This window comes from Ambystoma mexicanum, chromosome 10 (assembly GCF_040938575.1).
Source record: "Ambystoma mexicanum isolate Mex_15411 chromosome 10, UKY_AmexF1_1, whole genome shotgun sequence".
Classification (NCBI taxonomy): Eukaryota; Metazoa; Chordata; class Amphibia; order Caudata; family Ambystomatidae; genus Ambystoma; species Ambystoma mexicanum.
Window position 1 is genome coordinate 439842245 of NC_090932.1, and position 72089 is coordinate 439914333.

Below are 72089 nucleotides of genomic sequence, written 5' to 3' on the forward strand. Positions count from 1 at the left end.
AGATTTTGAGGTAGTGCATTTGTCATTTTTCCCATATAGATAAAACAACAAAAAGAATAAGTTGTCTAAAAGTAAGACTTAGCAATTATAAATACTGTGTGTGTGATTCCACTCAGTGTATGTGTGTGTGATTTCTGAGTGGAATATAATACAATAGTTCTTGCTGAGCGTACATGAATCAGCAAAAAGAGGCCTATGGAAACATAATCTCACTAATGTAAATAAATTAGTGATAATACCACATGTTATTGTGAATACTTTATGGAAACATAGTTCACTGGTGTAGATAAATCAGTGATAACAGCCATAGGTGGCACTCTATATGAAAATGTGGTGTTTCTGAATAATGTAGGTCCGAGGCCTCTAGAGATCACACGAACAGTCTAAACAAAAGAAGGGGGGTTTTGTATGTTGGGGCCACAAATAAAACAAAGAAATTATGCTCACCAAAATACCACCAACAAAATGTATACCACTATAAAGCCAAACCCAATCTAAATGCAAGGAGTAGTCATGCCAAATTACCATTATTTTTGGCGGTAAGAAAATACAGCTAGGCCCCAAATCTACACAAAATACCCTACACTCCATGAATTCAAAATGGGTGCAACCCTTATTACCCCACTGTTAGCCGAAAGTCTATTCCATCCCCTTAACCTTACTCATCTTTACCATATGTCTTTCAGGCGTGCAACACCATTGGGCTAACTGGGCTTAAGTACCCCTCGTGAAATATGAGTTGAGGGGCAAGGCTTCCATACTTGCTTTTTGTTCGGTAGAGAGGGAAAGGAAGTGTCATTAAAGTTTTACTGTGTTAGTGCAGAAAAATGTATTTGCACAAACTGAGCAAAACTTTAACTCTGCTAGTTTCAAGAAAGGGTTCCATTGCTTCTCTGGGTTAGAAAAATCAAATGGACACATCAGCCCCCACCCCCACGGATGCAAGGGATGCCTGGGCAACGGGGGGAGTTTGCTAAGCATGCCATTTTAGTGGACATCCATAATAAAGTAAGCATGATATGTGTTATGTGGCTAGAATGGCATTTTGGTGCAGAAAGTCTAGTCATGTATTACTGTGGCATGACTTTTTTTTACTGGGCATCTATCAGAAAGTACGCATGGCATGTGCTATTACGTGGCTAACTGGCATTTTAGTGCAGCCAGACAAGCCATTTCTTCCTGTGGCTTGACATTTTTTACTTAGCATCTCTTGTAAAGTAAGCATAATAAGTGTTATCACACGTCTGTCTGGTCTCACATTGTGTAACCACTTTGGACAGTCAAGAGATAGTCTGGGGCATCAATGAGTCAATCCAAGTAAGTACTGAGCACGGACAGAAAAGACTCCCATTGACCCGCAGGACAGAACCTGCATTCCGCCAACAAAACAAGTAATCAGCCTTGACTCATGGGAATGTATCACACTGTATCTCAATGAAAGATAGCTGTATCCCTCCAAAGGCACGGCCACCCATCCGCACACATCTTCAATTATCCGCTACTTGAAGACACATCGCACAACACCTCTGACACTTGATTGCAGCTAAGTCCCATAATAAGAAATCAGTCTAGCTGGACACATAATCTTTCTCTTTTACTTGCATAATCTCCCGACAGCTTTCACAACACCCATCCACAGGCCAGCTCTACATCAGTCACTAGCAGGGACTTAGCCAACCTTACCTATCTGAGTACTGGCTAAAATTCATGCACGCATAGTAAATTCCTCTGACCAATTTCTCATGCCTCGGACTTCGGTCCTCGAAGGGCGTTCACCTTCAGTGCTTTGAGACCATAACAATGGGAAAAGGTGCTATACAAATACCATATTACATTACATTACATGTTTCTTATTGTGATATGGCATTTTTAATGGCAAAAAACCACCAGGCATATGTCCTTATGTAGGGATATTGCCAGATATTGGCAGAGCCCACATGGACATTTTTTCTTATAGTATCATTATTGGCAGTATGAGCAAAGCAAACATGAGTATGTTTACATATGGGAGTATTGGCATATTTTGGTGCAGCCAGAATGGAACTATATGGGCCCAGCCAAGGTGGATTTTTTTTATATACTGCCATATACTGGTATAAAGAAAATGAATGCATGTTTTGTGTCTTATGTGGAAGTTGGATTTTTGGCACACTGTATACCCCCCGTCCCATGGTGGTCGCTTTTGCTTAAAGAGTGATGCCTGATCAGATACCTAGGCTTTAGATATAAAAACTATCAAAGCTTCTCTACATCCAATCACTTGATCATTCTCACTGGCATATTGTGCTTTAACATTGATACTTGGGCCCTATGCCAGACAACCCTAGGGGTAGAACAGAGGGGGCAGAAACTCCAAGTTTGCCCTGACCAGTTTCTTAACTGACCCCGCCCATAACCAGTTAGCACCCCCTCCGAAATGCATGTTTCGTTGCGACCCTGATGTCTTTTTAACTGCTGTTTGTCGTTTCTTTAACCGAGTATCGTTTATGTTTTGTTTTAATAGGGCTTTCTTTGAAATGTTTGATGTGATATGGAGGGATACAATAAGAAATGCCAGTATTTATTGAAGTATTTATTGAAGGCCCAGTTTGTGCCTCAGCCGTCGCCTCGCGGGAACAGAGCCCGAGCCCCATCCAGTGCGAAGAAAAATGTAATAAAGGGGTGGCAATACATTAATAGGAAGTGAATAAGGGAGCGGGCGCGAGGCCTCATTTGCATCAGCTGCGAGTGTATCCTTGGCGGAGCTGCTCGCGAGCTGTTTATGAATTCCAGGCGAAGGTTCAGCCTTCCACCGCTCGTCCCCCCTCTGATATCCTCCCTGTTGCCTCGGGCACAAATCTAATCCTGTTCGGGGAATTTATTCGCGGACCTCCACCTTTTCGTTGTTCACACATATTGGGCCAGGCAGGCGCCATGATTTAGTGGAGTCTGAAGTGGCATGTCGCCCTGTAGCAAATGAGTCTTGGCACAGAACATATAGGAGATGGGGCCTGGATTTCTCCTTTTTTTTCCTCCCTTTTGATGGCATTTTATTAAACATGTTCCGAAAATGCAGTGCAGGCTAATGCAATAAATGGAAAATGTGATTTTGTTTCATTGTATGCACAGTAACATGAATATCAAGAACCATAGGTGATAGATTGATTAAATTATCATCAGACGAAAATGTGTCTGAAAGTCATATTGGCTATTCAACAGTGACACATTAACTGATCGGAAGGGAACGAGCCCAATCACCATAGCAACGTGTATATTCCCAAAATAAGTACATTTATTCCCACTGCCAAATAATGCACAATGCACTTACCATCGAATACATGTGCACAGTCACTTCGCGGCACTCAACGAGTACCTCGAATATCCCGCTTTTGGGGCACATTTTTAAATAAGCCACTCTTTGCATTGAATGATACTGGGGAGAATAGCCCTCCCCAAAATAAATGAGCATTGACAAAGCTAAGAGAGCTGATGCTTTTTTTTTTCTTTCTTTAAATGGGCGACATCTAAAATCATGTTATGCCCAGGTGCATCCTCATAACGCCAGTAGCGGCTTTACACCTCAGAGCATAGCCTCACATGGACAGGTACAGCAATGAATTATAAGGCAATGCCATCCGATGCCAGTATACACCTATACGCCATTGTTCAGGTTCATATGCCAAGGGGCAGCCATAGATGGTCAATCACTACCATCATCTTCCATGTGCTGTCTCGTGCGCATGTGCAGCCCAGTTTCATAGGGACCGATTCGTAGACCCACTTTAAGCCATCATACGTTCAAGGAGGGTCATGATGTTCCAACTAAGGCCTCTCGTGCCGAGGGTGTATCATCAGATTTCAGTTGAAGCCTCACCTGCCCTGCACAAGCCATCACGTGCCTTCCTACAACACGGATGTATCCATCTATAACCGGAAATGCCAAGCTAGATTAGGGTTTGCACATAGGGCAAAGCCAAAAGGGAAGGCCTAACATGCCAGTGTGGGCCACTTCCAGAGCCAATGTGGGCGATTCAAAGAAAAGTGTAGCAGGCAGCTGTATACAATGCCCTGCCCTAATGCTCTTTAAAAGACATCGGGCCTCATTACACGGTAGGTGGTAAACCATGGCGCTATTAGCGCCATGGTTCATGCCGGTAATTTACCGGTACCGCCTTGGAGGAAAGGGGAATTACCGCCCTATTCCAAGGTTGGTAAGGCGGTAATTCCTCCTTCCTCCATTGCCCTTCCCCATTCCCATTTTTGCCCCATAGGGCATAATGGGAATGGGGAAGGCACTAATTACGGTACCGCAAATTGTGTTACCATAATTAGCACCCCGGTCGCTTTGCGGGTTCGTTTTTTAACGCCTGCTAAAAGCAGGCGTTAATGTACCAACCCGCAAAGGTACCTCGTAGTAATGCGGTAAGGGTTTACCGGTACCGGTAAAATACCGGTACAGGTAAACCCTTACCGCCTACCGTGTAATGAGGCCCATAGTTTCCCAAATATTTTTTACTGCAAATAACCTCCAAGTATTGCACAATTTCTTGTGAAAAATCACATATTGCATTTTTTGAGCTTCGGTCACATTTTCATTATGCCAGTACAATGTTGTGTCCAAGTCTTGTGACAGGGCCAGGGCCATGACCCTTGCAAGGGGAGCTGGAGGGGAAAAGAGTGTCTGAGAACCCTTCATGTGTCACAACTGTTGCTAATGGTGCCACCTCGTGTGTCAAAATGTCTCCAGGCCCTTTATCTGAGCAACCAAGAAAACCCGGAGCAGAACCTAACACTGTGGAAAATGGAAACACTGCAACTCATATGGAATAGGAGTCTCCACCAAAACCCAGGAACATCCAGCACCTCAGAACATCAAATAACTCATCACAGCAACAGAAATGTTAACTTTCAGATGCACAGTATGCAAGAGGCACAGCAGGGAAGCCACCAGAGGCTGCCCAACAAAACCGTGCTGGAAAAAGTGGTAGAGCTCAGAGAGTGTAACCAGCCAAAGTGGAAACGACAGGCATCCATTTGCCATTGGAGTCAAGTGAGCACTGGAGCCAATGGACACAGGGTGGGAAGGTTCAAAGCAGAGGTGCCACAGTATAAAAGTATAGCAGATTAAAGGCAGATTATGGTTTGCAGAAGTCAGAAGGTGTGGAGGTCGAAAAAGCAGCCAGGTGGAGGATGGATGAAGCAGTGAAATGCTGAAGAATCTGAAGCAGAATTGGAGTAGAGTGCTGGGAGGAATATTCTAGAAAGAGTGGTAACCGTTTGTGTGTGTGAGGCAGCGAATACAAGCCAGCTTGTGAAAGTGAGGGTAGTAGGGAGGGAATTGTGGGAGATAAGGAGTGAGCGTCATTGGTAGAGCGAGAGGTAGTGGATGCTGGGAGAGAGTAAGGAATGTAGAGTGGGCCGGAGGAGTTGTGTGTGAAGAGAAGGGTGCAGGAGGGAAGTGAGGGGGTGATAATAGTGTGAATGAGTGTATTGGAAGTGTGAGCTGGCCACCATATCTCTGTGTAGGATGGGAGAGGAGGGTTGCACTGAGAGAAGAGAAGAGGAGTGTAGTGAAAGGTTGGACGAGGAACATAGTGAGAGGTGAGGAGAAAGGTGCAGTGAAGGGTAAGGGGAGTGGTTGGAGAAAGGTGGGAGTGGAAAGAGAGAGAGTGCACAGAACATTTGAGGTACAGAGGAGAGGGACTGAAAGGCAAGAGGAAAGGAAGAAGTGTAGTAAGATCAAGGGAAAGGAGAGAGAGAGGAACGGGTGAGTGTGAGAAAGGACAAGGGTGTCTGCAATTGGCGCAAAGAAACCATCACCTCTGTTGAACACACTGGGGATAGGTACACTTGGAAGAACCCTGGTGGAAGAGAGAACTATTAGGAATGTGCCTTTAGACCCTCATCTAAACTAGACTTGGATAGTAGGTGTCATTGATCACTAGTAGGGGAACCTGGGATTTAGGGATGCCTTGGCTAGGGAGGGAATCCAACGGGAGAAGAGGGCGGGGTGCCCATTAGTGGAACACCCCACCCTTTTTTCAAGCCCGATGAATTACATTGAACAATCTATTGTTACATTGCAAAATCTTGCTATACTCACATTGGACACTTTGAAAGTTCTCACATGAACAGCCGATACACCTTAAGCTGTGTTTGAAAATCTAAAATTAAAAAAAAACGTCCAATCTTCCTGGAGGCTTTACGAGTTATTAATGCCACCTGTGACACTTTGCACCCAGGTACCATGTTCCACAAACTAGGAATAATCCCATATGACCAGTTAATATCATTGTATGCCAATGGTACTCACATTTGCCCAGGTGGAGCCACAATTATGCCAAAAAAGAACTATCTTCTGTCAGGCGCAGCATCACATATTCAGGCATAGCCATCACGTACCCTATACAGCCACCTGTACTTATCAAATGCAATTACATGTCAATCCTTCACACCCTCATATACCCAACTGCAGCTATTATATCCCGATGAACAGCCTCACATGCCTAGGATAATGTCTCACACTCACAGTTACAGCCACGGCACGGTGTGAACATTCTCGCTTTTGTAGATTCAGTTGTCATATTCCACATTCAACCACATATGTCCAGAAACTGTCATCATATGCAAGGCGTTGCCTACAATTCTCAGTATCCTCATGCCTTACTGAATATGGAAATGCACCCCTCCTGATGGAGAGGACTAAGGCTGAAATTAGAGTCTAGGATGCAAAGTCATAGTAACAGATTGTTGGTTACTTTGGCATTATTCCATGCGGCCCTATTTCACTATTAGGCTTCCTCATAGAGTCATTCTTCAATACCCCGCCAAGCCATCACCATATTAGTTCTGTCACTTTGCTTACAGGTAACTTTACTTTTAAAAAGATAATACAGGATATTTTAAATATGGCCAATGTGCTTTTAACTGCCACCATTCCTTGTTTTTGAACCATTCTGTTCTTTTCATTGGACAAACTGGCCCAACTGTTTAGGTCTGCTATATTAAGTGTGGTTTCTATTGGAACGTTTTTGAATATTTATTTGCAAAATAATGAGCTCAAATTGTGCTTCTGGGATTGTCTGGACTAATGTACTCATTGCAATTGTATCAGGTAATAAGATTGCGGCAAAAAGGTCCCCGTTAAAAAAAAAAAAAAAATCAAAAATTGCTGTGGTTTGACCCAGTAAAGGAATACCCCATTATACCATTTAAGTGTTGCCGGGGTGTCCCCCGCTCCCGTTAAATTGTATAATGGGTCCGGGGGTTGCGGGAGTGTCCCCCGCATCCTTTACATGATTGTGGTGGCAAAACCACAGCATTTTTGCCACGATATTTTGTATACACGGCCATTTTTGCTGCGACTTTTAGACATGGAACCATTGTAATGCTTCAGCCATACCGTCAGCCAAATAGTAAACCACAAAATGCTAAGGTTACTTATATCATTGGCCACTTTATTAAAAACACATGTATTTCATTGTCAGCTAAAACGTATCTTTTCCTCTGAGTCATTTGCAATAACTTCATCCAGATTCATTGGATGAAGTCACAGGACCCCAGTTTGACAGAAAAGCAGGGAAAAAAGCGACTCTATTTGTTATTGGCAAACACACAATTAACCCTGTGTCGCTACATGAGAACTTGCTTCTCGGAGAGGCATCGACAACACTTCTATACACTCTCCATCATGTGGCACTAGGCAAAAGCCACAGTGCCAATGCAAAGGTTTTAGCAATACCCAACATGTCACATTATCTACTTGTACGGTAGGCACTCATCCATGAAGGTAAAGAGCCTATAGTGATATACCAAGCTAATCTTCATTTATATGCACATTTGTGGATTGTATGGTCACAACATTGGTAATGTAAAGGTACAAACAATCAGTTTGAAAAAGGTAGCAGCCATGGAAGTTGGGTTTGACCTTCTCCTTCAAAGCTGGTTATTTGTAATCTCTCTTTTTTATGCAAATCACATTTTTCTTGCTTTATCTTCAGGCATTTAGAGTTAACATCTTGTTTCATAAACAGACAAAAATAGAAAAAGACACACATTATTATCACATTTCCCATCCCTTAGTACCCTCATGCCTTCATCTATTTCCTGCAAACATTATCTCTGGTGTTTCTTTCCCTACTCATCTCTCTCCTACGCCTACCTTCCTCTTTTACTCCTCACTTCCAGTCACCGCCCTGTTCCCTAATAACCTTCCAATTTTGAAACACTAAGATGTCTCTCGCAAATTTCTATCCGGTTCCTCTTCACCCTCAGATCTCCCTCCTTCACCCAGCCCTGCATGATGTCTCATGAAAGTCTGCCATTACATTACGTCCTTAGAAGCTCTTGGATCAGTGTTGTGAGATTTTCCATCTCATTCACCTCTTTCGCTTTTCCAACCCATTATTCCTTCTAAGTGGGTACTCTCGACCTTTTCCGGTGGATGGTTAGGCATGCTCTTTCTTTCAATAGTACATTTCTGGGCATATGTGGGATATTATTAAGGAAATTAACAAGGGGGGGGTCCTAGGAGACTCTCTGCCAGACATTAGTCCTGGTTACGAGCGACTTACCCAGAGTCTTTAGCTCACTATCTTTCACAGAGAAGAAATATCCCAAACATATCAGTCTTTGTCCTGCCCTGGGGCAGTCCAGCACCAAAATGCTAGGCAATTTTCCTCTGAACAAGAGTACCAACAGAAACCCCAGACATGTGTTTCGGTCTGGTTGGACCTCATCAGTAGGGTGGATCTGTGCCTCTCTAAGAATAGTGAGCAAGGGGTCCATGTCTGGATTCCCCTAGTAACTTAGGGTGAGACCCAAAGTTACTTAAATATGCAAATTAAGAAGGGGGGTCCTGGGAGCCCCTCTGCCAGACATTAGTCCTGGTTACGAGAGACTTACTCAGAGTCTTTAGCTCACTATCTTTCACAGAGAAGAAATATCCCAAAAATATCAGTCTTCTCTGTGAAAGATAGAGAGCTAAAGGCCTCAAAGGACTTCCTCTTAGCTAGTTTGTCATGAATCAGTGTCATCTTGTCGGCTTTGTGACCCATTATTTTCTCCTCGAGCTCTTCAATTTCCCCTTTCAACTTCTCCAGCACCAGAAGGCTTTTCCTTTTCTTAGCTGTACCTTTCACCATCAGCAAACCTCCAAAGGTGGCCTTCACTGCCTCTCACACTAAGAGGCCGATTCATGGAATAATTAGCGCGGCGCAAGTGGGCAAAAACGTGCGAATCGCAGTGGAATAGCGAAAATCGCAGTGAACGTGCGAAAATCGCACGAAAAGCAGCGCACGTCGATTCATGGAAGTCCGTGCGTGAGAAAACCAGCGGATGTGCGATAAAAAGTGCGCGGCGCACGTTAGCGCACAGGCCATCTAACAGCGTGCGCCAGGTCACAGCGAAAATCGCACAGGCCACAGCGAAAATCGCACATAGCGCGGCGCACGCAATAAAAGTAGGCGGAACACGGGCGTAACACTCGGAATGGGGAACAACTTGCCAAAACGTGGGCGTCACGGGGGAAGTACAGGGCACAAGTGCGCGGAACGCCCACACGCTCGCCTACAACACGTATTCATGGAATAGAATAGGTGAAAAAAGCGCACGCTCAAACCAGCGCACAGGCACAAACACGACCGCCACAAGAAAGGAGGCGGTAGCGTCTCTGCGGCTGTAAGAAATGTGCGCCAAAAGGTGCGCCAACAAATAGCACCTATATACTGCCATGATGAATGTCCCATACTGTGGCCCTCCAGGAAAAATGACGTGCAAAGGGGTACCCACAAACACGGACACCCGCTGAAAAAAAATACGTGTGCATGTATACCGGGGTGCGCGGGAAGTGTCACACGCGATTTGCAGGGTACGTGCATCACAGGGGTTCGCGTGAAGTTATTCACGCGATCGGGCCTGGGGGAGCGGGCTACGTGTATTACAGGGGTTCGCGTGAAGTTCCACACGCGATCGGGCCTGGGGGAGCGGGCTTCGTGTATTACAGGGGTTCGCGTGAAGTTCCTCACGCGATCGGGCCTGGGGGAGCGGGCTACGTGTATAACAGGGGTTCGCGTGAAGTTCCTCACGCGATCGGGCCTGGGGGAGCGGGCTACGTGTATTACAGGGGTTCGCGTGAAGTTCCTCACGCGATCGGGCCTGGGGGAGCGGGCTTCGTGTATTACAGGGGTTCGCGTGAAGTTCCACACGCGATCGGGCCTGGGGGAGCGTGCTACGTATATTTCAGGGGTTCGCGTGAAGTTTCACACGCGAATAGCCTGGGCGCGTGAATTTGAGGGGTGCGCGGGAAGTTCCTCACGCGATCGGGCCTGGGGGAGCGGGCTACGTGTATTACAGGGGTTCGCGTGAAGTTCCTCACGCGATCGGGCCTGGGGGAGCGGGCTACGTGTATTACAGGGGTTCGCGTGAAGTTCCTCACGCGATGGGTCCTGGGGGAGCGGGCTTCGTGTATTACAGGGGTTCGCGTGAAGTTCCACACGCGATCGGGCCTGGGGGAGCGTGCTACGTATATTTCAGGGGTTCGCGTGAAGTTTCACACGCGAATAGCCTGGGCGCGTGAATTTGAGGGGTGCGCGGGAAGTTCCTCACGCGATCGGGCCTGGGGGAGCGGGCTACGTGTATAACAGGGGTTCGCGTGAAGTTCCTCACGCGATCGGGCCTGGGGGAGCGGGCTACGTGTATTACAGGGGTTCGCGTGAACTTCCTCACGCGATCGGGCCTGGGGGAGCGGGCTTCGTGTATTACAGGGGTTCGCGTGAAGTTTCACACGCGAATAGCCTGGGCGCGTGAATTTGAGGGGTGCGCGGGAAGTTCCTCACGCGATCGGGCCTGGGGGAGCGGGCTACGTGTATTACAGGGGTTCGCGGGAAGTTCCACACGCGAATAGCCTGGGCGCGTGTATTTCAGGGGTGCGCGGGAAGTTCCACACGCGAATAGCCTGGGCGCGTGAATTTGAGGGGTGCGCGTGAAGTCCCACACGCGAATAGCCTGGGCGCGTGTATTTCAGGGGTTCGCGGGAAGTTCCACACGCGAATAGCCTGGGCGCGTGTATTTCAGGGGTTCGCGGGAAGTTCCACACGCGAATAGCCTGGGCGCGTGTATTTCAGGGGTGCGCGGGAAGTTCCACACGCGAATAGCCTGGCCGCGTGTATTTCAGGGGTGCGCGGGAAGTTCCACACGCGAATAGCCTGGGCGCGTGTATTTCAGGGGTGCGCGGGAAGTTCCACACGCGAATAGCCTGGCCGCGTGTATTTCAGGGGTGCGCGGGAAGTTCCACACGCGAATAGCCTGGGCGCGTGTATTTCAGGGGTGCGCGGGAAGTTCCACACGCGAATAGCCTGGGCGCGTGAATTTCAGGGGTGCGCGGGAAGTTCCACACGCGAATAGCCTGGGCGCGTGTATTTCAGGGGTGCGCGGGAAGTTCCACACGCGAATAGCCTGGCCGCGTGTATTTCAGGGGTGCGCGGGAAGTTCCACACGCGAATAGCCTGGGCGCGTGTATTTCAGGGGTGCGCGGGAAGTTCCACACGCGAATTGCCTGGGCGCGTGAATTTCAGGGGTGCGCGGGAAGTTCCACACGCGAATAGCCTGGGCGCGTGTATTTCAGGGGTGCGCGGGAAGTTCCACACGCGAATAGCCTGGGCGCGTGAATTTCAGGGGTGCGCGGGAAGTTCCACACGCGAATAGCCTGGGCGCGTGTATTTCAGGGGTGCGCGGGAAGTTCCACATGTGATTTGACAGTGTGGCTCCTCCCAGGTGTACCCTGTACACCCTCCACGGCCCCTGCAGGCAGCCCACACCACAGGGGACTACCCTGCATCCCTGGTCATGTCCCGCAGGCAGCCCACCCAACATGGGCATGCCCCCCAGCAAAGGCACATGTCTCCTTGAACTATTGAACACCAACACATGTCCCCTTGCACCCCCACCCCCCAGCACTGTGGGGCACCTGCCAGCAGGCCCCCACCCATGTCAAACTCATGTCTCCCACCACCCCCAAACCCCAGCCACCAGGGTCACCCTCCACCAGGGCCCCACTCATGTCTCCCACCACCCCCACCCCCCAGCACTGTGGTGCACCTGCCAGCAGGCCCCCACCCATGTCCAACTCATGTCACCCACCACCCCCAAACCCCAGCCACCAGGGTCACCCTCCACCAGGGCCCCACTCATGTCTCCCACCACCCCCACCCCCCAGCACTGTGGGGCACCTGCCAGCAGGCCCCCACCCATGTCCAACTCATGTCTCCCACCACCCCCAAACCCCGGCCACCAGGGTCACCCTCCACCAGGGCCCCACTCATGTCTCCCACCACCCCCACCCCCCAGCACTGTGGGGCACCTGCCAGCAGGCCCCCACCCATGTCCAACTCATGTCTCCCACCACCCCCAAACCCCAGCCACCAGGGTCACCCTCCACCAGGGCCCCACTCATGTCTCCCACCACCCCCACCCCCCAGCACTGTGGGGCACCTGCCAGCAGGCCCCCACCCATTTCCAACTCATGTCTCTCACCACCCCCACCCCCCAGCACTGTGGGGCACCTGCCAGCAGGCCCCCACCCATGTCCAATCCATGCCCCCCTGCACCTGGGTCCCAACATTCCCCAATCATGTCCGTAATGCCCATCCTCCCCTGCCAAAAGGCCCAACCAACTATCACACCCACCCACATATCAAAGGCAATTACATGTTACACCCCCAATGTAAATAATGCAATTTAACACATGTCTGTCACACACAATGGCTGCAAGTGAATGACAAAACACCCAACATGACATGCCTGAAAGCAATGAGATGATACGACACATTGAAGATTAAAAAAATAATATGTATTGAACAGCAAATAAGAAAAAACACAAAGCAAATCAAACAAAACAAGATGAATGTCCTTTAAAAAATTATGAAAAAATAAAATAAGCCAATCAAGAAGATAATCCTGGGTCCATGAGCCCTACCAAATTAAACCTAACTGACTACTAACTAAAAAGGGAACTATATACAAAAAAGTGGTGCATTGTCCAATCGCAACCCAAAAAAAATTCAAAAAAACAAAGGAAACCTAACCCTAACTATACAACTATATACAAAGGCAGCGGGCTATTCGGACGGCTCACTGGTTGTTGTCATGGGCCAGGGCATCCTCGAACTCCTGCTCAATGGCTTGGAGGCGGGCATGTTCCCTGGCCCCGAGGTCCCGCAGGGATAACGCAGTGTCAAGCTCAAACTCCCTGCGAAGACCCTCGAGGCACTCAGCCCGCCTCAGCGCCCTCCGCATGGAGTCCTCCGCCCTGACCATCGTGAGCCGTTCCTCCTCTGCCCGCTGCCGCTCCGCACCTATCCGCTGGCACAACCTCTCCCACACGGAAGCCACTCCCATTCCAGGGTTCTCCTGCCCTCCGGCCGATGCCTGCACCCCTGATGTTGATGGCCCCGAGCCATGATGCCTCCCACGTTGAGCCTGCTGCTGCCTCCGACGCAACTGCCTGTGCCAGCACGACGGCATCCAGGCTGATGGAAACCACCGACGCCGTCGTGCACGTGCCCTGCCCGATGATGCCATCACATCCTCCATCTGCTGGGGTCCAGTTGCTCTGGTGTCCACCCCTGCTGGATCTCTGACTCCCGACTGTGGCAGGGATGGGATCCCCACCGAGCTGGCTGCATTGGTCGGGGCAGGTCCACAGGGGGCCCTGGTGGCATCTGGGCTGGAAGACGGCAAGGAGAACGACTGGTGGATAGCCTGCACAGAGGAGGAGAGGGCCGCCACATTGGCCAACACATGCAGGAAACCCCCGAACATGGCCGATCCCAATTGGGCCACGTCTGCACGGTGCACTTCGTGATGACGTGCGTGCTCCTCCCGGGAAGCACGCACGGCATCACGAATCGCAGCCGTGCGCAACGCGACCCCAATCAGGACCTTCTCCGCACGGCCAGGGGTTCCCACGTCCGCAGGTGGAGGGGAGTCAGGTGACATGGACATCCCCTCTACCTGCGGACAGGCCTGGGACGGGGCATCCCTGCTGGTGCATGGTGGTGCACTCACAGGGTCAGGGACAGCGACATGCACAGGCCCCTCCACGGTGACCTGTGCTGCCTCCTGCCCCTGGCCCTGGACTGCACCACTTGCACCAGCAGGGATGCCCCCACCAGGCCCCATGTGTGCCCCAGTGGCGGCCTCCTCCTCCTCTGTGCAAACCACCAACCTGGATGGCTCCTCACCGTCTCCCACCGTAGCAGGCCCCTGTGGGGGCTCACCCACCCCTTCCGCTGCAGCCGTGGGGGCATCCCCGCCGCCTTGCTCCACAGCGCCGTCTCCGCCCTCTTCTTCACTAGCCGCTGCGTAGAGGGAGACAAAGAACACAAGCATCAGGGCACTGTACAATGGTCCCCTAGACAGGAAGCAATAGCAGATGAGCACCACTGTCAAAGTACACTTCCATCATGTCCCTCCACAACACATGGGCCAGTCCAGGCAAAACACACACAGTAACAGGCATGGTGCATGCCATGGACATTTCCATGCATGTCCAATGGACTCTTGAAACATTCAATGATATGTAACTCACATGCATCATGGCTCATGCCCATCACATGCACACACATCACCTCAGTCACATCCATCTGGCCCCAAACACACCAAACACAGCGGATACAAGGGTAATTTTGCTGCTTTACTGAATCTCTGCATTGTCACACACATGTGTCATGCATCCATGGCATGCACAAGTCACAGACACGCAGGTCAGCCACACAGACATGGCTACCATATATGTACCTGGCATCAGCACCCATCCCTCACCCCCACCCATGTTCAGGTACAGAGACTGGCATGCTCTCATGTTCATAATCTGATTAGGGCTCCCCATGCGGCATTTCAACACATGCAACAACCATGTGCATCACACATCACTGGTCGCACATGCATTACCATGATGTCCCTGCACACATACATGCATACATGGGCTATGGCACACATACAGGCAAGTATCATAGAACCAGCACACCGCAACATGCCCTGTCTCACACAGTAATGCATGGACACTTACCGCTCAACTCCAGACGGGCCTCCCTCTCAAGGATCTGGGCGTGGAGCGCTGGGCGTACGCGTTCCAGGACCCTCATCTGGATGGTACTCATGCGGCCCCGGCCCCCCTCCACGAGGCGCCGGGCCTTCACAAGGGTCCTGGACCTCAAGTCCTCCCAGCGCTTCTTGATCTTCAGGACGTCGCGGGTTGCCACCCCCTCCGCGTTGATGGCAACCACACAGTCGGCCCAGATCCTCTGCCGTCCTTCCTTGCTGGCGCGGGACGATCCAAAGAGGGCATCATACTGCCCCAGGACATGCTCCACCAGGACACCAACTTCGGTGACAGTGAAGCTGGTGCCCCTCTGCCCCTCTGGCCTGGGGTTGCCACTGGTGCCAGATGTGGAAGTGCCCGACATGGCAACCCCAGAGGCAGGTGTGGGTGGGCAACTGGGTCCTGGGGCTGGGCTGTGGAGCGATGTAATACCAGTCGGGAGTCTTCAGTTCCAGCAGGGGTGGACACAGCAACTGGACCCCTGCAGATGGCTGATGTGCAGGCACCAAATGGCAGGGCACGGTGGCAGCAGGCAGGCAGGCAGGCAGGCAGCAGCAGATGGCACGTGGGAGGCTGCTCGGGGCACTGGGGGGCAGTAACTCGGCCTTCTGGGCAGGAGCGTGGGCTTCCGTGTGTTTTCGCGTGGCCAGCTTGATACGGAGTGATTTGGCACGTGAAAATCCTGCACGTCAGCGTGAAATCCGGGGAAGGCCCTTAGCGCGTAAGCGCGTCAGCACGCATACGCGATTCTATTGGACCAGAGTCCCTCAGCGCGTAAGCGCGTCTGTGACGTGACCCGCACGGGTGTTCCCCACTCAGGACGTGATGACGGGGCACACGTGGAGATACTGCACGTCAGAGTGTCATCGCGTGTAATTGGACAAAAGTGCGCGTACACGCGATTGGCCTATGTACGTGTATTTAATGGGTGCGCGGCCACTTACACACGCAAGTACGTCAGCGAACCTGTATCCCGTGGTGCGTGTGAATTTCCACACGCTATTGGACTGGGAACAGGATTCCAGGGCTGCGCGGGTCACACGCTGTATCCCGTGGTGCGTGTGAATTTCCACACGCTATTGGACTGGCAACAGGATTCCAGGGCTGCGCGGGTCACACGCTGTATCCCGTGGTGCGTGTGAATTTCCACACGCTATTGGACTGGCAACAGGATTCCAGGGCTGCGCGGGTCACACGCTGTATCCCGTGGTGCGTGTGAATTTCCACACGCTATTGGACTGGCAACAGGATTCCAGGGCTGCGCGGGTCACACGCTGTATCCCGTGGTGCGTGTGAATTTCCACACGCTATTGGACTGGCAACAGGATTCCAGGGCTGCGCGGGTCACACGCTCGCCTAGAACACGCGCTAAGCATAAATTGCGGACTTTAACAATAACAAGCTCAGACGCCAGGATGAACATACCGTTCCTAGCAGCAGTGGCAGTGGGCTACCAAAGGAGGAGGAGGAGGATAGTCAGGGCCAGAATATTCACACCCAGAACCAGCCTTTTCGGGATGCCTGATGACCAGGTGTATGGGAGGTACAGGTTTCCACCACACATCATACTGGACCTGGTGACTGAGTGGGAGGATGACCTCACATCACCCACCCTGTGCTCCCAAGCACTCAGCCCCCTGGAGAAGGTCCTCAATGTACTGCACTTCTTAGCCACTGGATCATTTCAGCGGACAAGTGCCATAGTGGGTGGGGTGTCACAGGCCACCCAGTAACGCTGCCTACACCAGGTCTTGAACATCATGACTGCACGCCCATCAGTCCGCAGGCACATATACCTGCCCAGAACACCTGCAGAAAGGCATGCTGCCGCCCTGGATTTTTACGCAGTGGCACGATTCCCCAAAGTGCTAGGTGCCATCGACTGCACCCATGTGGCTCTACGTCCCCCCAGGGCATCTGAGCACATCTATAGGAACCGCAAGCACTGGCATTCCATCAACGTGCAGGTAGCATGTAATGCCAAGGGAATCATCACCTCAGTATATGCCAACTATCCCGGCTCCACCCACGACAGCTTCATTTACCGAATGTCCACCCTAAGCCGGGACCTAGAAGCTGGGCGGCATGGCGATACATGGCTGCTTGGTGAGTATGTATGCCACTGCACATGCATGCATGTTGGATACTGAGCAAGGTCACAACCTCACCAATGAAACCAATCCCCACCTCCACAGGGGACAGTGCCTACCCTCTCAGCCCCCACATGATGACGCCAATTCGGAACCCCACCACGCCACCCCAGGTAAGATTTAACACAGCCCACATTACAACCAGGGGCATAGTGGAGCGCACATTCGGAGTGCTGAAGTCACGCTTTCGCTCCCTTGACCGTTCTGGCGGGCAGCTGTTATACACTCCCCCAGTAGTGTGCAGGATCATAGTGGCAGCATGTGTCCTGCACAACGTTGCAACACGCCGGGGCCTGGCCGTGGACATGGTGGTGGCCCCACATCCCCAACCACATGCACAGCCGCTGCGCATGGGAGGGGAAAGGGCACGGGGGGAGGCAGCCCGTACACAGCTAGTGGCTAATTACTTCACATAGAAATCACACCCCTGTGGAGTGCACACTGCCCTGGCACATTCCATCTGACAATCAATGATGACTCAACCTGACACTGATCCTGAATGTGTGGAGAATGAACCGGGAATTCCATGTCAGCCTGAGATTGTTCACCTGGAAGTGTCACAATGTGTGCATCCCTACCCACACAGACACCACCAATGCAGTTTTGTGAAGTTACACATTGAAGCAGCTAAAATGAATACCCACTTGCAAAATGCAACAAGAGGACAGTGCCATGTCAGCCAACCCAACCCCAGCACTGCCACACGACACACCGTGCCATGTCATGCTAATTGCAGGTAAACAAAGTAATCCCCACAACATGACATCACTCTCACTATGTACAGTGGCACTATTAGAAACCTGCAACACCTGAAATGCTCACAGCAATGCCGGACCAACAACATACTTGAGCACGTAGTACCATTAACATGACATCAAAAATGTAACATATTAGTAGTCTCACCACCTGGAAATGCCTGCACTCCCACCACTACCAACTGTGCAGTGTTGGCGCCATGTAGAGTTGTAGGTGCACTGCTGCCAACATGGTCCCCATCGCCAGACTAGAGGTCCTTGTGTGGACTTGAGGAAGGGACCTGCAAATTGGGAGGTAGACACAGAAGAAGAGTTACACATCAATGCAACATGCAGTGTACAACACAACAGCAATATGCACTAGGAATGTATACACAGTATTGACTACAGACTGGCCACACAGTTCATGGGAGTCCAACGTCACTGTGTAATTCACTGTCACTTGGGCACACCCTTTGCAAGCCCATGGAAACGGGAAGCAGGAGGGGTGTGTGTGACTCAAACCCAAGCATCTGAACCAAATACATTACAAGCCTGCATGTGCCCAGCCACAATGCAGCGTATGCCCACAGGAACCACGGAAGCCAACAGATCGGAGCCAACAGATCGGAGCCAACAGATCGGAGCCAACAGATCGGAGCCAACAGATCGGAGCCAACTGATCGGAGCCAACTGATCGGAGCCAACAGATCGGAGCCAACAGATCGGAGCCAACAGATCGGAGCCAACAGATCGGAGCCAACTGATCGGAGCCAACAGATCGGAGCCAACAGATCGGAGCCAACAGATCGGAGCCAACAGATCCTCCCAAAAAAATTGGGAATAAAAGAAATCAAAATAAAAATAAAAATAAGAAAAATCAAAAATGGCCATTGATGGGCCCGGGGGGGTTGGGGAGGCCACCCAGGAGGTCCGAGGACAGGATGCACACCAGAACCCACCTGCGTGGATCCTGGGAAAATAAAACACCTCCATGGGCTCATGGCCCACACGGCTACCCTATTGTGGGAGTGTCACTGCTGTCGCTATTATCACCCTGTGCAGCTGCATCCGGAGGTGGTTGCACTATGGGAGGCAGCCCACGCAAGGCCCTAGTCTGCTCCTCCATGGCTGCAAGCATGCGGGTGTGGTAGGTCTGGTTCTGGAGGATGAGTGTGCGGAGGTCCCCATGCAACAACTCACGGGATGCCCGGACCTCCGCCCTCGTTGCCTGCATCTCAGCTGAGAGCGTACGGGTGAGACGCTCCAGCTGCTGTTCTGTCCTTTGGTGTGTTGAAGCCTCAAGCTCAACAAGAGTCGTCCTGAGGTGTAGGAGCTCCTGCCTCAGGGCTTCCCTGTGGCCCTGGGACTCAATGGAGATGGCCTCCTGCAGAGTCGCCAGTGCCGCCCGCCTGTCCCTGTTGGACCCCAACATGTCCTCCCTGTGTGACTGGCAGATGGAGTCAGTTGCCTGCTCTAGTCGCTCCATCAGCCTTTCTGGGGGGACAATGGAAGTGGCCACCCTATCCATGGCCTGAGCCATCATCTCGGATGATGCAGCCTGTTGGGTAGCCATACCGTAAATGGATTGCTCCCATGCGGTATTGCCAGGTGGCGTACGGCCACCACGTCGGCGGGCACCACACCTGTCTGGGGCAAGGCGAACTGCGCCTTGCTGTGCCGGCACTGCCTGAGGCTGCAGGACTGCATTCCCCCTCTGATCTGCTGGCCCAGGAACAGGATCAGATGTCGCGGAGTGTGACCCTGCATCCGTAACCACCAAAGGCGTAGCTGCCAACACTGACATCCCCATGGAGGGTACTGACCCTGGTGCAGGTGGGTGAGACAGAACAGAATCCCTCCCTGGAACACTCACCAGCGACGGCACGTAGGTCTCATCCGAATCAACACCTGAGTACAGCTCGGGGGAGGTGCAGCCAGAGACACCCCTTGAGAGCACGACCTGCAGCACTTGTGGGTTCTCCCCCACCACCACACCACGTCCCTCACTGGTGGTTGGTCGGCCCTGGGACACCTCCTGGGTCTGCACCATCTCCACAACCCCAGCAGTATCAGGTGCGTCTTCCCCTGCAAAGACATGAAAACAAAGTAATGGAAACAGGCATTAGCACCATGGCACACATTGAGGGCTGAGAAGCAAGAGAACCAGTACTTGATTGACATGTCCCACATGACTAAAACCCTCCCATGCATGCACCCTCACTGCGTATGAAGTGCAGGCAAACGGCACACACTGATGACACCAAGATGGAAGATGAACAAATTTTCTGCATGCTGCCTGGCAGTGGCATCACACATTGGCCTGTGATTGGCAGGTGAAACACACATGCCATCACACAGATGGCATGTACCATTGCTATTGAGTGAAGATGGAGAGGAGGGCAGCACCTATTCATTCAGTCCAGTTCCCGCATGTAATAGCTTTTCTGATTCTAACAGGTCAGATTTTTCACCTGGAGCTGCCAGTCTGTAATGGTCAAATTGCACAGGGACATGTGTGTACAAATGATATCCAGGTAACAAAGTCACTCCCCTTTACCATACCCATGTCAGACATGTGACTAGTGGACAGCGACATGCCTAGTGAAAGTGGTGGAATGCAAACAAACTGACTGAATGAACAGTGAAAAATAAGCAAATCTGTTGTGTCAAGGTGACACTTCAAGGGCAACTGGCGTGCAGTTGTGCTAGATGTCTACTGTTGGCAGAAGGGATACTGCTATGGCCAAATGCAGCTGCGCAGGTAGTATTGCATGAAGCACATGGCTGACCCATACGACTGAGGCGCACACACTCTCTCCTGGCACCCAAACAGAAGCCCTCACACACACACCATGCACATGTATGACACACACATGCATGTGCACTCACCGGACAATGCCTCGTAATCAGCCAGATCTCCCACGCCTTGGATCTGTTCCTCCGTGACGTAGGTCCCAGCGACTGACTCATGTGGAGTGAGTTCCATGTCTACTACTGGAGACCCACCTCCAGTCACTAGAGTTGCGGCATGACTTGAGGCCAGCTTACTCTTTGCCCTGCGCTTTAGGTCATTCCAGCGCTTATAGCAATCATTGGCTGTGCGCCTCACGATTCCAAGGGCACTTACGATGTCCGCAACGGTCTGCCAGTGTGCCTGGCGTTGTGCAGGTGTGGTCTTGGATCCTGCAACAATGACCATCTCGTTGTCATGTCCGGACACATACTCGACAAGTGCATTCAGTTCGTCATCCGTGAAGCTGGGCTTCCTGGACGGGCCGGACTGTGTAGCCGTGTCTGGGGCATCAGCCTGTGCCGGACGAGCACTCTTCCTCTTCCGCTTGGAAGGTGGTGGTGATCCTGAGTGTCCTGCGCCGCTCTGGACACTAGGGGCAGGAGCCCTGGTGGACTCTGTATCAGGAGTGTGGGATTGCACACTCAGCATGGGAGTTGGTGCAGGCATTGGCTCGAGTGTGATGGTGTCAGGGGGAATCTCAGCAGCATGGACTAGGACCGACACTGTCCTGGCTGGGTGTGTGAGGGCTGGGGTGGATGGAGCCGCAGCTGCCCCTGCAGCCACTCCGCCCTGCCTCCTTGGTGCAGTAGATGACCTTGCTGCCCCAGATCCACGTGGCATGATGGCATCAACGTGCACCAGCGCACGTGTCGTAGCCCTGCTGACCTGGAAGTCAGCCATGGAGTCAGCCAGGTCTGGTGCCACAATGGGCTGGTCCAACAAGGGCTGAGCATGGATGGTGTCAGCCACTTCAGCCTCAACGGGAGGGGGGGAGGGGGGGAGGGGGGGGGATGATGGGTGCCCTTGACTGGTCCTCCACACATGGGGGGACAGGCTCACCCTGCAAGTTACGACCACGTCCCCTACCGGATCCACCACGGCCACCACTTGTGGCTCTTCCACCTTTGCCACCCTTACGGAATCCTCGCCTCCCAGCCATGGCACTGATATTAATGTGCGTATGGGAGTGGCTGTAGACAATTGTCCTGGGCAATTGGGGGTCAAAGGGGTTGGGTACCAGATGGTAATTGTACCCTAGTGCTCTAGCACGGCTGATTGTAACCCCTGGGGAAAGATGACGGGTCACGCAACGCACAGGAGGCCCAAAAAAGGGAGATGACGTGCACGCAACCCCTCCTAGACCACGTGTGCAGAAAGAAAAACCTGCACTACGCTGTGGCACCCAGTAACACAAGAATGAACGTATGCGTGTCACACGCAGCCTAGAATGACCTCTGAAGGGGTAGGCAACACACGGGGCAAGCACAGAAGTTGGATACGTGCGTGACTCACCGTCTGCCAGGTAAAAGAGCGTGAAGAATGAGCGCGTTTGGCTGGCTAAACCCCCGCCAAAAGAAGATGTGTACGCTGTCTGAGAAGACAGGACAACAGTAGAAGGGGACACTGTTTGAGGGAACAGGCCCAGGTAAACCAGTAAAAGAGAAAAAAGAGAAAAAGCTGTCAGAGGTAACAGGGAATACGAACTGGAAACGCCGTGAAGTAAATCGCGTGTGAAACGACAAGAAGTACAGATTTCACCCACTCGCTCTCCACGAAAAGCACGTACAAGGAAATGGTGTTCTACATGTACCTTATATACAGGCCCACACGTACAGCGTCACTTACGCGGCGTGTACGTTCACCAATCACACGCTTTGTCACTCCTGCGTGTAGATCCATTTTCACCAATCACACACTTTGTCACTTCTACGTGTACATCCATTTTCACCAATCACACGCTTTGACACTGGGACGTGTCACGCAACAATTTCCTGCACGTGCAGGTGACTATAGGCGCGCATATGCTGTTGACGGGTTTACGCGCTAAGGGCCTTTGCTGACGTGTGGGATTTCACTACCTATCAGGCTGTCCACGCGTTCACACACGAGAGACCACGCTCCTGGCCAGGAGGCGAAATTACTGCCCCCCAGAGCCCTGAGCACGCTCCCACCTGCCATCTGCTGCTGCCTGACTGCCTGCTGGCCACGTGCCCCACAGTGCTGGTGGGTGGGGGTGTTGGGAGACATGGGTGGGGGCCTGGTGGAGGGTGCCCCTGCACTGGTGGGGGTGGTGGGAGACATGGGTGGGGGCTTGGTGGAGAGTGCCCCTGGTGGCGGGGGGTGTTGGGAGACATGGGTGGGGGCCTGGTGGAGGCTGCCCCTGGTGGCGGGAGGGTGGGGGTGGTGGGAGACATGAGTGGGGGCCTGGTGGAGGCTGCCCCTGCACTGCTGGGGGGGTGAGGGTGCAGGGGGACATGAGCAGGTGTGCAGGGTAGTCCCCTGTTTTGTAGACTGCCTGCAGGGGCCGTGGAGGGTGTACAGGGAACACCTGTGAGGACCCACCCAGCCTAATCGCGTGTGATGATTCCCACGCACCCCTGTAATACACGTACCCTGGCTAATCGCGTGTATAACTTCCCGCGTACCCCTGTAATACACGTACCCTGGCCAATCGCGTGTTAAACTTCCCGCGTACCCCTGTAATACACGTACCCTGGCCAATCGCGTGTTAAACTTCCCGCGTACCCCTGTAATACACGTACCCTGGCCAATCGCGTGTTAAACTTCCCGCGTACCCCTGTAATACACGTACCCTGGCTAATTGCGTGTTGAACTTCCCGCGTACCCCTTATACACTTACCCTGGCTAATCGCGTGTTAAACTTCCCGCGTACCCCTGTAATACACGTACCCTGGCTAATCGCGTGTTAAACTTCCCGCGTACCCCTGTAATACACGTACCCTGGCCAATCGCGTGTTGAACTTCCCGCGTACCCCTGTAATACACGTACCCTGGCCAATCGCGTGTTGAACTTCCCGCGTACCCCTGTAATACACTTACCCTGGCTAATCGCGTGTTAAACTTCCCGCGTACCCCTGTAATACACGTACCCTGGCTAATCGCGTGTTAAACTTCCCGCGTACCCCTGTAATACACGTACCCTGGCCAATCGCGTGTTGAACTTCCCGCGTACCCCTGTAATACACGTACCCTGGCCAATCGCGTTTTAAACTTCCCGCGTACCCCTGTAATACACGTACCCTGGCTAATCGCCTGTTAAACTTCCCGCGTACCCCTGTAATACACGTACCCTGGCCAATCGCGTGTTAAACTTCCCGCGTACCCATGTAATACACGTACCCTGGCTAATCGCGTGTATGACTTCACGCGTACCCCTGTAATACACGTACCCTGGCTAATCGCGTGTATGACTTCACGTGTACCCCTGATATGCACGTTACCCGCTTTGCGTTCCTTGTTTGGCTGCCCTGTAAACTGGTCCAGAGTTAGCGCAGCCCTTTGCGATGATTTAGCGATTTTGCTGGCTTTTCCTTGCGAGAGGGCGTTCTTGGGGGCGTTACTGGCGCTGCTGCAGGGTCGCTGCGATACTCTGCGCCACGACTGGTTTGGGAGCATGTAATCCATGAATACGCTGTGCGCGGAAATCGGTTTTATCGCACGTGCCTGGCGCAGTCAATCGCACGCGGACACTCTGCGCCAGCCGATTGCGACACTTTTCTGCGAAATTCTATGAATTACCCTGTAAGTTTTTTTACACCTCGACTTTATCATTCTTTCTCAAGTAATTTTGAATGTGTTCCTTCATCTGCCCATCAAAGACCCTATCCTTAAAAAGTGTAGCATTACAGAGCCACCTCCTTTCCCTCTGTATTGCATCTCCTGTTAAGATCATGGTCTTCGCAAAGTTATCGTCCAACCATCCCAAAATGTGTATGGCTGCTCCGCTTACCTTGTGCTCCTAGCCCTGTTCCATCAAAATATGATCTATAATCTATTTGTATATATTTATAATTGGGAATGTGCGTTCTCTTTCTTCAGGGTGCACCATCATCCACATATCAAAGAGGAAATGGTCATCTACCATTCTTTACAGTAAGTACTTTGTCTGAGATTCAGAGTGTTTGGCCCCTTTTCTCACTGAATACCAATTTCGGGATCCATAATTAAAATTCCAATAACATATAAGCAACCCATTACTCTTCTACTTCAACAGATCAAGGATTTCTGAGCAGAACCCCACTTTTCCCGTGTTTAGCGTGTACAATGCACACAATGTTAATGCTTGATCCCCCCCCATTTAAACAGTATCATCATCATAAACTTTAATTCGGTTAGTCAACAATAAAAGTACACACAGATAAAAGGCAATGAATTCATGATGTCATAAAAGAAGAATTGGAACAAAACAATGCCATGATAATAAAGTTGACATGTCCACAGAATTCATTAAAAAAAGACCAAGGGTAGATCTTTGCTGCAAAGTGCATGTGCTTTTCGTGATTAAATAGTATTTTTTTTTAAAAAGAGGATATAGAATAAAACAGAGGGAAAGAGATTGAGGAGAGTCAACAACTTGCAGGCTCATCTAAGTAACATCAATAATCTAATCTAATGTACAGCATGGCTGTATACTCACAATTACACTCTAAGTAGCCAGGCTCTATGTATATAATGAGCCGTTGTTCGAGCAACATGCATGTCTGAGCACTGGCTCAGGAATCTCACAGCACAAGCCGATTGTCCAACCTCTACGTCTCTTAATATTGGCAACAAATACATTTTCCTCAGTTTAACAGTCATATTGCAGAATAACACAAAATGCATAACTGTTTTGTTACCCTCCTCACATAATGGGCACAAGCTTGTATAAGTCGGTAACCAATGTTGAGTAAAGGAGGCCAACGGAGGATTCCCAATCAAAAATGCATACACAGGGCCTTTTCATAGGCTGGAAAGTTCTCATCAGGTATAATTTTTAACCCAGTTGGTACCTCTTGTATTATCACTCATCTACTCTCTGTGTCCCTCTTCACCTTACACAAAAGCCAAAGTATTCCAACTCCCCTGTTTTTGCTGGGTCCCAGGGCCAATATTGCCCTTCATAGCTGTCAAAATGTCACTGAATACAACTCTCCTTTTCTATATCTTGTTTCTTGTTGGAGGAGCACACCTACTCCCGCCTGTACAAACAGCCACACCAACATGGCCCTGTTTCGATGTGAATTCAGGATCTTTACATTCAATGTATCTTTTATCACTCCCACTTGATTGTACTTCCAGAAAAAACGATTTCAGTAACTTTAGTAAACGTATGCCAGTGAACGTAGGCAACTTGTTAGCAAACATAAACTGTCGTGTTAGAAATGTCCCAGGTCCCCCTTTCCTTCCCTCCCCTCGTCCCACCTCCCCTTTCATCCTCCCCCTCTTCCCATTTTGTCACACTGATCTAAATTCAGGGACACCAAGGTTCAACCCTCCTCCCCCTCACCATTATCTCTATCAACCCTCCTAGTCCCCAAGTGATACAAACCCTTGTATGCCCTTTTATTTAAACCTGCAAAAATAGATACGGTTCCCCCAGGTCAACTCACATCCCTCACCACCTGAATTAACTCTCCATTTTTCTAGAGGGGAGCTCTGTGAGTGTCACTCCTTCAGTTACTATCTCCTCTAACACTCTAGACGTGACCTCAGGTTTTTGGCAGCAGAGTGTTCAGCCTCTTGCATTTTCTGCCTCCTCCTTTCTGACTACCCCCGAGACCGCTCAGACACATTGGCCTGCAGGTTTGTTTCATCTTCCCTATACTTGGTGCCTTCTCTTGTCCAAAATCTCCTAGATGAGCAAACACCCTGCCTGCCTCTTCTTTAGTTCTAATCCAGAATTCCTCATTCCCAATCACGGATGACAATGCAACAGGGAACCCCTTGAGATACCTCACATCGTGCTCTCTCAAACAGTGTTCATGTACCCTGCAGTCTCTGCATTTTGCCAGGGTAAAAGAAGACAGGTCTTGATATATGTTGATTGTTGGCCCTTCAAAAGTCTCTAGGGACTCCTTCAAACTGGAATTCTCACTTAGCCTCTCTGTCATCCGTAAAGAAGATCATAACAACATCTTGACTTTCTGCTCCATGCTTTGATGCTTTCTCCATCTCGTAGTCCCAGTAAACCCCGTTATTCCAGCTCTTTTAGCCTAGCATCCAGACTCATTTTCCTTTAATCTGTCGACAACTGGTTGTTTTGCAGCAATGTAATCTTTCCTTCCACTGTGTCCACCCTTCCCTTCAGCTATTTCAGGGACACAGGAATGTAACTGTGCATTGATTTGATCTCATCCAGTATCAAGTGGATGTCTGCCTTTATAGCAACCGCCTCATCCAGTGGTAGCTTATATCCTAGGCTGTGTCCTGCTTCCATATCTACCTCCAAGTTCATCTGCCCATCAAGCTCATACACACATTGTTGGCTCTCCTGCTGCTTTCCGTTGCCTTAGGCCCTGCAAGTTGCCCCGTAGCTTTACTCCAATTCTTTGAACTACAGCCCTCCACTAGACCTTGCACACCAGCAGGTTCTCTCGCACGCTTGGTACTTGACAGGCGCTCACTCTTCATACGTAGCTGCACCGCTTCGTTGAGGGATATATTTAGCCTCCTTCATCACCAGGGAAGGCGTGCAGCAGCTCTTAAAGACTCACAGCCTGTTTCATCTCCACTACATTTGGGTAGATTTCACCCTCTGTTCCTCTGCACTATGGTCTGGGACATTTCCATCACTCTCCACTCATCAGGGTTGATGTGGGGTTCCTCCTATTCCTGGGTTGATGGGCTTTGGTGGAGTCAAACACATTCCCCCATTCCTGGACGGATTCCTCCATTACACAGCGGCAGTTGGGACTGAGAGGATGAGCGTAACGATCAGGCAGCCACCTTGCCTGTGTTCCCTGGTGGTCTCCAAAGAAGTTTTTTTAATGTGAATTGTGATGGCCTCAAATTGTCAATATTATGATCAGGTGTACTGATGTACTTGTGAGTCATGTGAGTTTAGAGGTGCAGATCCAAGGTTTTATTAACTGTCGTTCTAGGTTGGTTGTCTACGCTATTTTCTGTAGTGGTCAGAAGATCGACATTGGAAGCACAATCCATTAATTTTGCGGTCACAGAGCGGTCTTTCTAAATGTTTTTTTTTTCAATTCGGAATTTGTAAAAAGGTCTGTTCACCTAATACCTTTAATTAATGTTGCAGCAAAGGTTATTAGTGACTAAATATACATGCATCACTGAAGCATTGATAATTTATACATTCATTATTATAATCTTAAAGAAAGAGAATTGGGCAGAAGTGACATCACAGGGCATGGACGCGTGACCTCACCACATTGTATTTAAAGGGGAAATAAAATGGGGACCACCATGTAAACACATGCGGCACACCAAACTCAGTGAGGAGGATCCGCACAGGACATCCTGAAATAAACAACAATATTGGTAAGTATGAATATGCATTACTCACATTACAAGGGGAATTCTCTCATTTTAAACTCTTATTCTAGATTGTTACTTAATAAGACAAATATGGATTGGCTAGTATCTAAATCATTTCATTTTCCAGCATGACAACATACTTATTCAATTCAAATGTGGTGAGTAGCAAAGCAACATTGCATGAATAGCATGGTATGAACTGACTATGGGATGAGAAATAATTATACTATCCATTCCACAGAATCCAAATTCCTTGGAATAGTTGATTAGTAAGCCTTAGACTGACTTATGGAACCGAGCCAACTCACGGTGAGTTTAAATAGATAATTTAACTCATTGTTACACTACTAGGGTTGGTGCATCTTGGGTAAACACTCGAGGGAAGTACCATAAGTACTAATTGCACTATGAGTATACAACCATGGTCACTTGGAAGATATAGGGAAACAAAAGGATACAATTTGTTGTCTTAATTAGTTGCTATTTACCTCAGTGGAGTGCAGGTGATTCGCGGCTCTGAAGCTCGCTATGGTAATCACAACATTGTGCACTATTTTGTGATGATTATTTTTTTATAATAAGGAACGCATGTATTGTGATGTATTACTCTTTATCTCTTCATGATTTTTATAATATTTTATGTAATCTGTTTTTCATATTTATTGTATTGTTTTATTTCTCTTTGTCATTCTTTCTCCTTCCTTGTGTTTCTGATACAGGGAATTTCTATTTTATTAAGATCATTTTTGTCTATATGAATTAATTGTAAGTGATGTGGATTTGACAATTTAAGGAATTTTGCTGTCATATGCTGATACTTGCCAAAGAATATCCCTGAGAAAGACCAACGTTGGTCGAAACACTAATCAGCTAGGGCAAGGCTTTTGTATTTCTTGTTGTACTATATGTGGCAAGGGCAAGGTTCTGACCTTTGTACTAAATGTGTTTATTAAATATTTGAATTCTGTCTTTGACGAATCATATTCCAGGGTACCAGTGGTCCAGGGTTGAATGTCTGTATCTAAAACATCAATCAGCCCCACACTTCTAATACACCAGAAGAGATCTGAACAGTTGGAATAACAAGCAAATTATAAACCTCCTTGTTCAATGTTGGTAACATGGACCATACAGCAAGCTTATATCCGAAACATTGTGGATCGTTGTTTAGTTGCAACACAGCGAAAAATACAATTATTATCCTATGATAAAAGGAAAAGACCAGTCAAGGTTGTATGAAAAATATCTACTTTTTTTTAATATCACAACAGACAGTTCTAGCAAAAGTAAGAAATACAATCCACCCTGTAAAGAAATACAGAGGACAGGCAGTTTCAAAGAAGTACAAGAAATGCACCCTGGATACTAACAGGAGGGTAGTCGGCATGGTTAATAATCACAACAGTTTAAGATTACTTGGCTTCAGCACAAACGGAGCAATGGATCTTAATTTGTCTCTAGGGGGCTTCCTGGAAGGAACAGGGTGTGGAGCAGAACCACAATGTACCTTGTGCTGTAGGTTTTCTTGGTGCTAGATAGGGTCAAGTCGGTTTCAGGGCAGCTTTGCAGGCTTCTGTGACAGAGTTCAACACAGGAGAAAGCTGTGGGTATCAGTCAGCATGAGGGTTTGGCAAGTGAAGTTGGATGAACAGCTGTAAGCTATCCTACATGGTGTCTGGGAGTCAGGAATTGTTGTCTCACTGCTATTCAGAGGTTCAACAGAAAAGGGCCACATTTAGAAAAATGATTCAATTGGCTCAATTCAATCAACCTACTCTTGATTAAATATCAAATAGGAAGAAGATTACATTTGAAAGCAATTTTTCACCCTTGAAAAAGAGAATTGTCTCGAAACGCGTTGGGCCACATAATTTGTATCAATAAATGGTATGTTAAATCAGAACCTATTGGTGAAGTTTACTATTTATTACACAATTGTGAATGTACTATTGACTTAAAAAAGATTTAAAAATAACCAAGATGTATTCTAAACTGTTGGGCTTGTACACTAAGCCATTGAAAGTGTGCAGGGGATGTGAGTTCCCTAACTGGGAACTATTCTTGTTCTTCTTCATTTCATAACCCATATTCCAGGGTTGATTCTCTTCTCTTCTGCACCTGAAGTTCAGCAAATATCTTTTAGTAATTGAAAACAAGACATTGAAAGGTTATAACACATTAGGACAGCGAGGTGCTTGCATGTTTGGATTCCTTTGTTAACCTCTGCAGCCAGGCCCCATCTGGGCATGTTTGAAGTACAATCTATTGGTTTGTTAATAGCAGGGCCTAAGAAAAGAGCTGGGTGGATCCATGGAGCCTTTGTTAGTTAATCATGCTGGCCATGGCAGGGAGAAGGTTGGACCTCGCCCTTCCTGGAGACGACATGATGTACTCCTGGCTGTCACATTCCAACTAAATTTGACGTGGCGGACTGTGCCTGTAGGTTGTGTTCGCCCAGAGGTCAAAGGTTGAATTACCATCATTCCGTTCAATTAAAAATTTCAAAAAGCCAAGGCGAGTGCATGCCCACCATGCAGATGGTTCGAATTCCTCACTTTGTCTAATGATGTCCTCATCTGGTTCAACTACTTCAATGGTGCCCTGCTCAAATATTCACTCCATGTTTTAACTACGTACTATCTATTTGTGGTCATTGATGATAACATGGATTTTTGTGGAAAGAGCTAGTAAATTGCTAAGACAAAAAACAGGGACGAAACAAAATTTCAAATACCTCCAACAAACAAACAAAAGTATTTGTATTTGGAGAAAAAATACATTGTGAGGAAAGACCAATTCCACATCAAATGTTCTTTCCTGGAGTCAAAATGTAAAGATACTTTTGATGCAGGGTAACAGTGATTTTTACATCTGCCATAAATATTCTTTCCCCATAGATTTTGAGTTTGCATTTCACAAAAGGCCTCTAGTGCAAGTGGGGCGGGATGGCTGAATCTCACAGAGCACCAGCGACACGAAGAGGAGGTGTCTGGGGTGAAGCCGAAATACAATACATTGGTCTCATTATGAGTTTGCTGATATCTCAGTGGTAAATCTGCTGAGATACCAGCAAACAGATTTATTGTTAATACCACTTAGTCCACCGGAATTACCACCAGATTACAAGTGGCCGCATAGCTGCATTATTCCCCATTTATTAAGTCAGAATTACCACAGGCGGTAATTCTGACAGCAATGTGGCTAAAATTGCTGTTTTTTGGTGGTAAGATGGCAGAATGACCTCCAGCATTTTGCTGGAGGTTTTTCATCGACTTTACCTCCAAACCCATAGCTTGGCAGTGTGGTAATGCCCTGGTAACTGCGTTACCATGGCATTACCACTGTTTTTGGCTAAAAAGCCTAACTCATGTTGAGGCCCAGTGGTATCACCATGCAAGAACTCATAGATTCATTTGTTGATTATTATGATGGAATGCGAAATTAAATGTCCCATATTACATTTGGAAAAAAAAAACATTAAATCCCACTGTTTTAGTTATTGGTGCAATAAGCTCTGAGTAGTGTAGTCAGTAACCACAGCAAAATGTTGTTCTTGGCTCATCACTTTCCAAAAAAGAATAGTTGGCAAAAGAGCAATAGCTCACCAAAGGTGGTCGAACTAAAAATAATCAACACATTTCCGCTGATGACGATGTCATTCACCCATATGGATGATATACCACCATTTTTCATTTGGGAGGGATCAAAGTGAGAACATATCTGAATTCCATCTAGTAATGGCATATCGTGATTTAACCGGTTCAACTAAGCCAACTGTACGCTGCTTCAACATGGGTACCTGGTATTTAGTACCTATTGCTGAGTAAGTGTTAATTGAAAAATAAAATAAAGGGATGAACAAGTTAATAGAAACATCTGGGTATTAATAGTACATATATATATATTGTGCTATTTGTAATGGGTTTGTTTCTTCTCCAGATGCCCATCTTAAATTATTTTAGTTTGGTAAATTAACTGGTTCAGCTTGAAGAAAGTCATATCGCCAGCAGTTAAATGGTGCCTTCATTATATGGCTTCAGTTTGAAAATAACAATAAGAACATTGGTGTAGTGACAAGACAGGCATGTGCAAGGGGTTTGACCCCTGTTGAATGACAATGAGCAGATGCAAGGTTATCACTGATTCAGGCCCCACAGGAAAAATGGAAAAGATCTTCACAACTTCTTGGGCGGCTTTTCCCCTTTATATGCAAATGCAGGTAAAATGTTCAAAAAATAAATAAGGTAACATGGAATGATGGAGGGGGCAGATCAGATAAGTAGCAGCAATAACCACATTTAGGGGTATGGCCTCATCACAAGTCCGGTGGTAACCCAGAGTTGCTAATGGCGGGTTGCCACCGGACTCGAAACACCATTTCTGCCGCCTGAGATCCCGGTGCTACCAAACATAACAAGTCCAGGCGGACAGGATATCAGACGGCGGAAAGTGTAAGTCCCCATTCCCATAGAGTCCCATAGGACTCCATGGAATGGGGACGCAGACGCACTGACACTGTTGCTAACGATGTCAGTGCTTGCGTGAAAACACTGCAGGCATATGTCGTCATGCCCGGCAGATCAGACCTGTCGGGGGCAACGGCCCCCACCTGCAGAATTGTAGTGTGCCGGTTACACTGCAACGGCACGCTTATTTCTGGAACGGCACACTTGCAATGATGGCCTAGTTTATATCTGAGCAAAGGAGTTGAGAGAAACAAAGTCACCATCTTCTGGTGAAGTGTGTACAGAAAAAAGCCACATTTAGAAAAATGATTCAATTGGCCACTGTGATTATCTGTTTTGGGCTGATAACATCCCCAAGCAAACATTGGGTAAAGGAACAAGGCCATTCTAAGACAAATCTATGAATGTTGGCTCATGACCCTGCCATGATGAATTCCATACTAGAATTCTTGTGGAGATAGCTTGAAATAGGGACATATTTGAATTTCATCCAAATATTGGATTTTCAGAACTCAACGGTTCCCCTTGACACACTTTTCCCTCCTGCATGTCAGGATTTAACTACCTACTGTGTATTACATGTTACGTGATGATGGCGTGGCTTCTGGTAGGTTGCGGAGGTAAATGACGGGATATACAAACAAATCAACCTCCTACTGCAGAGAGGGTTAACACAAGAAAATAAGAATGGGGAGACAGGTCATAAGAAATAAAATGGAGCGAGACTAGAGATTTGCAGTTACAGGGTGATCACCACCTGCAGCAATGCAAAATAATGGGCTGAACCAGTTTATTAATGAGCCCAAACAATAAACATAGAGGAAATAATACGACAAACAACACAGCAATATGATGCACAATACACAATAAACAGGTAGGTGAAGCATGTCCTGCTCTTTACTTCTTCTTCTTCTTCTTCTTCTTCTTCTTCTTCTTCTTCTTCTTCTTCTTCTTCTTCTTCTTCTTCTTCTTCTTCTTCTTCTTCTTCTTCTTCTTCTTCTTCTTCTTCTTTTCCTCCTCCTCCTTCTTCTTCTTCTTCTTCTTCTTCTTCTTCTTCTTCTTCTTCTTCTTCTTCTTCTTCTTCTTCTTCTTCTTCTTCTTTTCCTCCTTCTCCTTCTTCTTCTTCTTCTTCTTCTTCTTCTTCTTCTTCTTCTTCTTCTTCTTCTTCTTCTTCTTCTTCTTCTTCTTCTTCTTCTTCTTCTTCTTTTCCTCCTCCTCCTTCTTCTTCTTCTTCTTCTTCTTCTTCTGATTATTATGATTAGTATCATTTTATTCGTATAGTGCGCCACATGCCCTATGGCGCACAAAAAAATAAAATGACAGATACAAGACAGACAAGGTCAGAGTCAGAACCAGATAGAGGAGTCCTGGAGAGCAAAGGCCAGTATTTAGTCTGGATTGAGGTTGAATAGATGATATTTGACCCGTTTTTTTAAAAGTCTGAGTGTACCTGCCGATCCTATTGGGCCAGGTAAAGCGTTCCATAGCAACAGAGCCTGGACATCAAACAAACTGCCTCCAAACCGGACCAGCTTATATCTGGGTTGGTAGAGGGTAGGATGGTTGAGGGAATTTAACTGTTTTCCTGAAATGTGGGATTTTAAACGATCCTTAAGATATTTAGAGATTGCGTTGGTCTGGCATTTAAAGGATAGAGTGAGGATTTTATGGGTAATCCGATGTTTAGTATGAAGCCAATGCAGTTTCCTCCTAGCATCCGAGACATGGTTCCGTCTATTAACAGTTTATTTGAAAATGGGGGAACCCACAATGTTTTCACCAAAAATGAAACTTAACATCACTGAAGCTGGCAACCCATGCCATTTATAAGCCTGTCCAATCAGCACCCATGAAGTCATGCCTCGAGCATTTAGCTGGTGCCTTTTCCGAATAGCTGACGTTTTAAAGAAAAGGAGAGCCTCAGTGATATGACTCCAAAGTTTAACATCTGGCTGCTGAATTCTCCCAGAAGAGTGTTCGAATATTGTGTTTCCTATTGCTGTGGCTATGACATGTGTCTGAATGCCTATGTGCCCGAGAACAGCGTGCCCCCGCACGTTGTTGGCATGGCAAGTGACAAAATGATAGCCTCTTGTACAGCTGAATCAGATATATATCAGGGATAGGCCAGTACCACATCTGAATAGAATAACAATTGTTAGCAAGTGCCTCATCTAGACTGCATCAGGATTACTATCAAACCCAAATTCTGATTGAAGTGTGAACACTAGCATGCTCCACATATAGACAGGATTTTCAAAGGTGGACCAGTGCCACATTTGGCCACATTTTGATACAGTTGTAGAATGTTGGTGGGTGTCACATATACAAAGGATTGTGAATATTAGCCAGTACCGATCTAGACAGAAATATAGAAATATTCACGCGCCACATATAGTAAGAACGTGGAAATCTAGCACATCACTTCTAAACAGCAATGCCAATAACCAACCCACTAACAATTTCCCTCCTCTGCATACACCTATCAAACTCTAAAAAAACACAACCGCAACCCTGCACCACAACAAACCACACAAACTTCACTACACTGCAACAACAAAACAAACCGCACATAGACTCGCACAACAGCACACAACGTCTACCGACCGGAAAACAGCCCAAGCCCAGTGAATGGTATTAACCGCGTAGAGGCTGCCAATGGCACATCACTGCTCTCTTGCACTTTTCCCGCTTACATCCACTAACTCACCGCCCTTCCCTTTTCAGTGCCACCAGAGCGCCAGGGGACCACTCCGGTGGTGATAGTGTGCAGTACAAATATCCTTTAACATTAACATTAGTAGACACAACTCTTTACACAATCTTAATATAAATATCAGTTTACTTTGAAATGCTTCTCTTTTAATTATCGTTGTGCCAATTTCCTAAATGTAGGACTATATAAGTAATTATGTGATTGGTGGTCCTTAGGAAGCTCTTCCGTGTGTCCCCTGACATTCCTATATCCAAATTAATGCAACTGTGGGATCATTCTGAAGCCAATTTGCCTTTTTCCACGATAACATTCTTCTCTGAAAGGCCATCCCTTTTTAAAATCCAGCCAGATGTTTTATTTTATTATAAGCAGAAGATATCTACGACTCTTTAAGGCAATACAAGCGTATCGTTATGCTTCGAGCTTCTGGAAAGAGCTCTACATAGGCACTATTTGCCCTTTCTGCCTAATATATGAGGCTGTGGGGGGTGGGGGAGCATGAGAGCATTTACATCTATCCCAAATATCATATCAGAAATATCGTCTTGTAGAAGACTGCTATCTTGGATCTTGATATATGGTTATCAGCTTTGTTTGTGACATACGAGGAATGTATGCATAAACTGGAATACAAACACAATATTTGCATTCATGTAGCCATTGACCCATCAGGGACACGCCATGCAAAGCTCCTTTGCCTAGCAGGAGTACCATCTCCATGAATATGAGTAGTTCCTTTGTATGCCCTTTAGTCCAACATAATCATGAGTGCGACACTTGTAGGCTATGAAATATAATTTGCAATTATATGGAATCGACTAAAAACTATAATTTTGAACTTCATGCAGTCTTACCCAAAAATGAGATACACATAAATGAATGTGACTGATTGAATGGCATTCGCCTAAAAGTGGCCACTTTCTTGGAGTCCTTTGTTTCATTGTACATGCAGCAGAATGGCAGCACCACATTTACGCACAGTTTACTTCCCAGTCCAGTGGTCTAGATTAATATAGACTGAAAAATCAACATGTAACATATAACCTAATGATAACATATAGAACAAACGTTGGAAATCTAATGTCGACCTATTATGTGAAGACCTTTACATTGTTAAATAACGTTTGTTGGCTAAACATCTATTCTTGCACTGACTGGGCAAATATGATCAGTATTGTTTATCTAAACATGATCATTGTTTCTAAATTGCTCTTCATATTTACCAGTGCAGTTATGTTTTTAAATTAAGTTCTCAATTACTTCCTCCAATTATTACAGGAACATTCAAAGTTTCATGCCCAACTTTGGGACAGTGTGTCTCACCTGCTGATGGGATTCAGATTTCCAGACCTGAGACTCCTGGATACAATATTTGAGGCACCATGGGGGATGAGTTGCAGTTGGATTCCTGATTGTTTTTTAAAGATGGCCAGACAAAACATTTTTTAGACCCGGACAGAAAATCAAACAAGATATTGTTTTTAGGCATACAACTATTTCTCAGATGGATCGACAATTACTAGAAGTACATTAAAACCCCCAACTATGTTTTTGGAACGTTGAATGCAATGGTTTGTTGTTTAGCAAGGAGATGAAGATGAACGTGGAATCTTCCCAGGAAAAGACATATGCATCTTTTCCCGTACTTCACACCAGCAAACAATTGCTTCATTGTGATAAGATGAGGGGGTCTGATCACCTACAAATATTTTTGGATGACTGAAAAGGATGTCCAATGATTATGTATTTATATATTAATTGAAAACACTTTAGTTAAGGGACAGTTAAGGTGATCAGATTTAATGCAACAAAACCCTTGAAATTCAGTGGAAGTGGCAGGTTATGATCACCTTAACTCGGTGTCCCACATTGATGACTCCTAGGATATAATGTGTGTTATTCATATAGCGCTTACACCTAAGTGCTTTACATAGAACACATATTCACACAAAATCACCCACCAGCACTGGTTCTCATTTATCGATCTTGGATGGATGAGAGGCTGAGTTGGCTTTTGCTGTGATTCAAACTTGGGACCTGCAGATCACAAACTGATCGCAGTACCGAGTGTTATGCTTGAACTAAAATGGCGCTGGTGTGCAGTGCATTCTGGGAGCGTTCGGAGCCATGATGGATATTTCCTTCATGCCGCAGTGAAAAGCTGCACGCATTTTGCTGAGAGTTAGATTCATGGTGCTGAAGATGCTTTCCAAACCTGGTATGCAGTCAAGGACATTTCTGCTGGGAAAGCTAACTTTGTTATGTCTTGTTATGAGCTATGGGAGTGTTTTTCGCGGTGCTTGTTTTTAGAGGAAGGAGGCACTCTGCTCCTTGAGGGTACTGTTGGTTGACCCAGCTGGCAACCAACGGCTGCTCATCAATGCGCAAGTGCGTTGCCAGAAGGTTCGAGAAATCACCACCCCTTTTCGGAGTGTGCATATATGCGGAACCCCGGGGGTGGTCAGGTGAGACTTCAGCCGGAGGGGGACGCTTTCGTCCGGCATTCCTGTGAACTGTTGTGCTCTCGGCCTGGCAGTTATCGGGGTCTTCCAGCCGCTTCTGGTGAGATGAGGAATCCACTTATGCTCACGGTGATGTATTTCCTTTTGAATTCTTTGCTTCTTCTGTGATCTATGTCTATGTTTCTTCTGTGATTTATTTCTATGTTATCACTGGTTGCTTCTAAGCTTTGAATAAATAGCCGTATAAGTGCTCATTATTCTCTAAGAGTGTGTGGTTGCAAGTTATTGCGTCTTTCTGCGTTCAAAGTATTGGCTTTGTAATTGCACTGGTGATTTATGATTTTCCGTGCACTCTGGGAGAGCAATACATTTTTGGCGTCAAGAACAGGATATTTGTGATGAATTGTTCCAAATATTCAAGAATCTGTTTGAACGTAGATAGGATTTGGTTACTTTGCAAGTGAAGGTCATTTGGCAGTGAGTATTGAACAGTGAAGTGTTTTTTTTTTTCCCTTTGCCGGTGTGCGCGTGCTTGTGGGAGTGATTGCAGTGTGGGAAGAAAAAATATATAGATATAAAGAGGTTTTGTTTTGATTGTGATAATGAGTAGTTTGTTCAAGAAAAAGCGCGTTACCGCTGGCGGTGAATGTTCTGATGTTATCATTCCAGGCTGGACTAAGAGTCCATATGATAAATTGGCCCAGGCGTGGGCGTGTGGTGCAGGGCTAAGTGAAACATGGGGTCAAGGATTGGGTGATGCTGATCCATCTGATGTAATGGTATGCTTGCAACAGGTTCCAGTGGAACGTGGCAGAGAATGCGCTGCATTAGGTAGGTGAGGCTGGGTACTTTTGCATGCTTATAGGAAAATACATCAAATGAAGGTGGAAATGAAAAATGAGGTTTTTGCGATTAGAAAGAGAGCTGGCTGCAGAAAGGCAGACTGCGTTAATGCAGCAGATTCAAATGAAACTTTTTAAAGATAAGCCTGACACATATCAGGCTGTGGCCGAGAGGGCAGCAGTCAGAGTAACCCAGTATAAGATTAGGAAAAGAAGGAGAGGGGTCAACAAAAGTAAGGTGGCAGCTGTAATCGCTACCGCCGGTGTTGACTGGGATTCGGATAAGTGGGATGGTGATATTTTTGACTCAACCAGTCTAGAGAGTAGTTCTGCAAATGAGTCCGACCCCAAAATGGAAATGAAGCAGAAAGCAGTGGCGGCTAAGCCCGTTAGAAGATGGCGAGCCGGACCCCACCCGCAGAATCCTGCAGGCAGAATGGAGGATTTAACCACGCTGGAGGATTACACCCAGCAGGAGGTTGGGGAAATTATTACCCATTTGAGGCAAAAATCAGGGGAATCTTCATTGACATGTATGGTGAGATGTTAGATGGGAGTGCCGCAGGGTTGTTGGTAGATTCCACGGATTCATTGCGTTTTTTACCCCTGTCAACTGACACCAATGTACAGGAGGTCTTAAGGCCAGGACCGCCCCCTGATGACAATGGTCACGATGCACAGGTGTCTTTGTTGCACCTAATAGCCCAAGCATGTAACCGTAAATACCCCATTACCACAGATTGGCCTAGTGAAGAAACGAAGTGGTATACTTTGAGAGAGGCAATTCAAAAAGTCAGAGAGCATGCTATGAAAGAGGCAATTCACGTAGATGCTCCAGGACACATGGGAGCCATGCCGCTCTCAGTTTCAACTCGAAACATGGTGATTAGAACTGCGCCACCCGCATATCAAAGTGTCATTATGACTTTGCTCGTAGGTATGACGGGCAAACCCACTGATGAGGTAGTGGATGCCATTTGGCAACTTGCAGATTTAGGGGAGTGGGACAAGAGTGATGACAAGCCACGGGAGAGAGAGGGACGTAGTGAGAGAAGAACAAAAGGCATGCGGCAAGATAGCAGAGACTTCCGAGTGTCCCGAAAGGACATGTTTCTGGCTTTGTTAAAAGATGGTGTGCCACACGAAGAGATTGATGGCATTGAAACCCGTATGAATTATACAAAAAAAGAGGACTTGCAGGCAAAGAGCGCTATAAACAGGTTAAGAAACAGGTAGTAACCAAGCCACAGGGGGACACCTCAATTTCTGCTCCTCCTGCAGAAGAACAAGAAGAAGGGTCTATGGGGACACCTTCCCCGTACCAGCCAACATATGCTGATTCGAGAAAGGTGGTGAGTCCGATGTTAGAGGCTCAGTCGAGTCACACTCATTCGAAATTTGACTAGGGCTACGGCCAAGCTCCGGCAGCGTCTGCTCGCATAAAAGTTGATAGGCAGCCCCATGTTGATGTTAAGATTTTTTGGGGGCCAGGAAATACACAAGGGGTGCGAGCATTGATAAACACTGGGGCGTCTTATCACCACCGCATGGAACAATCATCTCTGGCCTATTAAAAAGGGGGATGGGTCATGGAGGATGACGGTGGATTACCAGGAGTTGAATAAACACACTCCTCCTTTAGTGCCCACAGTCCCAGATGCTATTACCTTGATTGAGAATGTCCAAAAGTTTGAGGGAACTTGGTATGCAGTGATCAATTTAGCCAATGCATTTTTCTCTGTGCCAATTGCTGAAGTGTGTCAAGAGCAGTTTGCATTTTCTTAGAGTGGACGTCAGTACACCTTTACAAGGCTACCTATGGGGTACATACATAGCCTGACTATGTGTCACCGGCTGGTGGCAGAGCACTTAGACAAGATACTGTGTAAACCTGACATACAAATCTCTCATTACATTGATAATATTTTGATTCAGGGCAAGGATGAGCACAGTGTGCAAAGCCAGTTAGATGTCATCATGGAAGGATTGAAGAAGGAAGGGTGGGAGATTAACACGAATAAAATTCAAGGTCCAGCTGAAACAGTGATATTCCTAGGGATTCAGTGGCATCATGGGCATCGAGAAATGGTGCCAAAAGCCTGACAGAAAATACTTGAATTCACCACTCCAATGAACAAAAAACAAGCTCAGCAGTTTATAGGGCTGTTTGGGTTTTGGAGACAGCACATTCCCCATTTAGGGCAGATATTGGCCCCCCTCTACAAGGTGACACGCAAGAAATATGAGTTTCAGTGGGGGGAAGAGCAGCAGAAAGCGTTTGAGCTGGCGAAAGACACCGTGCAGTAGGTGCTTGATTTATGGCCATTGAAGGAAGGCAAAGTGGAATTAAATGTGTCTGTACAAGACAATTATGCTAACTGGAGTGTGTGGCAGAAACAGGACAGGAAACGTGTGCCATTGGGGTTTTGGAGTCGTAAGTTGCCCGATGCTGGTAACTCATACACTCCGTTTGAGAGGCAGTTGCTGGCATGTTTTTGGGCCCTTATTGATACAGAGCAAATGATGGTGGTCCATGATGTATTGATGAGACCAGAAATACCAATCATGCAATGGGTACTGAGCTCTCCTAAAACGCACAGAATAGGACATGCTCAAGAAGCCAGCATAATTAAATGGAAATGGTACATTCAAGACGGAGCCAAATCAGGGAAGGGTGGAGTTGCAAAATTACATGAGCAAGTAGCCAACATACCGCCCTCAGATTACATACCACCGGAAGTGCCTGAAAAACGTGAGTCTCCCGTGAAATGGGGAGTACCTTACAGCGATTTGACCGTGGAACAAACAGAGCATGCTTGGTTCACGGATGGCTCAGCCCGATATGTGGGAACTGAGCGATACTGGAAAGCAGTGTCGTACAATCCCAAGACAAAAAAGATGTTGACAACATCAGGGAAAGGGAAGAGCAGTCAATTTGCAGAGCTTTAAGCAGTTTACCAAGCATTGAAACAAGAAACCCCTGGTCAATGTTATGTGTACACAGATTCATGGTCAGTGGCGAATGGATTGGCAGTGTGGTTGCCAACCTGGCAAAAGAATGGGTGGAAGATTCATTCAAAAGAGTTGTGGGAAAAAGAATTGTGGCAAGATATTGCAGAAATGTTATTACAAAGTAAAGTCACTGTGTTTCATGTGGACGCGCATTGTGCCACAGACTCATTAGAACGTTGGTTTAATTCTGTTGCAGACGAGCACACCAATATTTCATCTGTGGATGCGGAGGCTCAGGAAGGCAATTTGGAGGGTTTGGCTAAGTGGGCTCACCAGAAATGTGGGCGTCTTAGAGAAAAGGCTACTATCAGGTGGGCACAAGCTCGAGGAATCAGTCTTCATTTAAAGGTAGTAAAAACGATCATTTTGCAATGTCCAGTATGCCAACACCAACAGCATAGACCTATCCCTCAGATTGCTCGGGGTACATTGCGAAGAGGAAAACTACCAGGTCAAATTTGGCAGATTGATTATATCGGTCCCATGCCAATCACTAAAGGTTGTCAGTATGCGTGCACTATTGTGGAAACATACTCAGGATATCTGATGGTTTTGCCGTGCAAGCGTGCAACACAACTGAACACCATCAGGTTGTTAGATCAGATCATACTACATTATGGAGTGCCTTTGCAGATTCAAAGTGACAATGGGCCACATTTCAAAGGCAAACTAGTACAGGAGTACTGCCAGGAAAAGAGCATTGAGTGGCTGTACCACGTGCCTTATTACCCTGCTGCTTCAGGGTTAAATGAACGAATGAATGGGTTGTTGAAAGAACAGCTGCGCAAATCTGGAGATGGCAATTTGGCAGGTTGGCGTGATTGTGTGTTTGATGCGGTGCAAGTATTAAACAATAGGCCTGTGAATGAGCATGAAACTCCTTTGATGCGACTAATGACCCCTAGTTTACAGGTTCAACCCAGTTCAGTCAGAGAAACCCTATTGGACTGGGAAATTACCCTGGGTCCTTTAGCTCCCTATCGAGCGACTCCAGAGTCAGCAGGGGTAGACTTACATTCCCATGAAGAAATCAGATTAGACCCAAGAGGGATTGTTGTAATTGAAACAGGGATTGGAGTACAGATTCTCCCAGAGCATATGGGATGGATTGCCCCTAGATCTGGCCTAGAATTGCAGGGAGTTCAAGTGTTGGGAGGGGTAATTGATGCTGATTACCAAGGCGAGATCAAAGTCATCCTGATGAATAGTGGGGACCAATTGTTATCGATCCACAAGGGTGATCGGGTGGCCCAATTGATCATCATTCCTGTTAAGTTGTCCATGATTAAGAAGGGGGAGCCTCCTACAGTGTTAACTACCCATGGGGATCGTGGTTTTGGCTCTTCAGACAGTATGGTACCGGGTGCGAAGGTGTGGGTGGAAAGGCCAAGTGGCCCACCAGTGCCCGCAGATGTCATTGCATCAGGCAAGGACCAAGTAGTTTTAGTCATGGAGCCTGGTAGCAAGAAATGGCAATATGTGCCCGCAGACAAATGTTTCCTGAGAGAGTGATGTACAAACTCTTTTCTGGGTTTGCCTTGTAGATCCTGTGTCTGGCTGGTGTAATTGTGGTACTAAATGGACTCCATTTGGGAGAGTTAAACAGCATGCTGCTACCAACGAAAAATGTCACATATGTGCCAGTGATCAAGGGGATACTGATAGTGATGAGTAATGTTGTCCAAAAGCAGCCTTATGCCGATGCCGAAAAGCCAGCCAGACCGAAGACATGGATTCGTGAAATGAGGCAAACACGTCAGGAGAAAGTGAAAACAACCTTGATGCCAGTCATGCGAGAGGCATTTTCAGGACGGCAAAGACATTCTCCCATGATTACGCAAACGGAGAATATGTGGATATACTTGGCACAGCAGGTGCTCAACATAACGCATTTTTGCCTTACTGATGTGCCCAATGCTGAAGCCTTACTGACTACGTGCTTAGTAGCAGTGCCGACGCCTGTTCCAGTTCTAAAGCATATTTTCGGCATCACACACAATGATTCTTTGGTTCAAGATTCTGATATTAGGCAATCTTTTTCCGTTTATGAGTACTGCAGATTTTGCCAAGAAACCGATCGCAAATGGAGAAATTTGACATGTGTCATTACCTATAATATAACCCAAGGTGATGTATGCTACTTTATGACATGCAATGCACAAGAAATTGGCAAATGCCAACAGCTCGATTTAACCAAACAGCAAAATCATACAATGTTTGAGCAACAATTATGTTCATGAGTGCCACGTACATGTACCAGTGTAAATAATACTATGTCCTGTAATCATACAGTGATAGCTGTCAGTCATTTGAATCATGTGAAACTTCCAACAGGATGGCTTTTTTCATGTGGCAACAAATCCTACACTTATATTCCAGCTAACATTTCCGGAGGTCCATGTGCCTTAACTCGATTAGGACTAATGATGTTTCCTTTACACCCAGCGATAACTCGAGGCAAAAGGTCAACTTTTGAGTCTGTGGGTCTATCTCCTGATTGTGATTCACATGTACATTTGTTATCAGAAGCTGAGGTTCTAGCATTAACCCTTTCATTAGTGGGAGTTTGGGGTTTAGCTACTGGGGGTTACACATCATTGATGAAATTAGCATGTTTAGTAGTCAAAGGCCTTAATCATACTTCTCAGGCATTAGAAGAATTACTCCTTGATAGTCAAGTTATTAGAAAAGCAACTTTGCAAAACAGAGCTGCTGTTGATTATCTATTGCTAAAGCATAATTTAGGGTGTAACGCAGTTGAATGTATGTGTTGTTTCAATCTAAGTGACCATTTACGATCCATTGAAAGTCATATTCGAGTTTAGTTTAGTTTAGTTTATTATTTGTATAGCGCCGCCTGGCCCTAGGGCATCCGGCGCTTGCGATGAGGTTTGAGGGATCTCATTTCTCAAGTGTCACAAGATCATACTGGGAATTGGTGGGATTGGTTATTTTCATGGATTCCTGATATTGGGGGTATGCTACATTACGCTTTCGCTTGCATTTGCATTATATTAGCTATCATAATAGCTTGTTGTTGTTGTATGTTTTATTCAATGCATTCCTGATTTAGTTTTAATATTTCTTCGGTTTCAGAGACCAGCTCCTCTGCCACTGGGTTATGGAAGGTAAATATCGAAGGGTGGAATTGTTATGCTTGAACTAAAATGGCGCTGGTGCGCAGTGCATTCTAGGAGCGTCCGGAGCCATGATGGATATTTCCTTCATGCCGCAGTGAAAAGCTGCACGCATTTTGCTGAGAGTTAGATTCATAGTGCTGAAGAAAACATGCTTTCCAAACCTGGTATGCAGTCAAGGACATTTCTGCTGGGAAAGCTAACTTTGTTATGTCTTGTTATGAGCTATGGGACTGTTTTTTGCGGTGCTTGTTTTTAGAGGAGGGAGGTACTCTGCTCCTTGAGGGTACTGTCAGTTAACCCAGCTGGCAACCAATGGCTGCTCATCAATGCGCAAGTGCGTTGCCAGAAGGTTCGAGAAATCATCACCCCTTTTCGGCGTGTGCATATATGCGGAACCCTGGGGGTGGTCAGGTGAGACTTCAGCCGGAGGGGGACTCTTTCGTCCGGCATTCCTGTGAGCAGTTGTGCTCTCGGTCTGGCTGTTATCGGGTTCTTCCAGACGCTTCTGGCGAGATGAGGAAACCAGTTACGCTCACGGTGATGTATTTCCTTTTGAATTCTTTGCTTCTTTTGTGATCTATGTCTATGTTTCTCCTGTGATTTATTTCTATGTTATCACCAGTTGCTTCTAAGCTTTGAATAAATAGCTGTATAAGTGCTCATTATTCTCTAAGAGTGTGTGGTTGCAAGTTATTGCGTCTTTCTGCGTTCAAAGTATTGGCTCTGTAATTGCATAGGTGATTTATGATTTTCCGTGCACTCTGGGAGAGCAACACAGTGAGTGATCAACCCACTGAGCTATCTTGCCATTCTCTAATTTTGTTTGTCATTGTGAATCCCATCTGTTATGTATATGCTCATGGCCTTTCCAACAAGGGGCGCACTGAGTTAGCTGTCCCTTAACTAACGTTTTTCAATGAAATTCCAAGGGTTTTGTTGTACCATAGTTTATTCAAGAGCCAGTACATGTACATGTTTCACCTATTGGTTTTCTTGGTGCCCACTAGCCATGGCATTCAGCCCTGGCCACGCACACTGTATATTGTAATGGCCTTCTGCTGTAGCCGCTGCACACAATACACCAATAGGTTTCTTTGTGGTCTACTGACCAGGGTCACTGGCACAAAGGCCCAGTAGATGTGATCACAACAGAGGTTCCTGCATGTCTTTTTTCCCTCAGTTTTCATTACACTGATAATTAAAAGGGTCATCTTGCTGTACTCTCGAACAAGTTACTGTGATAACACTTGAAAATTAGAAAGTCCTCACAGGCGCACCCTTCTGCTTACTTCCTTTTCCCTTGGTCCTCCCACCCACCTCAGTCGATTTGTACCTCCGATGCTCCCGCCCACTACTCCCTTTCTTTCTTTGCTTCATGTGAAGTCTTTTCGTTCCTGAGCACGTCCTGTGTTTTTACTGCAGTAATCTTGCAAGATTACGCCGGTATTACCCTGATATTGCGAAAACATCCAAACTGTAACTGGGTCCCCAGACCACCCCGAACTCCCCAACTTCCCATGATGTCCTCTTCTGCCCAACCCACCTCTACCCTGTTGTGATTTCAACCTTATTCATCTGCCAAAATGTTTCCACTTTTTGTTTTTGCATTCCTCTATATCACTGCAGTAATTGCTCACATCGAGCAAAAAGAAAATGGCAGATTTTCATTTCTGGAAAGCCGTTCTGCAGCATGGGAGACATAGCTTTATCTTTGCGAGAAAGGGCGCCCCTTTCCTATCAAATATTTTAAAACTACTGGACATATTATCCCAAAACCTGTCCTGGAAGTTAAGTCAGCACTTCATGACCAAGTTGTTTCTTATTTGGTACAATTCCCACTAACAGTTTTTGCGCTTCGACTTGATAACATTTGAACTTTGTCTCTGAGGGAAAATGAATGAAAGTAGGCCAAAAAAAGTGTTATGTGTATATGACGCAGGCTCAATGACAACCAGGTTTTTCACTGAAAAAAATACATAATAAGTTACAAATACACAATAAACATATGGCTCAGCAACCAGGAATCCGATACGCATAGTAGCCATAACCACACACAGCATGCACACTCCCCCCACTGCGTACAGTGGCAAACCAGCGACTTGACATGTTTCAAGGGCTTTTATTAAAAGTAAATGAAAACTCCTGGCTTGCCATATCACTATGAGGGAAGTTCCCTAACTAGAAACTAAAACTAAAACTAATTGCGCTCATCAAAAGAAAACAGTATTCAGTCCCAAATACTATCCAACTAATCTGGCCCTCCAGCTTTGGAAAAGTTAACTAAAAAGAAGAGGCTGGATTAATGGCCTCTATCACAGGCTTCTCCCTATCTCAATCACTCCAAGTTCATCAATATGATTAAACTGTTCACAGTAGACTTTGCTCGTCAGGAAAAGCATCCTCCGTATGGTTCCCTCTTACATGGGAAGACAAGGCATTTTCCAGAAGCTCTCCAGGTTCCATTTGAACACAGTTTTCTTTATAATAATTCCATGGCTCTTGGACTCCTAAATTCCTATGGCCCTCTGCTAGACTTGAGTTCTCTCAATCAATATAGTTCAAATTGGGTGCTTCTCCTCTCGGGTTTCTTAGGCTCCCTCAACATTCATGGGCTTTCCTAGCCTTGATGCAACGTGTTCATATCGCCTTCACTCTGACTTACATAGGATGCTTGCCCGTTCGTGTTTCTCAGGATCCCGTAACCGCGTCCGCTCTCCCAGCCTGAATGCAAAGTGTTTGTAACTATTTCAATCTGATTCACATAGGGCGCTAACCCGTTTGGGTTTGTCAGGATTCTGTAACCATATTGCTTAATTTGTGCCATTGTTTGGCAGTACTCAGCCCTGGGTGATAATATGAAGGCGGGGCTGAGCACCAGTACTTCCTGCAGTGCGGCCATACATAAAATATTCACAGCACAAGTCTATCTCACAGTAAAATGCCCCCTCCACAGGGTCCGCTGTGTGTTCAAGGTAACATGCACGCAGCGCAGTGAAGCGCCTGTCATAAATCGATGACCCCCCCCCCTGTCACATTGTGGGTTGGGAAATGTGCTCCTTTTAGGATGAATTAAAATGTACTTTCGAAAACTGCTCAGAGTTTGAAGCACTTGCTGAGCAGTTTAGAAAAGTGGTTATGCATGGGTTCACTGCATAGACTGGGAAAGAGACAGTCACATGTGAGTCCATAGGCAGGTGCCAGTGGCTCTAAAAGGCTGATGCGTGTATGAATAGGGCAGAGTGAGTAGTATGTCTGTCATGTGGGCACTTCTGAAATGCTATACGATCTGAAGAAGAGCCAATTGCATGTTATTTAACAAGCTACTGTCATTGAAAGGCTGCTAAATCAGAGGCAGTACCAGCCATACGTCAGGCCAGCTATTCATTTGACTTGTAAATGATTGTGCCCTGTGTATCAGGCATCCATGACATTAAGAAGCACCAGTGTTACAAACCGTTTAGTGTGTTGTTCGTTTTATGGAATTCCCCTAATTTCTTTGCAGGCGCATCGCCCTTAAAGAGTGTTCAGTTTGCCCCAAGACCCTGTGCGCTTTGATGTGTTTTATAAAAGAGAGCAATGCTCTCATTATAATTCAATGTGGGTTTTCCTTTTTTGTACGGAAAAAAACACATTTGCCATATCTCCCAAAAGCCGGGAATCACTTTAACTAGAAAGGACAGTACAACGGAATGCACAGTCCAGGTACCATATACGTAATTACAATATATTTGAATGTTTCTATACACACAAGCACTAAAGGTAGCATCTTGTATAGCCTTCACTCAGACAAGCACCTACCGGTATAGCGTGTATAGAAGATTGAAGCAAAACATTTTAAACCTGTGCATCAATGCTTCAACGTGTGCAATATTCTAAATGTGTAGCGTTCAAATGTGCGACATATGAGAACAATTTTACTTCCACTATAATATGTAAAAGCACCAAGTGGAGACTGTGAAGAAAGCAGGGCATTGCTGGGGGTCTGCCTTCTGACGTAGAGAGACAGATGTTCAATCATGTTGTGCATATTGTCTGATGGCCGGGAATTATTTATCCTCTCAAACCTTGGGCAAGACGTCACGTTGTGTGTAATTTAAAACTGGTTGCTGAACAGTCCCAACATATGGAAATGTATGCTGACGACTGTGTTATGTTTCGGCTGCTAATCACATTGGGCCTCATTACGGGTCGGGCGGTCCGGAATTAACAGTGGCAGTAAACCCACCGCCACTGTTAATTCCGGACCGACCGATCCCGAGTCCTGCAGGCGGGAGGTGATCTTCCAGCCAGGTCTGACCTGGCGGGTTGAACACCTCCTGCCTGCAGTCGGACGTGGAAACACCAGCACCATCACGAGATGGTGCCGGTGTTTCCACTTCCCCATTCCCATTGAGTGCTATGGGACTCAATGGGAATGGGGATTAACACCATTCCGCCTCCGTGACTCCCGGGACACCGGGGCTGTAATGCCCTGGTAATTCCGAGGGTCACAGAGGCGGAATGGTAATACGAGTCCGGCGGTAACCAGGCGGTTTAACCGCTGCGGTTACCGCCAGACTCGCAATGAGGCCCATTGTTTGATACTTTAACAGGGAAGTTTACACAGATTCGACCACATCACCCCAATCCTCATCGACCTTCACCGGCTTCCAGTCGACTCAAGTCACCCAGCTACCTCGTCGAGAATCTCAGCATCTTCGGTGGACAGCGCACCACCAGAAGCCAGGAAACGTGCACACTTGCAATCCCCTGCTGCAAGAAGGAAAGCAACAGAAAACAAGCCTTCTCTGCCTATGATATGATATGATATGATATGGCATTTATAACGCGCCCATACACAAGTCTTTCACGGTGCGATGAGGCAAGGGAGGGGAAACAGTGGGAAACAGACAACGATCCTACTAGGCCAGGTGTCATTCAGATCGTGCATGGGTAGGGAGAAAGGGCAAGTGCCTGGGGGAAGGGAGAGGGGAAAAGTGCAGTGCAAGGGATAGAAGAATAAATAGGATAAATAAAAGCGGCTAGATGGTGGCAAGTGCAGGGTAAGAGCAGAAATAAGTGCTGGTAGGGGGACTGTAGGGATACAGAAAACAGTCCCCAGGTGCGATGGGTTGCCAGGGGGGCAGGGCAGGTGTGCAAAAAGTGGGGCCTGGCCTGGACCCAAGATCAGAAAGGGTGGCCAGGTAACCAGTGCAATTTCAGTCTGGAATTTCAGCAGGAGTTAGAGGCAGAGAAAGTGAAGGAAATAGGAAGGCTTTGAGGTGTTTCCGGAAACAGAGATGGTTCTCCTCAAGTTTCAGGGACGCAGGAAGGCTATTCCAGAGGGAGGCCCCTGCTGAAGAGAGAGCTCGACCACACACTCGTTGCTTGGAGAAGCGACTGACCGTGAGGGAGTTGGAGGCAGATGAGCGAAGAGCCCGAGAAGGAAGGTATTTGGGTATGTTCCCCAAGAATATCGAATCTCCTCCCTGTCAGCATCGGACTTGCCCCCACGCTCCTACAATTCTGAAAAGAACTCAAGACCCACCTCATTATGGAGTCTCTCCTCTACACCTAGGCCATCAAGTCGCCACTTGTACCACCTCGGGAGGATAGCTCAGGGGCAACGTGCTTGCCTTGGAAGCAAAATGACATGTAGCAACATAGGTTTGATCCCCGGGTCCGTGCTTAGAAACCCCTGGGTTTAAGCACGTTATAAATAACCAATCATATCATACCTGACACGCTAGATGCTGCCCTTTCCTCTTCTCCCTGCCACCTGTACCCCTCCTCTGTGCCCCTCTTCATTCTATCCCCCTCTGTATTTCTGTTCTGTTGTTACCTCTGTAAAGCGCTCCAGTATGTATCTGTATTATTCTATACATCTGCAAAGCACTAAGTTGCTTCTCGAAGCTGGGACCTTGCACAAAAAATACAATAATAATAACAATACCATATGCTTGGTATACTATATTTTAAAAGTTGGCAAATGCCATGCGATCGAGCCTTTAAATTTAAAACTTTGCACTTGATGGAACACGTTGCAGTCACAGAAAAAGATCAACACAATACCACAAGCATCATATTTACTGTTTACACTTGACCATTATAGCTCAGAGCATTACGTCCTATTTTATTATGTAGTATTGACAATGTGTACAGTAATTGTAAACCTGCCAGTTTTGTGATTAGGACCCTTTGGTTAGGATAGTTTTCTGCTAATTAGAATTCCTCGCCACCCCTCTTTTCATACTCCCACTGTACATTTGATCTGCAGAGCTAATATTAAATGTGGTGGTGTGGGTTAGTGCTATAGGTGGCATTGAATCTACCAGTGATGACAATGCATGGCGCAAGCTCTGGCAGCTAGAGGTACCTGTTGGGGTAGTGGTTGGCAGCCAAGCAATCCACATTTTAAGTCCCGGCACTTATCTTTTGACGAATTAAGCACTGCGTAACCTTGTCAGCTTTCCCAGCAAGATTCACAGTGTTTGTACCTCTCCCATTCTGATTCACATGGGCGCTTGCTTCCTGGGTTTCTCAGGTTACAATAACTTTGTGGCTTTCCCAGCCTGGGTTCAAATATTTCATACCTCTCATTGGTAGTCTCTCTGTGGAGCGTTTGATTCCCTGTTCCTGCTTGTCTCTGTAGCTAATGTTCTTCTAACGTAGAGCTTGGGGATCCAGGTTTTCTCCAACTAAATAGTCTCAGCATTGGTTACCAGGCCCCAGTACCAACACGGCTTCCTTGTAGTCATGCCACCAGAGGAAACGGATGCTTCCCGTCTCCGCCTCTTCCACCAAACTTGGATTTTTGGTCAGATGTGATGTTAGCCTTCCATTGTCCAGCTAGCTTTTGGCTCACCCTCCATGCTACCGCAGGCTCTGTGATCAAGCGTGGCTCTGCCATAGTTCCAGGACATCTCTTCTCCAGATGCTCACATCTGCAAAGGAATCACTCTCCTCCCTGCAAAGGAATTCCTCCTCCATTCACAGTTACTCTTGCGTTTACGAACATCATCACAAACATAAAAGGTTTGCCCTTCTTCTTTGACTGTGACACTCAGATGAAATCCAGCATTAACTGAAGTCAACGAGATGGAAGGAATGTCACTGGTTGGTGTAGTCCAAACAAGAGTAAAAACAGATTCCCCAAGTCCCATGTAGGCACACAATGTATTCTAGTCTGGGAGGTCCTTATCAAACGTGGAGTCGTACCCGGAGAGGGAAGCCACTCCCAGTGCAGTCCCACTTGCACAGATCCCTAGGGAGGGCCTTGAGGTGTGGCTCACTGCCCTAGCCTCACATGGGGTGGTACCACTCTTGGGAGAAGGGACACATCGACCAGATTAATTACAGGGCACATTATAGACTTACAGACATACACTCATCCATGGAAATACATAATTCAAGCAACAATTTGCAGCCAACAGTATCATGACCACACATAGCATACTCACTTGCCCACACTGCATAAACTTTAAAAGCATACACTCATGCACAGAAATAATTCAATCAACAATATGTAACCAACTGAATCCTGACCACAAACAGCATATGCACACAATCCCAATGGAGCACATTACAGACATATAGTCAAGCAAGGAAATACATAATTCAAGCAACAATATGCAGTGTAACCCATAGTGTACACATTACAAACATACGTGGAAGCTAAAAAAATACATAATACATAATTCAAGCAACAATATGCAGCCAACATTATCATGACCATGCTGGGTACCTCACACGCTAGTCCTCAGGGACTTGCCATCCATGTGGGCAGAGCATGGCTATCGCCTTTGGATCCAGACCCTCTGATGGACCAGCGCAGGAGGAGCATCTGGGTGAAGGTTTTTGAGGGAGTGGGGGTGAGATAGCCGATGGTGAGATGCAGAATTAATTCCCCCCTTTTTTGTTCATCTACCCCATCCTATTTTTTAGGATTGTCCGAAGACCTAACCCCCCCTTTTTGCACAAACACTGAGCAGAAGAAGAGGGTGACTGAGAGTAACCAGACTAACTCTCTCACATCGTACTGAACATGTCCCGTTAATTGGGTCAGGCAAAGTCAGGCACTTTACCCTAATTGCATTCACCTCATACAATTAGCTCTCCTCACACAAATGAAATGTAACACCTAAAGATACACTTTGAGCAAGGCAGAGCACAAGAACAAGCAGAACTTCTGGGGTGAAGGCACACCTACCGGACCAGAGCAACAGACCAAGGGACGAGAGCAGCGGGCCAAAAATTCCAAGGCTTCCCTACTGGAGGTCCTTGCCTCCAACAGACCACAAAAGACATGTGGCGAAGGTCAGATCCCACACGTGAAGATTGCATTGTGTTAAAAGGATGTCAGCGACCCTCCCGGGTGAACGACAGAGCCTGTGGTACTAACCTTGACTCAAAAAGTGGAAAATGCAAAAAAAGAAAGAAGTACATACAGCCAGTGAGTTGACAAGCGACCTGAGTGACCGGTAGGTGTTAAAGTGAATGAAGTAGAAAAATCCTATCACAAGTAAAGGCTGAACATGTGTGGATGAGACACAAAGAAAGGCAGACCCGTGAATGAACTTTAAAGTGAATTACAGCTGCAAGATTAGCGATATTAAGTAACAGAGTGGTCTGGTAAAAAGAAGTAACCCATTCAAAAGTCTCAGCGAAAAGTGCATTGTTTAAAGCAAAAGAGCAAACAAACAGCAAGAGTGAAAGTAAATAAAGAACGTTGAGTCGGACTGGTCCTGCAGTGGTTAATAAGAAAAACCTCACACATTCGAAAGACTTTGACTGCCAAAAGTGGGCGAGACCGATTGAGGGAGATCCGAACTGCATTAAGCTTGGGGAAGGGATCCCCTTGAAACTTTGTGTCAAGTGTATCGTGAAAGGTCTGAGCCCGGCAGAGGGGGACCTATGAGAACAGTATGGTGAAAGGTCTGAGCCCGGCAGAGTGGGACCTTTGTGAACGTTTTGGTTGAAACACTATTTAGGGAAACAAACTTTGAGTGTGGAAGGCCAGGCTGGCCTCGATCCACAGTTGTGAACTGTGTACTGTGTTGGTAGCCAAGCCAGAATGTGTCATCCTGCATACAAGGATCGTCTTGCCCCATGAGCGAAGCGTGGGGAGGAGAGCTGGTTCAGCCACATTATCATTTGAATACTTTATTTTCCTTTTGCATACATTTTCTCTTTGTTTTTTTTTTTAATCATTTCATGGTTGAGACTACTCCCATTGTAGTTATACGGCAGAATAGGAGTTTCTCATACCCCAACAATTTCAATAAAGGTTTTACAGATTGTATCCATTGTATCAGTGTCAATACTTGTGATACTATGCCTTCCCTACAATACGCACTCACCCCCACTGCGTGCATTCACACCCATTGCATACACATTGAAAACATACACTCATGCAAGCAAATACATAATTCAAGCAATATGCAGCCAAATTATAATGACCAAAGACAACAAACACACTCACCTCCACTGTTTACACATTCCAACATATGCTAAAGTAAAGAATGACCACACACAATATAAGCACTTAGCACAACTGTGTACAAATCCCAAGATAAACTGAAGCAAAGAAGTACAAAAATCAATCAACAATATGCAGACAACATTACAATGACCAAACTCAACATATCCACTTACATGCACTGCATACACATTACATTCTATACTAATTAATTCCAAAAACAATATGAAGCCAACACTGACAACACACAGCATACACATTCAATCCCACTGCACATACATTACAATATACACTGAAGGAAGGAAATAAAACTGTATTGACAAAGAAATATACACATGCTGTAGGTACAAACAGAAGTAAAGCAACCAATTACGCAAATATATTACATAGCCCTTCAATAATACATTCTAAAAATAAACTATTCCCCTCATTAGGTAAATGTACTCCATCAACGCAAAAACAACTCTAAAACTCCATAAATTCAGACTTTAATGTTGCTTTGAAAAAATAATGTAGGCCATGTTGAATTGCACATTTATATATACAGCTATTTACATGAATACAAGCACAATTTATTTGTCAATAATTTGCAATTCCACGCATCCAAGTACAACATGCTGCCAAGCATGAAAAGGCCATTTTGCTTCATGGAAAAAATCCTAATAGATGGGCCAAGTCATTTCAAAACATAATTCATCTCCTCTTTGGAATCCTAAATGATTCCCTCTAGCATGAATCACAAATACATCTGGGATGTTGCCACTGTCATTATACACAACAATGTTTTCCATATGTCTTTTCATTTTCCACCACGATTGCTGTGCCATTTCACATTCAAAATTGCAAATGGTGAAAAGGTTAGTGGTCGGCAAGTGAAATGTTCCAGACAAAAATCCAGGAGACTCAAATTAATAACACCCTTTTGCCCTAGATTTAAAGAAAAAATAAAGTGCTTTCAATCACCGTACACACACTTGGAAAAATACATAGTAGAACACATGACTAATTACAAATAAGTAAAGCAAGTAACATGTAAAGTATCAATACAATACTTATGCAAGCACATCTGTAATGAGAAATACATGCATAAAAATATACACACGACCATGCAAAACATAAAATGCAATAATTTGCTTTATTAATAACTTCTCCTGTGACATTACCAATAGTTGGTACAGTTGTAACGTCCTCAGTGTATTGTAAAGACATTGATTTTTGTACTTCCTGTTTGCTAGTTATGTGTTTGTTTGCTCTTGTCCTTTATTTGTGTTCCTCTTTGGAGGAATGTTTGTGGCATTTTTCATTCTTTTTTTTCTTTTACAGCTTTTTTGTGCATGTATTTTCCAACTGAAATGAAATAAAAAAGGATAATTTTGTTTAATAAAGGACCATGGGCTTTGTTACAAGTGTGGCGATACACAAACAAATGTGCCGGTAAGCACACTGGTGCCCTTGTTTCCAGACCACCACACTACGGGTCTGCCTTCTGGGAGTGCTGCGCCTGGCATGTCAGACCGTACCGGGCGCAGTGGCCCTGGAAGGCAAATTTATTACAGAAGTACTGGCATCTTTAGCAACAGTGCTGGTGCTTTTGTCTCCCCACTCCCATGGAATCCCATAGGACTCCATGGGAATGAGGACTTAAAAAATCCAGTGCCTGACTTCCCGCTTTGCCGGGACTTGTAATGTCCCGATGGCACCGGGAAGTCATGCACCGGATTTGGTTTTACAGGGTTGGCAGCAACCCGCCGGTGACACCAGCGGGTTACCGCCAACCTCATAATGAGGTCCCATGTCTTTTGTTTTTTAATGGATTTTTACATTTTATTTCTAAAAGACTATTCTGTTTTGGGTTTTGGGAGAAACACCTATGTTGTTTTACCTGTATTATGATTGCACAAGTTTAAATAACAAAGAGCATTTTTTATCAAGGAGAATGTTATGATATGATAAATAATTTATAAAGCACCTATACACAAGTGTTTCTAGGCAGGACAGGACAAGGGAGGGAAGACAGAGGGAGGACAAGACAAACAATCTTACTAGGCCTTGTGTCATTTAAATCATGCAAGTGCAAGAATGAGAAGTGCAAGGAGAAATGGAGGAGGGAAGTGCAAGGGGTAGGGGAGGGGAAAACAGCGCAGCAATGCTCTGAGTAAGTGCAGCCAGGGCAACTCACCTCTGGGTAGTGCAAGGAGAACAAGGACAGTAGCGTTAATGTTACAGCCCCTAAGTGCGTGGTAGATGCAGAGGCAGTGTAACGGTGACTGATTTAAGAAAGAGCTTGGTACCCAGTGAGACTCTAAGGGTAGCCAAGCAACCAGTCAGTAGAGCAGATTTGTCACTGTTATTGTATTGTTAAATGTGCTGTAATGAAACATCTGTATTTTAAATGTATTAGATAAAAGACATTTTTTGTGTAAACTTTGCAAGTTTTAGCTGTAAATGGTTTTATTTGTTGTTTCTATAAATTATACTTGCACAATGTATGATGATGGTTAAGTAGTTTTTTCTTCTCAGCATTTCGTTGTATTGTATTGTCATCTTCTTTAAATATTGATCTTTCACATATAAAAAACAAGACATGTTATAATATTAAAATATGTGTATGTTAATGATAATGTAACAATAGTAACATTAGTACATGTATGCATTAGTGTAAAATATGTTATATTTCAAATGTTTATAGCAATAAGTGACACATTACAAAATAATGTTGAAATTACTACACCTAAAAGGTTAAATATACCATCTTACAAGCTGTAAATTACATCTAATGTGGGTATGTTTTGATAATTGTATACTGATGATGTTATAAATATTATATATAGAATATACACCTGTTAAAGAGGTTACAATTATTAAATATGCCAAGTGGTACAAACATGACATTCACCATACATAGGTAATTATTAAGAATATGTATGTAAGGTATATTATCATTAAAACAGGACATACTTTAAAGAGAAACAATGCTGGTGTGAGGATGCACTTTAAAGCATTGTAATGTATAAATAAATATGCTTATGATTTCAAACGTACAGTTTTTAAGCTGTACATAATATGGGATGTTGGTTAAATGTTTTGTTTATTGTATGCTAATAATGCGATTGGTACTGTTTAGTGTACACCTGATAAATCTGTGAAGCATATGTAGAGTACACACTGGTTGAACCTATAAATGGCATGCTATGGCATACATTTCAATTAATTAACTTGGCTGTAAAGCATACAAAGTTGTTGAACCACTTAATGAAGATGTATATAATTGTATGTTTGAAATGTTGAACATACAGTTTGTGTGACTAAATGTGCGTTGTAATTTGTAAAACCACTTTTTAAATACTATATGTGCCTAATGGATAGCTATTTAGGGTGCACACTGGTAGAAGATGTGTCCGAAGCATCTAAAGTAATTAGTGTGCGAGTGCAAACATGCTAATTTGCAGTTACTATTTAGTGCTATAGAACATAAAAAGTAACTGAATTACTAGGACACATGTTTAAAATTAACTGCCCCTAATACATAGTTATTAATCGTATAGTATACACCTGTTGAAGCTATAAATTGTTTTAAGCATATGAACTAGTAGAACTAATAAATAATACATGCGTATTAAGTGTACATACCTGTTGAAGCTAAGAAGAGTATTAAGTGTATGAACAAGTTCAACAACCAAATAGTACGCTACTGCAAACAGTTTTATTTGTAGATAACATTTCTTGTGATATAACATTATGTTAAAAAATGAGTAGTTGTTGCATTCAATGGTAAATGTAGACTATATAACAATTCCACTAAGCTGGCTCTGTGTAAGAGTCCAAATAAGTTGTTGACATTTTGAAGTTTGATGAAATAAAACAAGCATGCATCATTGTAAAGTAACAAACTATAAATTGAACAAGTCCAAAAGAAATTATACATTATATATGTTTAACATTATTTATGTACACTGATGATGTTATACATCCTGTTTAGTGTATACAACTGTTGAAGCATGTATGCAGTGCTACACGCATTACATCAATCATGCATAAGTAATTATGAAAGGAATATTATCATGAAAACGGGACACACATTTAAAAGCTTAGGTTCCCAATAATGATGTATTTTAAAGTAACATAATGGATACATAAATAGGCTTATGATGTGAATCAAATAGATTTGTAAGCTGACGATTATGTGAATTTTGGATTAAATGTTTTCTTTGTTGTATGTTTAATATGCTATTTGTGTTGTGTAGCGTGCACAGTTGTACTTTATAATTGTAATCACTCTTGTCAAACATAAAATGTTCCACTGTTTTGCACACACACCTGTACATTATAATTGTAAGAACGTTTGTCAAGTATGAAATGAACTGAATTTAATATACACACTTTTTGAAGCTATGCAGTGTATGAAGCGTAGGAACACATTGAACAACTAATTAGAACATTACTGTATACAGTTCTGTGCGTAGCTCATATTTATTTTGATATTGCATTATTAAATAAGAATCTAAAAGGGTTAGATATATTGTTTAACAATGTTCACATATACGGAATTGTTGTATTCACTGGTAAATGTCATTTTTATTACAGCTATTTTACGAACCATTGAGGCATCTAAAGGAATAGATGTGGTTGACATTTTCAAATGTGCTGCAATAAAAAAGCATACATGAAACGTAAACTGCAATAATTTGCTTCACAGGCACATGCATACTATACATTACGTACAAAACACCATACATTACATACAAAACATATATATATATATATATATCAAATGGTCTGCAGTAGTGACCCTGTAGTTCTGGTTAAGTTGCTCAACCCACAGGAAGAGCAGTTTTTGGGTGTCCATATTTTTGATGCCTTTTGGCGAATACTCACAAAATATTGTAATAAAATATACAATCAACTCTGAATCCTTATGCAATGTTTTGTGCAATTTCGTCAAGGGAGGGCAAAGTTATAACGGGGGTGCCAAAACATTTGAAATCTGGATTGACATGAATGGAAAAATATTTTACTTGTGGCTACAGCTGCACCACTCCTGCACGAGGAAGAGCATCCAGGTCCCAAATGAGTGCTTTAGCAAAAATGACCAAAAAGCAGGTCACAAAGAATTAGTGATATCTCCATTTGGTCAGCAGACTGACTTCCTGAATCGTTGTCCGTCACTGATTGGTCAAGTAAAAACATAAGGTGTGTCAAAACATTTCAAACAGGCGCCATGTTGGATTTGAGAACTGCACCAGTAGTCCATGGACATTGCAATACAAAAAAGCTCTGAACAATGCATTTCTCATTTGTTTTAGGATGAAAGAGTGTCTGGGGAGGTGGGAATGATGTAACAGAAAAGCGTTATTGTGTCTAGAAATGGATGTGGGGTTTATGCTGAGTCCGCTGCAATTTTTCCTGTCCACGACCAATGCTGAGTGTAAAATGTGTTCATGGACATCCATTGAGAATGGTGGAGTTATGTCATATGTTACTGCAATGCGTACTTTGTGTTTTATAATTGTGTTTTACAACTAGTGAGTGTGACTAATATTTATGTAGATTTTCGGTTATTTTGAGGGTGAAAGCTTGTCTGTGGAGGGTGAGGGAAAGGAAACATGTATGCAATATTGTGTATAAAAATATCAGTGGGGTAATTGTAATTTTTCATTTATACAGCGGTTATACACAGGTGGAGTGCTTCAAAGCACTTCAAGGCAGGAAGGGAGCAAGTGAATACAGTAAACATTCTTAGGCCTTGAAGTTTCATAATGCTTTAACAGAAAAAAACTAGCATAATAGGCCTGACGGCATTTCTCCTAGTGAAAGTGCAGGAAATGTTACAGTTGCTACTCTGTCAGGGAGGGGGGACAAAAAAGGAGGGGGTGACAGGACAGATGAACTTAACTAGTTCCAGTACATTTAGGTCATGCATGCGTACAGAGGAAGGTGAGGTGGTTTGTGGGGGGAGGAACAAATATGTCTGGTCCGGCAGGGCCCTGGATTAAGTGCAGAGAGGTTGCCCAGCTCATGGAGCGTAAACTGAAAGTGCAGTGATGCTGAACATAGTGCAGCGGCCCGGGGGCAAGTGCAAAGACTGACGGGGAGCCTGGGACCTATAAGGCTCTGGAGGTGAACCAGGCAACCAGTCAGCAAAAACTGAAAAGAATTGGGAGGGGAAGAAGGAAGGAGGCTGGAGAGTAAAAGAACGGAGGTTAGCAGGGGAGAAGGAGAGAGAAGGAGGAAGGTCTTGAGGAGTTTTTGGAACTTAAGATGCTCAGACTGAAGACGAGAGAGGCAGGGAGGCTGTTCCAGAAGGAGTCACCTGCAGAGGATAAAAATTTGCCCCAAAATCTCTGTTTGAGAAAGCGGCTCACCCACAGGAGGTTGGAAGAGGACGAGCAGAGGACTCTAGATGGAGAGTATTCAGGAAGAGAGCATTGTATATAGTGTGAGCACTGCCTCCAGTATGCCATGTGGATTATGAAGAGGCTCTTGAACTTGATCGTTGCAGCAACAGGGAGCCAGTGGAGGGATTTCAGCACCAGAGAGATGCGGCTCCTGGTTTGAGGCCAAGGATAAGTCTTGCAGTTCTGTTCTGGATGAGTTGTAGGGGACAGAGAGTGGGAGTTGGAATATTTAGTAAGAGGCTGTTGCAGTAGTCTAGACTAGAGAGCACAATCACTCTTGCGGTGGTGAGCCTCTAGGGGAAAGTGAGAACATGTAGAATACCTCTGGGGAGGTGTGGTTGGTAGTGGGGCATTTTGGAGATGTGAGAAAGAGAGAGTGGAGTTGAAGATGACCGCTAGATTTCTTTGCCTCATTGGTAGGGGAGGGTTGTTGCTGAATATGGATATAGTAGTAGATATAGTATAGTAGTTGTTCAGCTGAAGATAATTTGGGCACTGGACATATCCACAACAATATGTTTACCTTTAACAGTATGACCACTGACCATGGGTACAACAAGATGCTTAGTTTGCGTTTAATGTGTGCAGCAATGTGGCTACTGGCAATGGTCACAATAGTATGTTGGACATGGTAACAAGATAATATTTTTCCGGGCATGACTGCATGGAGTATGGATATAGTAGTAATACTACCAATATATATTTTTGTAGCCATGGCCAGTGGCTTGATTGTTTAAGTATATATTAAGAGACAGAGCTTGTAAACATATGCTAGAGTTTAAAACTCTAGTGAGGGAGGGACCAATCATAGTTAAAAGATCAGAATCAATTTTTTTGTTTGTTCAAGTTTGTCAAATGGGTGATGCCATACTGGATATTGTTTTCATTTTGATATGTTTGAAAACCACCAATTGTTCCATTTGCTACATTATCTAAACCTTGTTCTTCGTCAAGGTTGCATTTTAGTATCACTCTGCACAGTTTGGGCACAGAGTTAATCATTTTTCCAATTCATCTGTTTTTGAGATAGATTTTTCTAGGTGATTTAGTCAAGCTGTTCCTTGTTGACACATAGGGGGTGTCATTCACTTCACTTCTAGTTTATCTTTGCAGCTGATGTGGACTAAGGCTTGTATCGATTTTTTCAACATTGTTTTGTTTAATTGGTTACAATTTGCAAGTGTTGGCATTAGCACAAGCATGTTTTCATTGTTAAGTTAATTGTTCCATTACATCAGGGGTGGATGACAGTTCAATTATTAATCTACTTTTCAGGGATGACTTTTCATAATCAGTAAGGACACCAGTTCTAATGATGTGTAAACTGTGAGCATAGGTTAGATCTGCAGACTAACACATGTTTTGTGCAAGTCTCTGTATTGAAACTAATGCCACAGATTGACACTGCCTATGCTGCCAATTGTATTACGGCATTCTTTTTAGTCTGGTGTTTTAAACATGGGTTGCCCTTTCACTGGTGTTAACTGCAGGAGGTCTCCAAAAACAAAAAGAAATAACATGTGTTCCTCCAAAAAGTTATTTATATCCAACTTCCTGCATTCCTAGATGAATTAAATCATGCATTAGGTTGGAAACCATGCTTACTTCATCTACTAGGAGGACGTTCATTTGTCATAAAATTCTGTGTACTTCAGTTGCAGTGTCTGCTGACAATTTATAATACTCTAATTTGTGTTGGTGTTCTTATGAGGAGGATGTTTAGTCAGTGTAAGGTTACATCTCCTATGTTGTAAGCAGCTAGACATGCGGGGGCTGTTACAGCAGCAGAAGGGTTATTTGTTTGAGTTTTCTAAGCATGTTCTGATTGTTTTAAGTAGGATTTTGTTGCGAGAACCAGTTTAACCACTTATATACAAGAGCAGAGGTTTGCAATGTTTACAACTCCAAGTATTATTTACATTATTTAGACCATTGCCAATTTCTTCATTGGCTCCTAGGTAAACAGAGAGTTGTTCATCATGTAACTGTGATTTGAGCAGTGGAAAATCTTCTTAAGATTGTTTGGATTGATACGTGGTGCTTTCTAACTCATGCATTGCTATTTCAGCTTCATTTTGAATGTGCGGTTCTCCAAGTGGTTCTTGGATTTCTGTAATAGATGGTTGACTCCTGTCAGAAGTGTCTTTATCTAGTAGTGTTTCTTTTTCTTGGCATTCATTGTCTAACATTTATTTTCCTTTTTATAATTGTCATTTGTTATACTGCTTTCATTTGTCTTGAATGGTCATATAACAATTCTTCTTCTTGTCTCCAAAGTTTGAATAGTTGCTGTAGCACCATGTAATAAAGTTTGCTTGCTATGCTCTGCAGATTTAAATGACAATTTCACATGGTTAATTAGACTGGATTTTGAAAGTCTTACGAGGCTTCCTTTACAATGTAATACTGAGTATTTCCCAGTTGTCTCACTTTGTGTGACATTATTTTTGCATGTACAGTTTTGGGCTATATCATACAGGCACATTTGTCCCAAAGCAGTACATCTATTTGCATTGTATTGGTCAATGAGAGTATTTTCTAGGATGTCTTGGCTGTTCGGATCTTCTGTAGCTATAGATTTGATTTATTGGTAGGGTTTAAGTACTCTTTTTCCTGATGAAGCCGGAACAAGGTTGAAACAGAGATTGTTTTCAGATTCTCAATACAAGGCTGTACATGTCAAATGATCAGTAGCTTTGTAGGGCTGTACTCTCTATGTGGCAGCATTTTGATACCAAATGTGTACAATTTTTGTGTAAGAATTTTGTCAGATGATATGTTATCCCAGAGGTCTTTTAGCTCAGTTTTCTCAGCTTTGGTGAGATAAATTGTGACAAATCTTGCAACGGCAGATTAATTGTATGTAATGTATTTAATGGATATGTTATCATTCCACAAGAGTGCAATTATACAATTTTAATCATTGATGTAGTCGGATGCTTCATCTAATTTCATGTTGTATGTGATTTTGGAAGATTTGCCTTTTAGGGGCTCCACAGAGTCAGTTGGTGAAGTATTTCCCTTTGTTTTTGTATTGACATTGGAAGTATTTGCTACACTTAAGTCATTGGAAATGTACGATTTTTGTTTGTAAGTCATTATGTATGTCTTTTGAAGGGATGTCACAGTTAAGGAGGTTTTCAATACATTTGAAAACAGTGTCATCGCCGTCTTTGTCAGATTTAGGAGCATGCCACAAAAGCATGTGTATATGTGGTATGAAGGTGGGCACCCAACACGATTCCTGACAATATGCAAAAATAAGGATAACACACCCTGTTAGGGAAAGAGAACAGGAAATAAGTTGCAAGGATAACAACATTTATTTAACCCTTTAAGGGCCAAGGGCGAGGTATCTCGTCCTTGACAGTGCACACGCAGTGCCAAGGACGAGATAGCTCGTCCTTTTCGGCACCTTGTTTTGAGCGATCCAGGGATCACTCAAAACTGTAATCCAACCCCTGGGCTATGTGAGGGGGAGGTCCCCCCTCACTGCCAGGGGGCTGGATTACCTTCAGTTTCACGTCGGCGTGCGTAACGCACGTCGGCGTGAAACTGAAAGTAAATCCACCGCAGCAGCCATTTTCGGCTGCTGCGGTGGATAAAGAAGGTGAGTTCCCTTCTTTGTCAGCCTCGATCTCCGGCTGTATTTCAAGCCGGAGATCGAGGCAGGTATCATTGGAAAGGGGAGATTCTCCCCTTTCCAACGATACCCATTGTGTGGCATTGCTGCCCGTGGATCGGGCGCAGGGCGCGCGATCCGTGGGCAGCAATGCCACCGGATCAATACAGATCCGTTTGTGACGCAGGGGGAGGAGGGGGCTGCTTACTAGGTAAGCGCCCCCCCTCCCCCGTGGCCCCAAGGCATGGGGCCACAGCGGCAGAGACCCCTGGGGGCAGATGATCACTGCCCCCAGGGGTGAAATAGAAAAATTAAAAAAAAAAATTGAGGGATGGAGGGAGGTGGGAGGGGTTTTGGGGCCCTGGGGCCCACTGAACCACCAGGGATGGAACAAAAGTGGTGTCCCTGGAAAGGGGACTTTCTCGCCTTTCCAAGGACACCACATATGAGGCATTGCTGCCCGCGGATCGGGCGCAGGGCGCGCGATCCGTGGGCAGCAATGCCAGTGGATCAATGAAGATCCATTTGTGACGCAGGGGGAGGGAGGTGTAAAGAGAGGACTGGTGGGGGGTGGTCTGTACTTCTGCTCTCTATATGGTAGAGGGGAGGCACAGAGGACCCCAGCCTAGATTCTCTATTCGGTAGCTATGGTCGAGCAATCAAGGCCTAGCTTCTCAGGAGGTGATGCAGGCTGGTTCTTAAGTACAGTGTAGTCCCCAAGCCCCCACAAAGGAATGTCCACACACTGTATTGCTTAGAACACAGTCTTTATATAATCAATATTCAAGGTTATGTACACTTATCATAATAACTCACTTTGTACTTAGGAAAATCAACAATGGCAAATATATACAATTCTAAAGTGGTACCACCCTTTGCATTAGAACTCATTAAAGTGCATCAACAATACTGTAACAATGTCACACAGATCAATAGAGTGAAACCAGCAATAGAGAGAGGAGAGAAAATAAGATGGTTGAGCAATAGGCAGAGTACGGGCCCCTACCACTAGACACAGTTCTGTGTGGAGATCCCCCCACCTGGGCAACCTGTAAAATAAAGATATAGCACAAGCCCAGTCCATATATTGTTCTGTAAGTCTTATTCCCTCCTATAATGTTTTTACCCCCCCAATGTACCTGGTGGAGTCGTGTTCTTCGAAGAGGCGTCGACAGATCCTTCTAGAGCGACCCCCTTTCAAGCGGGAGTCACGGATCGTCGAGAGGCGTCGAGAAGCGTCAAGGAACTCGGCGTTCGGCGGCAGGGAATCGACGGCCCTTCTTGAATGTCTTCCCTTTCAAGCGGGAGACACGGGGCGTCGAACGTCCGTCGAGGAACTCGGCGTTCGGCGTCGGGGAATCGACAGCCCTTAATGAATGCCTTCCCTTTCAAGCGGGAGACATGGGGCGTCGAACGTCCGACAACAAACAGGGTAGAACGGCGTCGATGAGGCGGCAGCTTCGATCCAAGCGGTGCTCGTCGACGAAGGAGCGTTGGCTTCCTGCAAGGCAAAGGCGTGCGGGGCACCTCGACAACAATTGTTCTGGACCGCAAAGATTGTGGAGACGGGGGCCCGGCAAGGGCGTCGAGTCGTTCGAGTCTTTGTGGTCTTCGGGTGGAGGGAAACCCACCGGCAGGTTTCTCCTCGGAGCGTTGGTCATCCTCGACTTTCTCCGGCAGGATAAAGCGGTCGACGGTGCGGTCGAGGGTGTCCTTCGATTCAAATGTTCTTAGGCAAGGAGCGGACGGCTCCGGTCGTCGGCGGCACGGCGTCAAGTGGTTCCCACGGCTGGGCAACACAACTTCAACGGGCCTCCAGCGGTTACACAAACCTGCGAACCCTGGTCGACGGCAATGGACTTCGACAGCGGCGATGTCCGGGTGCTTCACTTCGATCTCCTCGGCGGTCCCGTCTCGGGTCGGCAGCCTTTCGAGGGTCTGTCTTCCAGGGCGCTTCGGCGAAGATGGAGCGGTGCTCGATGGTCCCTCAGAGCACGGGAAGAGGGCGCCTTGCCAGGTCCTCTCTCGGGTCAGTCTTCGACGATTTCGGCAGCCTTCGGATCGGTCAAAGCAAATGCAGCAGCAAGTCTTCTTCTTCCAGCTGGGCGTCGAGGATCAGCAGTTCCAGTTACTCTTAGAGTGGAGACTCAGCTCCAGAATGCTTCTGAACAATGACCAGTGGTGAGAGGTCCCCAGATATACTATTCTGTCTCTCATCCACACTGCTGGCACACACTCAGCAGCCAATCACACAGAAGGGCATTCATGCAGTCAGTCAGCCAATCAGGCACACAGTGCATTCAGGCCACACTCCTTCCTTTCAGACACTCACAACAAGGAATGTGGATTGGGACAAGTACCCAGCCATTCAACACTACACACTGCATTCAGGCCAGTTTCGGGCAGGGCTGTCTCAGTCTTTGTCTCTCATGCCAGAAACCAGACAACCACAACAAGGAGTGTATATTGGTCACACACTCCATTCACCCAGGTCCCACCCACAGGAGGTACCCACAAAATACAGTCACTGGGAAGGCTCCAGTCAGTCTAGCTGGGCCTTCACAACAACACCATATATGGAACTTCACCCAACAGCCAGTCAGGGGGAAGGGACAGAGTCAGGGCTTCCCAGGACTTTGGGAAACAAGGTAACAGGCAATAGAAAGCAAGAGGCCACAGGGGCCATCTTGTTTCCTATCAGGAATCAACTGATCCCAATGGCAGGGCCTGGGTATCCCAAAATGGAGGACACCCAGAGCACCTGTCAAATTCAGCATGGAGCTGCCACCAGCCCATACCCTGCTCTGTGGGCCACCCACAGGTGCCCAAAAACATACACTAGGGGTACAGGGTTGTACCCCTACACATGGGTGCCATAAGGGTATCCCATGGGTCTGTTCACCAAACCAAAAGAGAGAGCTGCACTGCCAGGAGTCCCACATGGACTCCTGGGCAGAAAACAACACAGAACACAATATGAAAAAGGACTACAGGACAAGGACAGGGAGGCCCTGTCCCTCCAATGCCTTTCCAGCATCACAGTAGCCCCCCCCAGACTGAGGTGGAGGGTGCCTAATCTCCCATGGGATAGACAACCTCATCCAGACGGTCAACATACCTTCTGGAAAGGCCATCTGCATTATCGTGACTCTTCCCTGGTCTGTGCTCTATGGTGACGTCTAGCCCATGCAGGCTAATGGACCACCTGAGCAATTTCGGATTCTCACCCTTCATTTGCATAAGCCACTTTAGGGGCTTATGATCTGTTTGGACCTTGAACGTAGACCCCGTAAGGTAGGGCCTAAAATGCCTAAGGCTCCAAACTATGCTAAAACACTCCTTTTCAACAGTAGCCCACCTAAGTTCTCTACCCTTGAGTTGTCTACTGATGAATATGATAGGATGTTCTCTCCCTTTGTCATCTAACTGGGACAAGACAGCTCCAATTCCGGTGTCGCAGGCATCCGTCTGGACGATAAAGGGTCGGCTGTAGTCAGGCGCACACAACACAGGTGCCCTACAGAGACTTTCTTTCAAGCCATCAAAGTCCCTCTGACAGTCTTCTGTCCAATTAACCTTCCTAGGCTGTTTGGGTGAAGTTAGAGCTGTCAGGGGTGCAGCTATGGTTCCATAGTCTGCCAGGAAATTGCGATAGTACCCAGTGAGGCCCAAAAAGGCTCTCACCTGGGTTTGAGTAGTGAGAGTCTCCCAGTTCTGTACATCCTGTACTTTACTGGAGAGAGGTTGGATTTGACCCCCTCCTACCTCATGACCAAGATAGGTAACTTTCCCCTGAGCTATCTGGCACTTGGTGGCCTTGATAGTGAGGTTAGCCCTTTTCAAGGCCTGCAACACCTTATCCAGATGTGTCAAATGCTCTTCCCAGGTGGAACTGTAGACGGCAATGTCGTCTAAGTAAGCCACACAAAAGGCTTCCAGCCCACTGAGTGCATGGTTGACCAATCTCTGGAAGGTGGCAGGGGCATTCTTCAACCCAAAAGGCATGACCATAAACTGGTAGAGTCCCTCAGGTGTTGAGAAGGCCGTCTTTTCCTTGGCATGGTCCGTCAGAGCTATTTGCCAATAGCCTGAGGTAAGGTCAACGGTGCTCACAAATTTGGCAGCACCTATGGTGTCCACGAGCTCATCAGCCCTGGGCCATGGGTGCGCGTCGGTTTTGGTGACGGCATTGACTCCTCAGTAGTCCACACAGAACCTCCAATCCTTGGTACCCGCCTGGGAACTTGCCTTGGGGACAAGGACTGGACCAGGGACTGGTTGAGGGTTCAATAACACCCAGATCCAACATCTTGGCGACCTCAGCCTGGATGTGGTTCTTGACGGTATCTGACATACGGTAGCACCTGCTTTTGACAGGCACACTGTCACCAGTGTCAATTTCATGCCTACACCACGGTGTAAGGCCTGGCGTCAGTGAAAACAGAGAGGCATACTGTTGGAGCAAAGCCCTGCAGGCCCTCTGTTGCTCTGTCATCAAATCCGGAGAGAGATGTACTCCCTCCACTGAGCCATCCTGAGGGTTGCTATGCAGCAAATCAGGAAGGGGCTCACTCTCATCCTCTTCTTGCCCTGAAGCTAGCAAGAGACATGAGACTTCTGCTCGCCGGTGGAAAGGCTTGAGCCGGTTGACATGGAATACCTGAGGGGCTACCCCAGAGGCTCCCATGTCAACCAGATAATTGACTTCGCCCATCTTGGAGATGATCCTGAAGGGTCCAGTCCACTTGTCTGCCAAAGCTCTAGGCTTGGTAGGCTCCATCACAAGGATTTCCTGTCCCGGAGTCCAATCCACTTGCGAGGCTTTAAGGTCATGCCAGTACTTATTCAATTCCTGGCTGGCCTTGAGATTTGCTGTTGCCTGACCCATCATCTGTGTCATCCTCCGTCTGAGGCCTAACACATAGTCCCCCACTTGCTTGGCGGGACCTGGAGGGGTGGCTTCCAAGCCTTCTCTGATCAAGGCGAGGGGCCCCCTCCCGGGATGTCGAAAGAGTAACTTAAAGGGGCTGAAACCAACACCCTCTTGAGGTACCTCTCTGTAAGCAAACAGCAGGCATGGCAGGAGGAGATCCCATTTCCTCCTTAGGGGTTCTTCCAAAGCCCCTAGCATGCCCTTGAGAGTTGTATTAAATCTCTCAACCAGACCATTGGTCTGGGGGTGGTAAGAGGTGGAGAACTTGTAGGTTACCCCGCACTCTTTCCACATAGTTTTCATGTAACTAGACATGAAGTTGGATCCTCTGTCAGAGACAACCTCCTTGGGGAATCCAACACGGGTGAAATGCCCAGGAGAGCCCTGGCAACCACCTTGGCAGTAACAGTCCAAAGGGGTATTGCCTCAGGGTACCTGGTGGCATGGTCTACCAAGACCAGGATGAACCGATGTCCACCTGAAGTGGGAGGGTCAAGGGGACCGACGATGTTGATGCCCACCCTCTCAAATGGTGTGCCAACCACTGGCAATGGCTACAGTGGGGCAATGACACTGCCTCCAGTCTTGCCAGACAACTGACAAGTTGGGCAGGTCCTGCAGTGGGACTCCACCTCTACTCCCATCCGTGGCCAGTAGAAATGGGCAGAGAGCCTCTGCTTAGTCTTCTTGGTCCCAAGATGACCAGCCAACGGCACCTCATGCGTCAACTGCAGTAGGAAGGGCCTGTAAACCTGGGGTACCACCAACCTCTTGAGGGCACCAGGTTCAGGCTTAGTGGGCTCACTAACAAGGAGCTCACCCTCCCAATAAATCCGGAACGTCCTAGGCACTTCTCCTTGTGCCTGGGACAGGGCCTGTTTCCTCAGTCCCTCGAGAGTGTGGCACTCTCTCTGTCCCTTACAGAAGTCTGCCTGGGAGGGTCCCCCTTCAGCTAACAAGCATTGAAGGTCGAAATGATCCTCCGGGTTGAAAACCTCTCCCACAGGAGAGTCTTCTGTCTCTTCTCCCACAGGAGTTGAGTTTGGGTTTTCCACTGGACCCAGCCCGTCCGGAGCATGGATCCCAATGGGTGCTGTCGGAACAGCAGGAAGAGAAGGTGTTCCCTCCACAGAGGTGGCCTTCTTGGTCTTCCTTCTTCTTGCCTTAGGCCTCGCCTTTGGCTCGGGTACCTGACTCACAGCCAGACCCGTTGTCACCTGTGACCTAGTGACTGCAGCAGCAGTCATGGGAAGACCATCCGAGATCAACCCCAACTCTACTAGATCATTTCCTAACAGAATGTTAGCAGGGACATTGTCCTGAACCAGGACAGGAAGCTTTGCTGTCTTGTCTCCAATCATGAGTGTGACTAAGGCTACAGGCGATAATTTGGGAGACCCACCAGCTAACCTGGTGGTTCTCAGAGGAGCACCTACATAGTCCTCTGGCTTGAGCAGGGTCCTGTCCACCACTGTCATGCTTGCCCCAGTGTCTCTCAAACCAGTAGAAGGCTGGCCATTCAAGAGGACACTTCTCAAAAACCTACGGGTGTTCTGTGGGATAGTCGCCAGTACTTCTGCATACTGGTCCCAGGCCCCAAGGGACACTAAGGAAATCTCTACCGGAGCACCAAATGTGATCCCGGTAGAGGAGGGGATGACAGTGGCCTCCACCTCAGACACGGCGTAAGGGTAGGTCAGGCTGACAGCCTGTACACCAAGTGCCTTACCTTTACACTTGGAGTCACCCCTTCTGTGATCCAGAGCCCCACAGTCCCAACAAGCACCAGGAGTGCGGGGTACGGTACTGGAACCACTGGGAGCCTGCTTTGCAGCAGGTGGACCACTACTCTTATTCCCACCCACAGATGACTTATCCCCACTAGATTTTTGGGTCTTGGGAGAGGAAGGTTTAGGTTTACCCGACTGTGACTGCTTGTGGGACTCCTCAGCTTTCTGAGAGGCCCCCTTTTCTTTGTCCTTGTCCTTCCCACTGGAGTCCTTAGGGGACACCCGGTGGGAGACCCACTTGTCAGCCAACCTAGCCAGCTTAAAGGGGTCCAAAATGTTCTGGTCAGCCACATACTGACGCAGCTCTGGTGAACAGGCTTCAGAAAAATGCTCAAAAAACAAGAGGTGGGACAATTCAACAAAAGTCTTAACCTTGTATCCATCAATCCACCCCATCATGTTTATGTGCGCAGCACTCACCCAGTCAACCCAAGACACATTCTCTCTTTTCTTAAAATCCCTGAACCTTTTAAGGTATTGGGTAGGTGTCTTGCCAAACCTGGCAATCAAAGCAGACTTCATACACTCATACTGACCCCTTTCCTCCACACTCAGCTTCAGAATACAGTCATATCCAGTTTGAGGCACTCTGCTTAACAAACACTTAGCCCAATCTCTTTTATCAACATCATGAATCGCACAAGCCATTTCAAACGCTTCAATCCATTGGAGGATATCTGAACCCTACACAAATACTCCAACCAAATCTTTCATAAACTTGGTGGCCGGGGACCTGACACTCTCACTGGTTTAAGCTGAAGTCTCCACTCTAGCTTTCTCTAGCTGGATTCTCTGACATTCAGTTTCCTGGCTCTTGAGTTCAAAGTCCTTATTTCTGAGTTCAAGATCCCTATTCTTGAGCTCCACTTGTTGAGCCAACTCATCTTTCTTAAGTTCAGCATCTATTTCCATCTTGCGGTATTCAAAGGCCAATTTCATCCTTAATAACTCAAGCTCCAAGGAATTGCTGGGGTTTGGAACAGAGGCAGCA